Here is a 72,089-nt window from a genome sequence, read left to right on the forward strand (position 1 = left end):
GGATCCATCTCGATGGAAGAAGGGGAAAAAATATATCCCAAAAAGGAAATCTTTTGAACCAAAAAACGCACTTAGAACCCTTCACACACAAGGAATTAGACCGCAAAACCTGAAAAACCCTCCTGACCTGCTGGACATGAGAGTCCCAGTCATCCGAAAAAATCAAAATATCATCCAGATACACAATCATAAATTTATCCAAATAATCACGGAAAATGTCATGCATAAAAGACTGAAAGACTGAAGGGGCATTTGAAAGACCAAAAGGCATCACCAAATACTCAAAGTGGCCCTCGGGCGTATTAAATGCGGTCTTCCACTCATCCCCCTGCTTAATTCGCACCAAATTATACGCCCCACGGAGATCTATCTTAGAGAACCACTTGGCCCCCTTTATGCGAGCAAACAAATCAGTCAGCAGTGGCAACGGATATTGATATTTAACCGTGATTTTATTCAAAAGCCGATAATCAATACACGGTCTCAAAGAGCCATCTTTCTTAGCCACAAAGAAAAAACCGGCTCCTAAGGGAGATGACGAAGGACGAATATGTCCCTTTTCCAAGGACTCCTTTATATATTCTCGCATAGCAGCATGTTCAGGCACAGACAGATTAAATAAACGACCCTTAGGGTATTTACTACCCGGAATCAAATCTATGGCACAATCGCACTCCCGGTGCGGAGGTAATGAACCAAGCTTAGGTTCTTCAAAAACGTCACGATATTCAGTCAAGAATTCAGGAATCTCAGAGGGAATAGATGATGAAATGGAAACCACAGGTACGTCCCCATGCTTCCCCTTACATCCCCAGCTTAACACAGACATAGCTTTCCAGTCAAGGACTGGGTTATGAGATTGCAGCCATGGCAATCCAAGCACTAACACATCATGTAGGTTATACAGCACAAGAAAGCGAATAATCTCCTGATGATCCGGATTAATCCGCATAGTTACTTGTGTCCAGTATTGTGGTTTATTACTAGCCAATGGGGTGGAGTCAATCCCCTTCAGGGGTATAGGAGTTTCAAGAGGCTCCAAATCATACCCACAGCGTTTGGCAAAGGACCAATCCATAAGACTCAAAGCGGCGCCAGAGTCGACATAGGCATCCGCGGTAATAGATGATAAAGAACAAATCAGGGTCACAGATAGAATAAACTTAGACTGTAAAGTGCCAATTGAAACAGACTTATCAAGCTTCTTAGTACGCTTAGAGCATGCTGATATAACATGAGTTGAATCACCGCAATAGAAGCACAACCCATTTTTTCGTCTTAAATTCTGCCGTTCACTTCTGGACAGAATTCTATCACATTGCATATTCTCTGGCGTCTTCTCAGTAGACACCGCCAAATGGTGCACAGGTTTGCGCTCCCGCAGACGCCTATCGATCTGGATAGCCATTGTCATGGACTCATTCAGACCCGCAGGCACAGGGAACCCCACCATAACATCCTTAATGGCATCAGAGAGACCCTCTCTGAAATTCGCCGCCAGGGCGCACTCATTCCACTGAGTAAGCACAGCCCATTTACGGAATTTCTGGCAGTATATTTCAGCTTCGTCTTGCCCCTGAGATAGGGACATCAAGGCCTTTTCCGCCTGAAGCTCTAACTGAGGTTCCTCATAAAGCAACCCCAAGGCCAGAAAAAACGCATCCACATTGAGCAATGCAGGATCCCCTGGAGCCAATGCAAAAGCCCAATCCTGAGGGTCGCCCCGGAGCAAGGAAATCACAATCCTGACCTGCTGAGCAGGATCTCCAGCAGAGCGAGATTTCAGGGACAAAAACAACTTGCAATTATTTTTGAAATTTTGAAAGCAAGATCTATTCCCCGAGAAAAATTCAGGCAAAGGAATTCTAGGTTCAGATATAGGAACATGAACAACAAAATCTTGTAAATTTTGAACTTTCGTGGTGAGATTATTCAAACCTGCAGCTAAACTCTGAATATCCATTTTAAACAGGTGAACACAGAGCCATTCCAGGATTAGAAGGAGAGAGAGAGAGAGAAAGGCTGCAATATAGACAGACTTGCAAGAGATTCAATTACAAGCACACTCAGAACTGAAGGGAAGGAGAAAAAAAAAAATAAAATCTTCAGCAGACTTCTCTTTTCTCTCCTTTCTCTGTAAATTAATTTAACCCTTTATTGGCCGGTCAAACTGTTATGGTTCTCAATGGCAAGAGAACATAGCCCAGCAAACATAAGTACTAGCTCTTGGAAGGATGGAAACTAAACTGACCATGAACTAAACCTGCCGCACAACTAACAGTAGCCGGGTAGCGTTGCCTACGTTTTTTATCCCTAGATGCCCAGCGCCGGCCGGAGGACTAACTAATCCTGGCAGAGGAAAATATAGTCCTGGCTCACCTCTAGAGAAGTTTCCCCGATAGGCAGACAGAGGCCCCCACATATATTGGCGGTGATTTTAGATGAAATGACAAACGTAGTATGAAAATAGGTTTAGCAAAATTGAGGTCCGCTTACTAGATAGCAGGAAGACAGAAAGGGCACTTTCATGGTCAGCTGAAAACCCTATCAAAATACCATCCTGAAATTACTTTAAGACTCTAGTATTAACTCATAACATCAGAGTGGCAATTTCAGATCACAAGAGCTTTCCAGACACAGAAACGAAACTACAGCAGTGAACTGGAACAAAATGCAAAAACAAACGAGGACTAAAGTCCAACTTAGCTGGGAGTTGTCTAGCAGCAGGAACATGCACAGAAAGGCTTCTGATTACAATGTTGACCGGCATGGAAGTGACAGAGGAGCAAGGTTAAATAGCGACTCCCACATCCTGATGGAAACAGGTGAACAGAGGGGATGATGCACACCAGTTCAATTCCACCAGTGGCCACCGGGGGAGCCCAAAATCCAATTTCACAACAGGTGCCGTTCTAACCGTAACATCAGGGAGGGACGAAGAATTAGCAGAACATCATCTAATCGAGTTGTGAGGGAACTTAAGAAACGGACACAACAGTTGTGGGGACTTTCCGTAAGCACAGCAGGGAAGGACCGCAACACATAGCGCTAGAAGGAAGGCACAGATTTCCACCTGTTAAGAGAACTCTGGAGGTGCCATTGGACCGGCCGGACTTGCGCAGCCTGGTTATCTGGATTCCGGACTGAGGACCCAGAGATCTTCAGTAAAGAGGTAAAGAGACTGCAACCTGGTGTCCTCGTTATTTATCGCACCGCACCACTACAGCCTCACACCACCATCATCTACCCATATCTATTACTGTATGCCCCTCAGCAGGGTCACGGACCGGGCCTAGCCACCGTGACAACCCCAGAGCAGAGACTCAGAGGCCCAGTACCGGGTACCCCTCGGCCCTGCGGCAGTGGGGGCGCTACACCTCCACGTGCCTGTATGACCTCCCCACTGTACAATGCCTGGGCATACTCCTGATGGTCTCCTGAGTGATCTCATCCCAGGCCTGGACTAAAGCATCTGCCAACTCTTGGACAGTCTGTGGTGCAACGTGACGTTGGTGGATTTAGCAAGACATGATGTCCCAGATGTGCTCAATCGGATTCAGGTCTGGGGAACGGGTGGCCCAGTCCATAGCTTCAATGCCTTCATCTTGCAGGAACTGCTGACACACTCCAGCCACATGAGGTCTGGCATTGTTCTGCATTAGGAGGAACCCAGGGACAACCGCACCAGCATATGGTCTCACAAGGGGTCTGAGGATCTCATCTCGGTACCCAATGGCAGTCAGGCTACCTCTGGCGTGCACATGGAGGGCTGTGCGGCCCTCCAAAGAAATGCCACCCCACACCATTACTGACCCACTGCCAAACCGGTCATGCTGAAGGATGTTGCAAGCAGCAGAACGCTCTCCACGGCGTCTTCCAACTCAGTCACGTCTGTCACATTTGCTCAGTGTGAACCTGCTTTCATCTGTGAAGAGCACAGGGCACCAGTGGCTAATTTGCCAATCCTGGTGTTCTGTGGCAAATGCCAGGCATCCTGCACGGTGTTGGGCTGTAAGCACAACCCTCATCTGTGGACGTGAGGCACTCAGACCATCCTCATGGAGTCGGTTTCTAACCGTTTGTGCAGACAAATGCACATTTGTGGCCTGCTGGAGGTCATTTTGCAGGGCTCTGGCAGTGCTCCTCCTGTTCCTCCTTGCACAAAGGCGGAGGTAGCGTTCCTGCTGCTGGGTTGTTGCCCTCCTACGGCCCCCTCCACGTCTCCTGGTGTACTGGCCTGTCTGCTGGGAACGCCTCCAGCCTCTGGACACTACGCTGGCAGACACAGCAAACCTTCTTGATACAGCTCGCACTGATGTGCCATCCTGGATGAGCTGCACTACCTGAGCCACGAGTGTGAAAGCACAACCAACATTCAAAAGTGACCAAAACATCAGCCAGAAAGCATTGGTACTGAGATGTGGTCGGTTTGTCCCCACCTTCAGAACCACTCCTTTATTGAGTGTGTCTTGATAATTGCCAATAATTTCCACCTGATGTATATTCCATTTGCACAACAGCATGTGAAATTGATTGTCAATCAGTGTTGCTTCCTAAGTGGACAGTTTGAATACACAGAAGTTTGATTTACTTGGAGTTATATTCTGTTGTTTAAGTGCTCCCTTTATTTTTTTGAGCAGTACATATATATATATATATATATATATATATATATATATATATACACACACACACATTTGAAACCAGAAGTTTACATACACTATATAAAAAGACACTTATGCATGTTTTTCTCAATATCTGACATGAAATCAGAATAAACCATTCCCGTTTTAGGTCAGTTAGGATTACCATAATTATTAATATTTGCCAAATGCCAGAATAATGAGAGAGAGACAATGTTTTAAGGCATTTTTATTACTTACAGTACAGTAAAAAGTTTACATACACTAAGATTGCTATGCATTTAAACAATTCTGGGCTGCCCATATGATGATGTCATGTGTTTGGAAGCTTCTGATTTTTGCCAACATCTGAGTTAATTAGAGACACACTTGTAGATGTATTTTAATGCACACCTGAAACACACTGCTTCTTGGTGTAGCATCATGGGAAAGTCTAAAGAAATCAGCCAAGATATCAGGAAGAGAATTGTGGATTTGCACAAGTCTGGCTCATCCTTGGTACCTGAAGGTGCCTCATTCATCTGTACAATCAATTATGCTCAAGTACAAATAAGATGGGAATGTTCAGCCATCATACTGCTCAGGAAGGAGACGGGTTCTGTGTCCCAGAGAAGTACGTGCTTTGGTCCGACATTTGCATAGCAACCCAAGGACAAAAGCAAAAGACCTTGTGAAGATGATGGCGGAAGCTGGTATGATTGTGTCAAAATCCACAGTGAAACGAGTACCGTATCAACATGGGCTGAAAGGCCACTCTGCCAGGAAGAAGCCATTACTCCAAAAGAAACATAAAAAAGCCAGATTAATGTCTTTGGAGACATGTCCTGTGGTCTGATGAAACTAAAATTGAACTTTTTGGGCACAATGACCATTGTTAAGTATGGAGGAAATAAGGAGAAGCTTGGAAGCCTAAGAACACTATCCCAACTGTGAAACATGGGGGTGGCAGCATCATATTGTGGGGTTGTTTTGCTGCAGGAGGGACTGGTGCACTTTACAAAATAGATGGCATCATGAGAAAAGAAAATTATGTGGCAATACTGAAGCAACATCTCAAGGCATTAGACAGGAAATTAAAGCTTGGGCGGAAATGGGTCTTCCAAATGGCCAATCACTAGTGATGAGCGAGTATACTCGTTGCTCGGGTTTTCCCAAGCACACTCGGGTGACCTCCGAGTATTTGTTAGTGTTCTGAGATTTAGTTTTCATCACCTCAGCTGAATGATTTATAGCTAATAGCCAGCCTAAGTACATGTGGGGGTTGCCTGGTTGCTAGGGAATCCCCACATGTATTCAAGCTGGCTTATAGCTGTACATCATTCAGCTGAGGTGATGAAAACTAAATCTCTGAACACTAACAAATACTCGGAGGTCACCCGAGCGTGCTCGGGAAAACCCTAGCAACGAGTACACTCGCTCATCACTAACAATGACCCAAAGCATACTGCCAAAATGGTAACAAAGTGGCTTAAGGATAACAAAACAAAGTCAATGTTTTCGAGTGGCCATCACAAAGCCCTGATCTCAATCCTATTAAAAATATATGAGCAAAGCTGAAAAGGCAGGTGCGGGCACGGCAACCTACAAACCTGGATCCGTTACACCAGTTTTGTTCGAAGGAATGAGCCCAAATTCCAACAAACTATTGTGAGAAGCTTGTGAAAGGATAGCCCAAATGTTTGTCAATGACTAGTCAACAGTTCTGTAGACACAAGCATATAAGGAAAATGTTTAATGCAGTCCTAAACAAATAATGTAAAAAAAAATGAGGCTATAAAATACGTAAACTTTTCTTTATACATACAATAAATATAAAAAATTATATATATATATATATATATATATATATATATATATATATATAGTAATGTGGCAGCTGATCATGTATGTGTCCCCAAGGTGCAAAGCCTCGGTGATGTAGGACCAGGAGAAGCAGGCTCCAGCACACATAGCGCTGAGAGGTGTTTTAATGGGCCCGGATTATGGGTCCGAGTTTTACGAGCAGCAGAAAAAGCAGGTTGAGATCAGCTGCTCTCTTACCTGCAGTCCAAGTCTTGGAATGTCCAATTAAAAGAAACCTGTCACCCTCAAAATCGAAGATGAGCTAAGCCCACCAGCATCAGGGGCTTATCTACCGCATTCTGGAATGCTGTAGATAAGCCCCCGATGTATCCTGAAAGATGAGAAAAAGAGGTTATATTATACTCACCCAGGGGCGGTCCCCGGGCAGTCCCGCTGCGGTCCGGGTCCGATGGGCGTCGTGGTCCGGTCCGGGGCCTCCCATCTTCATCAGATGATGTCTTCTTCTTGTATTCACGCTGCGACTCCAGGGCAGGAGTTCTTTGTCTGCCCTGTTGAGGGCAGAGCAAAGTACTGCAGTGTGCAGGTGCCAGGAAAGGTCAGAGAGGCCTGTCACCTGCGCACTGCAGTACTTTGCTCTGTCCTCAACAGGGCAGACAAAGTACGCCTGCGCCGGAGCCGCAGCGTGAAGACAAGAAGAGGACGTCATCCTATGAAGATAGGAGGCCCCAGACCGGACCGAGACGCCCATCGGATTGGACCGCCCACCCAGGTAAGTATGATCTAACCTCTTTTTCTCATCTTTCAGGATACCTCGGGGGCTTATCTACAGCATTCCAGAATGCTGTAGATAAGCCCCTGATGCTGGTGGGCTTAGCTCATCTTCGATTTTGGGGGTGACAGGTTCCCTTTAAGGCTATGTGCACACGCTGCAGATTACTCTGAAGATTTTTCTGGACTGATTTTGGTAAATCCGCAGGTAATCCGCACTGCGGATTTCCTGCGGAATTATGGCGGATTTACTGTGTTTTATTTTGCGTTTTTTGTGCGGATTTCACCTGCGGTTCTACACCTGCGGATTCCTATTATGGAGCAGTTGTAAACCGCTGCGGAATCCGCCAAAGAATTGACATGCTGCAAAATAAACAACGCAGTGTTTCCGTGTGTTTTTTTCCGCAGCATGTGCACTGCAGATTTTGTTTTCCATAGGTTTACATGGTACTGTAAACGCTTGGAAAACTGCTGCGAATCTTTAGCAGCCAATCCACTGCGGATCAGCAGCAAAATCTGCAGCGTGTGCACATACCCTTAAGGCAGCTGGTGCTGTCACACTTTTTTTGTGTATGTGCAAGATGAGGAGGCCTTGTATGTGTTGCTCAGACCCTGCTGGAGAGTGAGTGAAGATTTGCCATTTAACCCCTTCATGACCCCAGCTTTTTTCGGTTTTGAGCTTTTGTTTTTCGCTCCCCTCCTTCCCAGAGTCATAACTTTTTAATTTTTTTTTTGTCAATATGGCCATGTGAGGGCTTATTTTTTGCGGGGCAAGTTGTACTTTTGAGCGACATTGTTGGTTTTTGCATATCATGTACTGGTGAAAAATTCCAAGTGCGGTGAAATTGTAAAAAAATTTCAATCCCACACTTGTTTTTCGTTTGGCTTTTTTGCTAGGATCACTTAATGCTAAAACTGACCTGCCATTGTGATTCTCCAGGTCATTACGAGTTCATAGACACCAAACATGTCTAGGATATTATTTATCTAAGTGGTAAAAAAAAATTACAAACGTTGCTAAAAAAAAAAATTACACAATTTTCCGATACCTGTAGCGTCTCCATTTTTCGTGATCTGGGGTTGGGTGAGGGCTGTCCTTTTTAATGATACCATTTTGGCGCAGATGCGTTCTTTTGATAACCCGTTATTGCTTTTCAATGCAATGTTGCGGCGACCAAAAAATGTAATTCTGGCATTTTGAACTTTTTTCTCGCTGCGCCGTTTAGCGATCAGGTTAATTCTTTTTTTATTTGATAGATCGGGCAATTCTGAATGCAGTGATACCAAATATGTGTATGTTTGATTTTTTTATTATTTTATTTTGAATGGGGCAAAAGGGGGGTGACTTAAACTTTTTTTTTTTTTTTTTCCATATTTTTTACAACTTTTTTTTACTTTTGCCATGCTTCAATAGCCTCCATGGGCTATTTGCGGTGTACAATAAAATCACACTGACAGGTTAGAATAGAATAAATAAAATTATTGTCTACACATAGTATAGGTATACATATATATACACTCACTGGCCACTTTATTAGGTACACCTGTCCAACTTCTTGTTAACACTTAATTTCTAATCAGCCAATCACATGGCGGCAACTCAGTGCATTTAGGCATGTAGACATGGTCAAGACAATCTCCTGCAGTTCAAACCGAGCATCAGTATGGGGAAGAAAGGTGATTTGAGTGCCTTTGAACGTGGCATGGTTGTTGGTGCCAGAAGGGCTGGTCTGAGTATTTCAGAAACTGCTGATCTACTGGGATTTTCACGCACAACCATCTCTAGGGTTTACAGAGAATGGTCCGAAAAAGAAAAAAAATCCAGTGAGCGGCAGTTCTGTGGGCGGAAATGCCTTGTTGATGCCAGAGGTCAGAGGAGAATGGGCAGACTGGTTCGAGCTGATAGAAAGGCAACAGTGACTCAAATCGCCACCCGTTACAACCAAGGTAGGCCTAAAAGGCATCTCTGAACGCACAGTGCGTCGAACTTTGAGGCAGATGGGCTACAGCAGCAGAAGACCACACCGGGTACCACTCCTTTCAGCTAAGAACAGGAAACTGAGGCTACAATTTGTACAAGCTCATCGAAATTGGACAGTAGAAGATTGGAAAAACGTTGCTTGGTCTGATGAGTCTCGATTTCTGCTGCGACATTCGGATGGTAGGGTCAGAATTTGGCGTAAACAACATGAAAGCATGGATCCATCCTGCCTTGTATGGAGCATCTTTGGGATGTGCAGCCGACAAATCTGCGGCAACTGTGTGATGCCATCATGTCAATATGGACCAAAATCTCTGAGGAATGCTTCCAGCACCTTGTTGAATCTATGCCACGAAGAATTGAGGCAGTTCTGAAGGCAAAAGGGGTCCAACCCGTTACTAGCATGGTGTACCTAATAAAGTGGCCGGTGAGTGTATATGTCAGTGAGACATATATATATATTTATATTTCATACAGCGCTAGATAGCAGAAAAGCCGGTAATTCAATTGCCGGCTTTTGCTATCTCCTTCCCAAACCTGACAGGATATGAGACATGGTTTACATACAGTAAACCATTTAATATCCCTTATTTTTTTTACATATTCCTCACTACAAATGTTAGAAGCGTCTGTGTGCAAAATTTAGTGGCTCTAGGTGTTAAAATAAAGGGTTAAATCCTGGAAAAAACTGGTGTGGGCTCCCGCGCAATTTTCTCCGCCAGAGTGGGAAAGCCAGTGACTAAGGGCAGATATTAATAGCCTAGAGAGGGACCATGGTATTGCCCCCCCCCCCCGGCTAGGAACATCTGCCCCCAGCCACCCCAGAAAAGGCACATCTGTAAGACTCGAGCGTGGGAATTTTTCAGAATATTTTCTCATGCTCGAGTTCATGTGAGGTTATGCCAGCAGGAGGCGCAGCACCGCAAGTCTAGGTAGCTACGTTCCCCTGCTTTCCATTCATGCCCCAGTTTTTATAGGCAGGAGCACAGCTGCATTAGAAGGCTTCTGCTTGTAAAATTATTTAATGCCTTCTGATGGATTTGACTTCGGACGTACTATCCCGTCCTTTGTATGGACTGGTTATTTTCCATTTTTGTACTATTATATCTTTCTGTACCCAGAAGAGGCTGTTTTATTTTGTTAGCCAGACATTTTTTGGAATTTAATAAGCTACCTGTTTGTTTTGAACCAACAAACTGAATCCCTGTGTGAACCAGCGTTTACCACAGAGCCGATGCCTCACAATTGGTGCGGAAAATGCTGGCAGAAGTCCCAGAAGATAGGTGATTGCTGTCTGGAAACTGCATGTCCTAGGTCAAGGAAGCTGTAGCAGTGCAAACGTGGTCTGTAACTATGGAGGAGATGATTAAACAACTGGTACTGGCAAATATGCAGCAGCAGCAAGCTCAGCAGCTGACTAACTGTTGATACAACAATTACAGCTAAAGCAGCAGCTAATACAGCAGCAGCAACAGCAGGAACAGATGACACTCCTGGCAGAGGCTGTCCCTGTCTGAGAAGTCACACCGCCTCCAGGCCAAAGCGACAAGACCCAGGTGAGAAAATCTGTGAGAGGGTGTTGCAAAGATGACTTGTGGGGGTTCCCAAAGGAGGGATTATGCTACGCAGTACCCAGAGGCGGTAAGAAATTTCTCCACAAAGGGCATCTCCTGGGAGCTGCTCCATAGCTTCTCTTGAACAGCTAGACTCCAATGAAGGAGTAGAACCATCTCAAGGAGAATCACAAGGAAATGGACAGCACGTGACTTAAATATGAGTGTCTGAGCAAAGGGTCTGAATACTTATGACCACGTGATATTTAAGTTTTTCTTTTTTAAGAAATTTGCAAAAATTACATTTCTGCTTTTTTTCAGTCAACATTGGGTGCAGAGTGTACATTAATTAATGAGAAAAAAAATGAAGTTTTTTTAAATTACTAAATGGCTGCAATGAAACAAAGGGTGAAAAATTTAAAGGGGTATGAATACTTTCCATACCCACTGTATGTACTGCGTATATATATAGTCATATTGGATCTTGTCATAGATAGTCTAAGAGTTATTTTTTCTGTTTGTGCATTGCATTTTTAGTAAAGCTATGTATTTCTACTACAATGCAGCATTGCTCCAGATAAAGTAAATACATTTATATTATTATTACATAATGTGTATATTTTATGCTTTTTTTATTTATATGCTTATATTTTTATATGTTTTGTTTTTTTATTTCAATCTCAGGAGTCAAAATTAAAGTAGAAAAAAAATAATTTAGCAAGAACATCACATATGAATGTAAAGTGAGATTTATAATTATTAATATACAGTATAATATACTTGTTATGTACTTATTTATACACATTTAATATCATTTTATTAAGGCTCTCTTGCATATGATACAAAAATAAGAATAGCAAAAGTAGCAATTGTGCAGATTCATGCACTTCCATTTAAAATACATTAATAAACAAATTATTACTTGTAATCACCATTACATTTTGCACCTTTAAAAATTATTTTGTGCAAGTGTTTCACAAGTCTTATTGGGGAGCCAATGGGAAAAAAATACCAAATTGAAATCAGTAACAACATAAAAAACACGCCACTATTTCTAAATCTGGTCTTACTACGTTGAACCATAAGAAGCAGCCTGGCTCCATCTGTTGGAGATACAAGTAAAATGCAACTTTCTATTCACCATGTCAATGGACTATTGATAGGGCTAATAGAAAGTTATAACAACTCTGGACCATTTAATTATCTTTAAAATGTGTGTTTGTTTTTTAGGATAAATTCACATATCAGGTGAGGGATCATTCTCTTTGCTTAAAATACAATTCTGCTGGATGGGTTCAACTGAAGTACATGTGGTATGGCATGTTTTCTGAGATTCACAAAGATGCCTAAAAAATGCCAACAATGAGACTAAATACAAACAAAATCACAAAAATGCCACAAGGTGAAACCCTCATAACAAGTAAACTTTTCAATATTACACTACAGGCACTGAAAAATATACAAAAAATGCCCCATTCAAACTAATTATTTTTTGTACACTGCTCAAAAAATAAAGGGAACACTTAAAAAACACAATGTAACTCAAACTCAATCACACGTCTGTGAAATCAACCTGTCCAGTTATGAGGTAACATCGATTGTGAATCAATTTATCCTGCTGTTGCGCAAATGGAACAGACAACAGGTAGAAATGATAGGCAATTAACAAGAAAACCCTATAAAGGAGTGAATTCTGCAGGTGGTGACCACAGACCATTTCTTTCTTATATTTTTTGGCTATTGTTTTGGTCACTTTTGCATTTTGTTATTGCTCCTACCCCTAGACGTACAGTAACATGAGGCATTGTCTACTGAACAACCCACAGAAGTTGCTCAGGTATTGCAGCTCATCCAGGCAATGTAAGCTGTGGCAACAAGGGTAGCTGTGTCTGTCAGCACAGCCCAACACTGTGCAGGTGTTGTTCTGCTGCCTGCAATATCCTCCAACGGTTTGGCAGTGGGTCAGTAATGGTGTGGGGAGGCATTTTTTTGGAGGGCCGCTCAACCCTCCTTGTGCTAGCCAGAGGTACCCTGACTGCTATTAGGTATCGGGATGAGATGCCCAGACCCATTGGGAGACCATATGCAGGTGCACTGGGCCCTGGGTTTCTTCTGATGCATTACAAAGCTATGCCTCACATGGCAGAAGTGAGTCAACAGTTCCTGCATGATGAAGGAATTGATGCTATGGACTGGCCTGCCCATTCCCAAGACCTGAATTCAACCAAGCACATCTGGGATATCATGTCTTGTTCTATCCACCAACGCCACGTTGCACCACAGACTGTCCAGGAGTTGACTGATGCTTTAATCCAGGTCTGGGAGGAGATCGCTGAGGAGAACATCTGCCGTCTCATCGGAAGCATGCCCAGGTGTTGCAGGAAGGTCATACAAGCATGTGGAGGCCACACACACTACTGAGCATCATTTCCTTGTCTTGAGGTATTTCCACTGAAGGTGGATCAGCCTGTAATTTGATTTTCCAGTTTGATTTTGAGTATAGTTCCAAATCCAGACCACCATGGGATATTAATTTACATTTTTAGTGTTTCTTTTATTTTTTGAGAAGTGTGTATATGTTCCACATCCATAATTTCCATCAACTAATCACAACTCATATCAAAACTGCTGCAGATATTTGTCAGTTGTGATTAAGTTCATTTTACCAGTTTCTACTACAAAAAGATAGAACTGAACTGGAAAACAGAACATGCAGATTTTTGTCATACAGCTCCACCACAAGGTCCAGCTTAACAAATGATGTGCTTGGTGATATGAACAATCCCATAGAAAACTATAGGATCTGTTAGGATAGGATCAGTTCTTACATCAGTTTCCCTCCAGCATTTCACTGTCATACCAGAAGGAAAAAGAACAGACAGACAGATAGGTACAAACAAGCCTTTTTAGGCTAGATAAATTGCAAAGAAAAACATTTACATATCAAAAAGATTCTCCAATTCTAGAAATGGCAAAAATGTAAATTCTAATGTAACAGAGTCTCTAATGCAGATGTCAATCTAGCATCAGATCAATTTGCAGAGCAAAGAATAACATGCTGCAAATAAATAAAAGACAACTATTTACAACTATTCATTCATTCAGATCCACGTGAGAAAATATCTGTCATAGCATTCATGATAGAAAAAACGATGACGGTAATGTGAGCATAAACTAAATCCCACGCAGATTTTTAATTCACTTCCTGTATAGCAATCATAAGTGTAAAGAAAACTAATACTCAGTTCACAAATACCATTTTTGATTAAGTTATGTTGGCTAATGTTTGATCACTACAGTGACAAAAAGCACAATTTTTTTAATAACTATAACCCAAGTGCAATAACTACTCGGTATTTATCCTAAACGGGTAAAACATCTATTACTTTATTTCCACTGCTAATATTCAATTAGGACAGCAGTCATAAGCCATGAATGGGGGATTACATATACTAATGAAATACTGATGTTTTTCAATGAGATAAAATGTTATGATAGATAGATAGATAGATAGATAGATAGATAGATAGATAGATAGATAGATAGATAGATAGATAGATATGATAGATAGATAGATAGATAGATAGATAGACAGACAGACAGACAGACAGACAGACAGATAGATAGATAGATAGATAGATTTTTTTCCAGACACACAGTCTACATAAAAACAGAGACATGTGAACAGCCCCATAAACGCTAATGGGTAGGTGTTGTATTTGTGAAAAGCACCGCTATCTGTGACTCACGGACATCTGTATGAGACCTAGAAATTGTAGAAATTGAACACTTACACTTACACATATACAATAAACTTTATAATATACTTAGAGAATTTTCATACACTTTTTGTGTACTTTATGTATTGTTATAAATTATTGTAATTGAATTGGTAATGCTATATATGTTACATAAAAGATATACAGCAAAAAGAAAAAATATAGCTAGCTAGACAGACAAAGAGATAAAGAAAGAAAGAACTAAATAAATTGGAGATGATAGATATATGGATAGGAATATATAGCATGCGTGCATGAAAAGTGAGTAAGGGAGGGAGGGAGGGAGTGAAGAAAGAAAATGAACAAATTAAGAACAAGAAAAGAAAGAATAAATAAATTAAGAAAAAGAAATAAGACTAAAGAAATTAAGAAAGAGAAAAATAAATATATACATTAGATGACAGAAAGAAAGAAAGAGAAAGAATGAAGAAAACAAATTAAGAAATACGACTAAATAAATTAAGAAAGAGCCAAAGAAAGACATAAGAGAAAGAAAGAAAGAAAGAAAGAAAGAAAGAAAGAAAGAAAGATAAAATGAACAAATTAAGAAAAAAATAAGAGAATAAAAAAATGAAGAAAAATACTAAAGCAATTAAGAAAGAGAAAAAGAAAAATATACATTAGATAAAATGAAAGAGAAAGAAAGAATAGCGAATAAACAAATGAGGAAAAATACGTGTGTACGCTAGACAGACAGACGACTCCTTCCAGGAATGCAGCTTTACATGAACACCCGAGCCTTACACTATGGCTGGTCCAAATAACTAAAGCAATTGTTACCATCCACCTCTCGTGTCTCCCCTTTTCCTCATAGTGTGTAAGCTTGCGAGCAGGGCCCTCATTCCTCCTGGTATCTGTTTTGAACTGTGATTTCTGTTATGCTGTAATGTCTATTGTCTGTACAAGTCCTATAATTTGTAAAGCGCTGCGGAATATGTTGGCGCTATATAAATAAAATTATTATTATTATTATTATTCCAGGTGACTTGTCCAGTGCCCCCCAATGTAGGCTGAGGCAGTACGCCTGTACAGGTTTAGGGGGAAATAGGTGGTTACTCGCCTTAGCTAGTTACACTCCAGCTTCTACACTGAAGCTTTGCTCTCCCCCAATTAGGGCTGCACCCCGGGTGAGCACCCAGCCCCCCAGGACGTCCCATCTCCTGCATCCGGGGATTTACAATATTATCTAGCAATTTGAAGTCATTTCGTTCGCATGCCATTGACGAGAGCCATTCTCTATAGTGACAGCAGGGGGCGCCCGCACCACACGCCTCTCCCTGTGCGGGCCCTGTCCGCTCTGTGACGTCACCGTCTTGGAGTTTCACTTGGACTAATAAATCTTCCTTCGAATGAGAGAGAAGTAATTGGTGAGGAAAGGACTTGTTTATTCCATCATTTATTGCTTTACCATAAAGCCGTGAAGTTGTGCTTGGAACAGAGAAGCGTGCACCTCCCGTCCGCTCTCCTGAGAGATAACGTGAAGGAGCCGCGTCCTCTCACTGCACACAGTAATGGCCGAGTCCAGGGCTCCCTGTAATGTGAGGAGTAACCTGAGCGTGGACTGTAACCAGATAGACACACAGCATGCATGTAGTCACCCGCACAATACACTGCCGCCCCGATGTGCAGCCTGCTGGGCCATACACCAGCTGGGCGACATTTCCGACGTCTGTCACCAAACGTGTGCCGTGCATACATGCTAGTAGCCAATCAGAGGGCAGCTTCCATCAAACAGCAAACCTGAAAATAAAACGAGTGATCTTATTGGCTGCAATTGGCGGGAAAACTGCTTGTATCTGCTTTGTATTCCACACACTCGTCTTATATACTCCATTTTTATTGGCAAAATGGTGACCCTTAGTGAAGGCATTAATAATAATTACAATGTTATCATTAGATCTTAATGATTCTCAATTTGTAGAGGTATTTAGAACTGTAGTACTACAGCATCTGTGTGCAAGAAAAAAAATCAGCCATTTTCTGGTCCTCTACAGTGACAAGAATTTCTAGTTGATATTTTCTCATGTCTGCATGCAACATGGAGGTAAAGATTGAATTAGCTTTATGTAATCCTGGGCCAAATCTCTGTATGCCACTTATTTAGTTGTATTTGTGGCAACCTGCATAGCCTGTGTAGAAATCATAGAAATGATGGAGGAAGTAGATTAGAACTGGAGGCTGCCTCAGCACAGTCTGTCTATGAAGTGTACTGTGGGTAATTACATGGCAGTAATGTAAAGCGGATGGGGAGATGCATGGAAGCAGGCTAATCTTTCCGGAACCAAATGATGTGCAGGCACCATTTCCCCTAGAAACCATCAGCACAAAGATAGATAGATAGATAGATAGATAGATAGATAGATAGATAGATAGATAGATAGATAGATAGATATTAGATAGATAGACGGATTAATAGGTAAATAAATGATAGATCAATAGATAGATATATAGAGATAGATGGATAGATAGATAATAGATAGATATGAGATAGATAAATAGATAGATAGATAGATAGATAGACAGACGGATTAATAGATAAATAAATGATAGATCAATAGACATATAGATGGATAGATAATAGATACATGATCATAGATAATAGATAGAGTTAAATAGACTTATTAGAGAATAATAATAAAAATAGCTAGAACAATAGACAAGAGTAGTTATGTTCATTGAAAGATAGATAGATAGATAGATAGATAGATAGATAGATAGATAGATAGATAGATAGATAGAAGGATATGAGATAGATAGATAGATAGATAGACGGATTAATAGATAAATAAATGATAGATCAATAGATATATAGATAGATGGATAGATTGATAATAAATAGATACATGATCGTAGATAGATAGATAGATAGATAGATAGATATGGGATAGATGCATAGACGGATTAATAGATAGATAAATAGATCATAGATCGATAGATAGATGATAGATCGATAGGTAGCTAGAAGATAAATAGATAATAGATAGCTAGATCTAAATAGACTTATTAGAGACATAGAAATTACTAGATAGATTAGATATTGAAATAGCTAGAACAATAGACAGAGTAGCTATATTCATAGATAGATAGACAGACAGACAGACAGACAGACAGACAGACAGACAGATAGATAGATAGATAGATAGATAGATAGATTATATTTGAAAGCATCACTGGCAAACAATAGCAATGTTCCAAACCTTCCAGCATAGAAGAAATCATCAAAATAATGCAAAAAAAAAAGACAGCACACCATTTTTTTATATAAAAATGTGATTTAAAAGCCTATAGGGGCACAACAAGGTTTCGGTTCAAATGAACTTTAAAAAGGTTCTTATTTGAACAGAAACATCCCTGATTCCCTATGGGCTGTTAAATCACTTTTCTACTTTTTTTTTTCTTGATTTTCTTTATTTGTTATAGAGATAGATAGATAGATAGATAGATAGATAGATAGATAGATAGATAGATAGATAGATAGATAGATAGATAGATAGATAGCTGTAAAAGAAATAAAACATAATCGCTTTTCATTTTAAGTCTAATAAGTCAAAAGTAATTATCATGGTGATACACACATCAAATGTGTGATTAAAAAATGAATACTTTAAAGCAATAAACTTTATCATATTACAACATTATGTGGTACTAAACAATCTAAACAATTAAACTGTTTGCTATGTCTTATGTTTACTTACATAAGTTATACTATGCCTTTTATTTAAACCTAACATCCAAAGACCATATATATCTTTCTTTCTTTCTTTCTTTCTTTCTTTCTTTCTTTCTTTCTTTCTTTCTTTCTTTCATTATTTATTTTGGGTGAGGGATAATTATTTTAGTACTAATTAATTCAACAATAATACATTTATTTTCCCTTTCCAAACAAACAAACAAACGGAGACTGAAACGGAATCAGAATTATTTTAGGCTTTTATTGAAAGACGTGAAGGTTTAAATTAAAAAAAAAAAAATCTGAACAGATAGATACCCGAGTTACCAGCACGTTTGTAAATCATGACTTAATAAAATACAATAACACAGTCCGTGATCATTAACTTTTATTGAACTGGAGTGAAAAGAAAACCTGAGGTTTATTCCTGCATTTTATGCCCGCTCTGAACATTATTAATTATTATTATTAGTCATAATTATGTTACTGAATTCTGATGGATGGCACATGATTGTCGAACACCAGCAGGCGGGTTTGAAATAATAAAACACAGTTAAAAAACCATATTACACCTCCTTCAATCACAAAGAGCTAGATAAGATTTCATTTACAATATATATCATGTAAATTGAAAAAAAAATTAAATGCAATGAATTATTCTCTAAATATTATGTACACACCATGTACAACTCTGAATAAATTAATACCAATTTGCATATTTGGGATCCGTCTAGCTTATTTACATTTTTTTATAAATATCTCTGGTACACAGGTAGGTATACAACCAGTTATGTACCAGACTGGTAATTTGGTGCAGGATGCAGTCTACCTATCTGCAGGTGGCATCTTCATGTCTTTGTGGTGTCTACCTGATTACTGGCTTCCTGTCTTCACAATCAATGCAGACAGCCTTTCTAGCTCACTTCTTGTGTCTCCAATAGTCATATAAAGAAATACCTTCTACCCTCCCTCCCTCCAATCTTCAGAAATTTAAGGAATTTCTTGCTCTCCCCTGTCCATCATCAATTGCATTTAGTCTCTGCATTCTTGGGCCATGCCAAATATTGTATTAGGGGCTTCTTCTCCACAGTAGGACTATTATTTGCGAGTCCTTGAAGTCCCCATAGGTGTACGTTTGTCCGATCATATTGCATGAATAATGCTATATATTTTTACAAGTGGATGTATTAGAATTCTTTTCAAACCTTCATAAATTGTGGTGGGGTTTCAGTGTGTCTTGTACAAGTCCTCTTCTTTTGATCGCTGACCCTTTCAAATAAATAGCTATAATGTGCTGTACAAAATCCCAGTGCTTTTCAGCCCTTGTGGCTCAGGTGATTGACTGAGTGTACCAGTCACTTTGGGGTCTCTCTTCCTGGGGAGACCTCTCTCTGACTCTCCAGACCACTGACCAGTCTCTGAATGTTCTGTAACTCGTTTATGGAATCCTTCATAGAACCCTTTGGAGACAAAGAGCTAGAATGGGATCTCTTATGGACAGGTGTGTCTGGGATAGGGCTAGATTCCCGGCTGCTCCCTGGTTTAGAGCCCTCTGATCCCGGATTGAGACTTGCTGGCAATCCAGTGGTCAGCAGGTTGGTGCTGGGAGGAATGCCCACCGGGATCTGATAGGGGCTAAAGCGTAGACGAGGGCGTGTACTGCTGAGAAAAGGGTTCCTTGGCATTGTGGTGGCAGCAGCGCTTGTGGCTGGCATAGCAGAGGCGGCAGCTGCAGCAGCTGCCATGTAGGTGTAGGGGTATGGGAAGAGCCCCCCAAATGTGGGCATTGGAATTCCCTGCAAGAAAAAAAAAAACAGCATTTAATATACGGATTTTGCAATTCTTAAAAAAAAGTGTAATCATATTCACATCAAATGTGGTTATTATTATTATTATCTCAGTAATATATATATATATATATATATATATATATATATATATATATATATATATATATACATTATACAGAACAGCAGCTGAACAACAAGGATGTAAAAGCTCCCAAACACGAACCGAACCATCCAGATATGAAGAAAATAAATAAAACTGTAGGTAGCACACCAAAACACCAACAGTATATAAAAAGTGTTTTTTGTTTTTTTTTATTGGCCCATTGTGGAGACGTTTCGGTTCCAAAGTGTGAACCTTTTTCAAGTATTTTCCAAGCTTGTTCGTTTTATGGTTTAATTCCCTTTATTACTCAATGTAATCTTTTTCACATATTCTTATTTTTTTAAATCTTTTAGTTTTATTAGTCTTATTATAATACATTATGTTAATAATATGTAAACCATATCATTGTAAAACAATTAGCATAGACATGAAGAGAGAGTTTCTGGCATAAAACAACAAGTATATAAACGTCTGCAGATTACAATGGAGCGGCTTATGTGAGCAAGAGATTTGTGCCAATAAAAGCCAGCGATAATATCGATTACAGATCGAGTGTCAGAGATTTGTCTGGCTGTGGTTGGGAGACCAGCACAATAGTTTACTGGGACTTGATGAGAAACTGAATCTAACATGAATGGGTGCACTGGGCCCAGCAAGAAAAGACCTTAAGACACCTGAAAACGGAGATCAGGTTTAGCAAGAAGGAAATCAAAAGGTTCCAGGATGATTATTTGTCAAAGACTAAGTCTTATTTTTGGTGCAGATGAGGAAAGATGTCACACACAGGTCACATCAGTTACTGCAAGAAGGATGTGAAAGCTGTTAGGTAACAGACAAAATTACTTTAGCTATAACATTGCTTCACAATGCCCACCAGAATAACCAAGTAGTAAAAATAGTAATGCTCACCTGAGAGGCCAGCATGTGCTGAGAGAGGTGGAAAGGAAAATTAGCTGCACTTTGTACTGAGGAAAGGCCATTCTCCAGGCCACCTGCCCCAGTCATAGAGGCTAATAAATGTCCCATGCCCATTGCAGAGAAGGCTCCAGGGGCCATCGTGAACTGTCCTGGGTGGATAAACAAGGGTTGTCCAGCATTCAAGGGGTTAAAGAACTGCTGCCCGTGTAGACCAGACAGAGCCAAGCTCTGCAGGTGACTAGCGCTGAGCTGTGGAGGGCTGTCAGTCTGTACCATAAGGGGTGAAAAGGTCTCTTTACTCAACCCTCCACATTCTGCCTCCACAGCCTTCGAGTCCTCTTTCCTCCTGCTTTCCTGTTTGTCTTTCTCTAAACTCCGAACACTGAAGATGCTGCTCTCAATGTCCTTTCGGTTTCCAGGAGACTCGGTCTTCTTTTCTGGAGTGGTCTTCTCCCTAACCCTCTCTTCTAACCGGGGGCTACTTGGAGTAGAGGGGGATCCCCCAGGGCTGCTGTGACCTCTGGCGATCCGTACTTCTCGCCTCTCCAATTCCTGATCGCTGTCTGCTCCGTACTTCTCATCTATAATGCAAAGGACATATGGCTCAGGACAGATCTCTGATCAGAACGTGATAAACCGTTCATTACAGCTTAAGAAAGAAGATGGAAAAAGCAAAAGGTGTCTGTTTGTGTTAATTTTAGAATTGCAAAAAAAATAATGTAAAGAACAGTAAAATATATTTTTTATTATTAAATGGTTTGTCTTCAGACAGATTCTATAATTTCATTATTTTCACTTACACAGCTTTATGATTCTAGTTAAATGATAGGGTGTTCCCAATCATAACGGGGAAATTAAACAATGGGCAAATAATGAGATTTAACATGTAACATGCAAACATATTGCTCAAATTAAAATGGCAAATTCAGAAAGGCAGAAGATGCGATAATAGTATTTAACAATGTATTAAATATAATAGTATAAAAGAAAATACTACGATTATACATAACATAATCATATAATGATGTGCATTATGGTACGATGATATAAAACATAATATATGCTGCCCAGCACTTCATGTTAAAATACACCAGTGATTTGCTCTTATAGACAGAATAATAAACAATTGGGACAGAGGTCGTTTCTGTTTCATTTAAAAAGACTAGCATAAACATTTTATTTGTAAATACTATTAATATGGTTAATTCATCAATATGAGATTTATCCATTTTCCTCTATGTGATCCAGGGTTTATGCATTAGGATCTATTATAGTTAAATTGTATTTATAAAAAAAAAATTGCATAAAAACATTATACAGAGGGGTAAAAAGTACAAAGGTTCCATTAAAAAAATCTCCGATACACCAGTATTTCTATAAACTATTTTTTTCTTTTCTTTTTTTTTCCACATTAATTTATTGACTACATTTATAAGGAAAATAAAATGCCTTTTCCAAACATAAAAAATATATTTACAGGCTTCCATTACTGTAGTGTATTAGGCAGAGCATAAAAAAATATCAGCATACTGCAAAAGTAAATGTAGGGAAGGGAATGAGCTGGTAGGCATGATGCATTTAAAATCATATGTGTGAGTGTAAATATGTTTGAAGACTAGACTGGAAATGGTATGTACTATTGATAATAATGCACAATATTATCATATAGTCACTATGTTGTAGAACAGTGGTTTTTATTATTTCATAATTACCTCTATTGTTGCGGCTGAGTCTTAGGGGACTGGGTTCTGTACCCAGAGGTGAGTGCAAGCCATCCCTGCCCGGGGCAGGATCACAAGAAGAGGCGTCAGATTCTGCCCCATCCCTGTCTGCTTTGCACTGTTCCTCATACATCCGTAGGGAGGGCAGCGTCAGCTGTTTTCTTAAATACAAAATGAGGGGGAGAAAAAGAACAATTAGCCCTTCCATATACTATTCCATTGGTACAATCACTTTAATGTGCCCCAGTGCCATTCAACTGTATGCCAAGTCTACCTCCAATATTTTGCTGTAGCAATTGCATTTAGTCTGTTGCTAGTATTGAATTCTATTTTATTTCATATTAGTACCACCACAATATTATATTAAATTGTGTTACCTCTTCTCCCGTCTTCCATTACCCGTATCTCGAAATCCTTTAGCAAATGGATTGTTGTCTATTTTGAGTTGTGTAATCTGTGGGATAAATTAGATGTTAATGTATATATGTAAAAATATAAACATTTTAAGTAAAACCAACTATATTATTATAAAAATAATTAGTAGCAATACAGCACACATGTATACATACTGTACGATAGATAGATAGATAGATAGATAGATAGATAGATAGATAGATAGATAGATAGATAGATAGATAGATAGATAGATACATAGATAGATAGATAGATAGATAGATAGATAGATAGATAGATAGATAGATAGATAGATAGATATGTGATTAGATGATAGGTATATAGATAGATTATAGATATATAGATGGATAGATAGATAGATAGATAGATAGATAGATAGATAGATAGATAGATAGATAGATAATGTGATTAGATAGATATGGGATAGATAGATAGATAGATAGATAGATAGATAGATAGATAGATAGATAGATATGTGATTAGATGATAGATATATAGATAGATTATAGATATATAGATGGATAGATAGATAAGATATGAGATAGATAGATGCGAAAAAGCACTAAAAGTTCCAGCAAAGTTGCACAAATTATCTCTTGAAGAGTGTCAGAGTTCCAATCTGTGTGTGGTGTAGATAAGATGATTACCTAGGCTGTAGGATTGACAGGGTTTACCTTAATGTTACATTCCTACAATTTGAGAGTAAATACAAGTTTTGTAGCTTGTAATACCCTCACATGCCCTGCCCTACCTAGATTGCAGCAGGTTCCTTTACACACAGCCTCCCTGGTTTAACACACCGCAGGCTTTATTAAAAATGATGCTGAGGTTTGCCTTGAATTATTAATAGAGTTTTAATGATAGCAAGTTATTTTTCAGAGCCCCCTGGAGGAAAGATGGCGACTAAACATTGCAGCGCTGGTTAAAAGCTATTCTTATCTCCCACATAAGTCTGACTTATGGTGCAGGCGACATTAGGGCAATAAATAATTCAGGCTTTTGAAATATGTCCCCCTCAGATGCCATCTTTAAAAATGCATGGATGATCTCCTTTATGGTATATTTGCTCCAACAAATTGATTTTCTTTTTGTTGTTTCTTATTCATTTCTACCAGCAATATGTATTCCCACTGATAGCAAAATAATACAGATTAAATCAATTTAATTTATGTTATTTCTGCCTAAATGTGTCCATTAGTTGCTATATATAAAGGCAATGCATACAGCATATCATAAATGGCGCCTAATGAAATAAATGAATTGCAACAACACAAGATCGATATATAACAAGACATGTATTAATATAGTAGAGCCAAGGAAAAACAGAAAATATTATTCTTGCTACTGGCATTATAGGGGTTAAATGGCCAGAGTCAGCATGAGCTTCTTAATAAGAAGCTTGGTCTGCTCCAAGATGCATACTGCCTATCACCCCTGGCCAGCTTGTGGCTGGGCTGCAGCCTAAGTGTTCTTTAATCGATCGTGACTCTGTGCCATAAAGTTTACGATTGGAACAAGCCCACCAGGACCCTCTAACAGATCTGTCAATTAACATCAGCAGCAAGGGGCTTAGCTGTGTCCTGGGCTGTGGACACAGAGCGTGTATATGTATGTACTGATCACATATTAACCATAGGTATATAAACTATAGCCAAACTACACAAGTAAAGTTAATTACACATACACTTGCTGCAACTGAAAAGAGGACCTGGATTATGAGTCCTGAAATTGCAGCAAAGCAACACACAAAGCGTGAAAGCCACATAAAACACAACCACAACCTATTCATTAGGCCCATAATCCTTTCCCAACATACCATAAAGTAATATGGACTGAATGAATTCACAATTCATAAACTCATGTTAGACCATTACCACCCAGTCCAAAATTATATTCAGTACATCATCCCACATATATATAAAAAAAAAAAATTAAAACAAAGAAGCAGAAATTCGTAGATAACCAGTTGGAAATCAGATAATTTGTTGCAGGCCTGCATAATGTACAATAATAATAATAATAATAATAATAATAATAATAAATGTAATATTTTCTTACCTTATCATTCTGATAAGCAGTTACTGCTATGAAATCAGTTTCTGGGAACACATATGTCCTGAAAGTGCTATAAGGGAGCTTCAAAATATCATTGGCTCTTACAATATGAAACCTGGGTTGGTATTTATGCATGGAGTTTAGTATAGTCTGCAAAAAAGTAAAAATCGAAAAATATTTGTAAGTATATACTGTAAATGAAATAAACGTAATATTATTGCATCACTACAGTGGTCACATATATGTTAAATATAAAAAAAATTACACTATAAACTATACAATAAATGACAAACACTTAGTATTACCAGTTAATTACAACCGATATATACATATACATATATACACACACACACACACACACACACACACACACACACACACACACACACACACACACAGTGCTGCTTTCATGTATCTCATTGTATTGTATTTCATACATAAGGCATTTTAATGGCAATATATTTATTGTTCCTGTTCTTCTGAAGATTAAAACGACTGGGTGGATAAATATGCTCAAAGTGTCATAAAACGAATCGATCTGATTAATATTCTAGCAACTGTAATGTAGAGGAAAAAACGTATTAAGAGACACTTCCTATCCAGGCGCTCAAATCTCCAGTGCAGAAATCCAGGCTGTTGGCTGGCACACTCAGGCCACAGATGGGCATTGATTATTAAGCGCTGTGCTGTCCAGTTGTACACTGCAGTTATAAGGCCCATAAAGCAAAAATTCATTCTAGCAAGTAGAGGATTCTTCATGGGTAGCAACGGGTTAAGTAATGTCTATAGTGACTGTGTGTTTGCACACATCATATACCTGGGCTTCCATTTAAACATGTAGCAGCAGTTATGACATGTTTGGAATTAGGCTGTATTCACCTTGAAGCACGACCAGTTTGGGAAGGGTTTAAAGTTTGCTAATCCACACTGATGCCATTCACTGATGCTTGGATTTAAGGCAAAATCTAGTAACATCGTCATTAGGGAAATGTATACAGGACTTTACAAGTGATGGATGTGACTGCAACTGATAGCTTGCTAATGTTTAAAGGGGATCAGCTCAGAGAAAAATTATATATTTTAATCTATGCTGGAAGACTATAAGCACTACAGTAGTTTTTTTTATTAATGCTCCCATCATATGACGAATACAAAGTCGTTCTTGTGATGCACACGGAAAGCAATAGGTTAATGTACATAATGCAAATAAGGGGGGGAGGGGAGAGCTGATATTCTTATAATGAAGAGATAACCACCCTAGGGTGAAACATAGTGAAGGTGGCATATATGGACGTATCCTTCATAAAAGCAATGATGAGACTTCCACAAGACAGCAATTCGGGGTCACAGTCCAGACGATGATGAGGGATTGTACTGAAAATCAGGGAATGTTTGTTACCTTATCAAAGCAGGTCATGGGCAACTTTCTTTCTAAACTTCCTACACTGCCAAGGGTCAAAGACACTGAATGCGCCTCTAGTATTAGGCAATTATTCTCCCTGTAGGAAATGTCTTATTTCTGTCGAAGGTAAAGACTATTGTCTTATTTTCAATAGAAAGGTATTTTTTAAGTTACATTATAAGGTGAATGTACTTCATATGATGTGGTGTTTTATATTCCTAGTACTGTGAGCTTGCTGGTGGAAGGTACCATGTGTGCACCTGTACCAATGTTATTCTCTACATTATACTTATAAAATAGTGACTCAAATACTTAGGGCCTGCCAGGAAATACCACACTAATGTATATCTCTATGCCATCCACTACTGCACAACTTTCACCTATTCTGCTGCACCCCATTCATAGATGCCTGGTCTCTCTGACCTCATTTCTGCAGCTTTATCTAATCCTACACATTTTACAGATTTAAATGCAATCTATCTGGTGAATTGTCCTCCTAGGAAAAATTACCTTATATTTGTGATGCTTTTAGGTCATCACATATATACGGGGAAAGTTTATTATAGTAGTCTCACTGACAAAATTAAAATTATTTTAGCATATACAGTAAACATTAAAACTGACAAATAATAGTGATTAAAAAATTGACATTATTTGGAAATAATTTCACTTTTCCTAATTGATAACTAAATACGTTTATTAAAAAAATGTCTACAAGGAGGAATATATTGCACTGAGGGTAATCTTTCTGATAATCTGATAATGTAAATCGCAATTGTTCTATTTACAATTGTTCATATTCTCCTGAATGTAATAATAATAAAACATTATCTGAGTTCTGAGTGATAATAGTGACCTTAGTATCTGGGTGGACTACACATATATGTGATATAAGACTACATACGCAGATATCACCTGCTACATATACAAAAAGTAATATTTTATTGTTTAATGTTTACTTCTGTTATGTATGCTTACATATGTTATGATATGTTTCCAATGAAAAATATATCAAACTAATAGCATTATACTTCCTTCAGGAGATAATGAGGTATGGATATGCCTTTCTACTATGCGGTCTTCTTCCAGTAAATAATAACTTAAATATAATAACTATTTAGAAATATAGGGAGTATAAACACCAGTGTAGGCATGTGTATATATTAAGCCATATATATGGCTTATTAGTATATATAATCTCAATAAACAGCTCTACAGCACGTTTAAAGTGAGGTTGCTACTTCTTTGGTAGAAGTGAATATTTATTAATACGTTTGAAATACCAATTATATATTGGATAGATAGATAGATAGATAGATAGATAGATAGATAGATAGATAGATAGATAGATAGATAGACAGAATGTACTCACGAAGCCATGCTTGTCTGAGATATTGTTGGTGAGCTTGAGCTTGTGGAAAGCAACAGGTTTGGCCATCCATTGCTCCCCGGTGGCCGGGCTGTCAGGGTGAATGTACATACGCTTGGGCATCTCTGGGTCAGCCTTGCCTGCCACCATCCAGCGAGAGTTATGGAACTTATAGCGACAGTCGTCGGCTGCCACTATATCCATTAATAAAATGTATTTGGCCTTCTTGTCGAGACCACTGACCCGCACTTTAAATGGGGGGAACATCCTCCTGCAACAGGCAACAATAGTTTTCAGATTTAAAACTATTACAGATTACAAGTCTATACGATTGATACTTCTACATCAATATATTTATATATCCGAATTTACAGTGGCTGCATCAGAAGAACTTCTACAACATTTTAGGCCTGAAAGTTTGCACACATAAGGAGCAAGTACGACCACGCTCTGTGCTATTTCACATGTACAATCACAGGCCTTTTTGGATTTGCTCATAACACATTAGGTATAATATCTAGAAACAGATATATTTTGCCAAGTTTATGCATGATCTGATCCTTCGCCACTAAAGTGAAACCTAAACATGGTCTCCCCATGACATTGAACAGTCAAGACTTTGGCATACTTCATATAAAGCATAAAATCAATGCCAAGTACATGTCCATTTTCCCGATTATCGGTGTCCTTATTGTAATTTGATTGACTTGTTATGTGCCAGCCTCTATAATTGCTTAATACTTGAACAATTATTATTTTTCTTATAGAGGCCAGTTCGGTGGTGTAGTTCTTTATCTGACATGCTATTAGTCAGCTTTTAATGTTTAAGTATTTCCCATGTGAACAGAGTAACTACAGAAATGTATAATAAACACTATATGATACAATGTGACATACTTTTGTGGGAAAAATATTATCTCAATGATATACTTAGAGAAACAGAAGTCTACCTCTAATGCACTTTATTAATGTAATGTTCTGGATTCCAGCAATATAAACGACCTAAATATGATCTGACCTTCCAGACTTGGTGATGACCATTTCAGTGCCCAATTTGTGGAATTGGTCCCAAAGCTCCTTGGCTTCCAGGGTGACTTTGGGGTCGTCCTCCACCTCTTCCTCTGGCTCCAGGCTCTTAAGTGAGCGCAGATGAGCAGCCTGGTGGTGGTGTCCCAGGGCCGAGACGTGCAGCCCAGCTTCAGCGGCTGCAGCCAGGCTGGGGTCAGTGAGAGGCTTGCCCAGCGCGGCCGGGGGCAGAGCCAGAGCCGGGAAGAAGGAGGGCTGTGCGGCCGCAAGGAACGCTGACATGGGGAAATCGGCTGGTCTGGGAGCGTGGAAAGGGTGGTAAGCCATGGCAGTCCCCGGGAAGGCTGGATCTCTCATCGGTGCATTCAAGTATCCAGGAGGAAACAAGGAGCTGCAGTCAGGGCTTCCAGCAGAAAGGGTTATAGTCCTGGTTGGTGGCAGTGGTGGAACCCGCAGCCCTCGTCCCCAGGAGCAGCGCTGCACAACTACTGAGGTCCGCTGGCTTTGGTGTCTGGGTCAGTGAGACGTGCAGGAAAGTTGTGGGGCAGAAGTGTGACTGGGGCCAGTCATAGTGCTGCACGATCCTGTGAGATCTTGTCGTGATCTGGGGAAAACTGTGACTATCTCACATGTCCTTCCTGCTCTGATCCCCTCACTAATGAGCCAAGCCCCCTTGATTGCTGATTTTACGCTTTCTCCACCAATTGTGAATCTCCATAGGCGGGGTTTTCACAGCTCAGGCCAAAATCTGGAGAAGAAAGAAGGGGGGGGGGACACTGAAGAGGAAGGTGTCGGAAGCATCAGCAGTAAGAAAACATGTCAACAGGATAAAATATTAACCAATGACAGCAGGAAAAGAACCATGGATTCCCACCCCCTGCCTGCAGGAGCCAGGCAGCCCTCAGAACCGGGCTCAAACATGGTCAATGCCGGCAGGGTCAACTCCTGTGGAGTGGAGAGCTACAAAAAGCCCCTTAGCAGAAGCCCAGTGGGAACCAGACCACAGAATTTGGCTAGAGTTTTAAGCAAATGCATTCACATTCCCTTTGTGTGTATACAAATAATCACAGAAGTTTACATAAAATAATATATGTATAGTACATGGACAAAGGCAGGATGGATGATAGATAGATAGATAGATAGATAGATAGATAGATAGATAGATAGATAGATAGATAGATAGATAGATAGATAGATAGATAGATAGATAATAGATTAGATAGATAGATAGATAGATAGATAGATAGATAGATAGATAGATAGATAGATAGATAGATAATAGATAGATTAGATAGACAGACAAAGTTTTGCTAAGCGGACACATAAGTTAGTCGATGCTGTAGTGCAGGACAGCACTGGAAGTCTCTAAATGTACAGGCAGCAGAGCTCTGGAATGAAGAAGGGCTATACTGTAAGAGCAGGATGCATGAAGACTGGCTAGAGGTGGGGCCCACTGATCACTAGGAACAACGCTAGTTGTATCAGAAGTCCACTGACTGGCACATAGTGGAGGGACTGGCTGGTACTATGAATGTTCTAGTTTTTGTATGAGTGCAGCCCTGCTTCTGTATATGGGGGGTGGGGGGGACTGACTACAAGAGGACAGCGTGCACACTTTAGGACATCGCCGCTTTAAATACAAGCCCCGAGGTCATTTGCACAGTTCAAAAAGGAAAGAAGCTTACTTCACATGGGAAGCAGCGTCTAGTAAATGGATATCAAGATTAATACAAAATTTGGGTGAGTGATGCTATATATATATATATATATATATATATATATATATATATATATATATATATATATATATATATATATACTGCTGCATGTGCATGTATTTTTGAGTCACCAGTCAGGACATACATGTCTGGATAGTGTCTCAGCGTCTATGCTCCAGATGGGGAGATGAGGGTGAAAAGGACACAGTACACAGCTATCATGTGTGGCTTGTTGTCCTGTGTGACTTGTCCCTTCCCTGAATCCTGGGAAGAGTTTGGTACAAGTTCACAGTACAGAGATGTGCAGGAAAGGTAGCTACACACTTTGTGGGGAAATCATGATAAGTTCCTATTTAACTCAAGAAAGATGGCATTGTATACAATGCTGCTATAGTCCGAGGGACCACATCAATACAAATAAGTACAAAAGCAAATGTATGTGTATCTATCTGTCTATATTCACAAAGCTACTTGTGTTTGTTTATGTGCTGCTGTGTTCTATTTTTTTTCTGCCAGAAGTCTTTTTGCAATTTGTTCTCCATACAGATAAAAAGCATTATATGAGTAATATGCAATAGTGATAGGTCTCTTTAAGATGTCCATTTCTAGATCTGTTCTTATTAACTGGGGCTCAGTTTGTTAAAGAGCTGCTTGGCGCCAGTCTGCTGACGTCTTACAATAAGAACCGTCTCTTGTCACTTCATATTTACCCAAAAAATCTTCAAACAGCGCCCTCCAAACGCTGCACGCCCTGCGCCAGATCAGAGGAGGACGACTGCTTCCCAGCCATGTCCTGTGTGATGTGCTCCTACACATAGTATCCTGGCTGCAGTGCTCATCGATGGCATCAATCATAAGCAATGCATTATTGATCGTGCCTGTGATATTGTATGAGTACATGTGTTGGGGGAGGGATGGAAAGAACCAGACACGGGAGAATTGTGGCATCACAGTGGGTACAGCCGACCTTGCTGGAGGTACAATGTGATTGTGCTTGTACACATGAATTGTGTATGGGCAGTAGGGGCTCAAGTAAAGAACATGCATAATCTGGGTGCTAGCACCCATCTGTCAAGTCTGCGATCAGGGATGGGTTAATCTATTTACATGACAACACAGGATTGTCCTGATTGAGCACTACTTAATATGTTGTCATCTTCTCCTGTAAATGAATGATTTCATCGTGTAAATGTGTCCCTGCTGTCACGTATAGTCAAGATAAGGGAGCAGATGGGGAGAGTGTCATTGGAGAGATAGGCATCAGTATTAAGTGATAGACAAGGTGTCATCCCAAGTCTTTCCCTGGGCCTGGTCCTGCTCTTCACTATTGCTCAATGGCTGTGGCGCCACCACCAAACCTATACAAGTGACATCAGGGCCACTTACAACATGGAATCGTCTGCAGTGGCTCTTATCAACAGTCTGTGGAATCAATCCATCACCCAAAAGCAGGATCATCACTGCCATCATCTTTTTTTTCTAGAACTGACACATGCACAAGATAACCTTTGCAATAATCAAGAAATAATGTAAATGCAGGGGAACAAATTAAGTCCATGACACTAATTTATATATATATATATATATATATATATATATATATATATATATATATATATAGTATATACATATACACACACACAATAACACAGTATCACTATTTTCATGTTACAACTTTTCATGCTGTTATTAAGTTATGCCGCATTCTACAAATACATTGCTTTATTGTGACTTTTTTCCTCAAAGGAAGTAAAATAAGGTAACTGTTTTCCTAGGCAAATTATATGTTTACTATATGCTAAAACACAAAGGTATTTTATGTAATTTTTTGCTATATATTTTTTTACAAGCTGAAGGGACCAATCCTTATGCATTGCATTATGGTCAATGAGTAAATTATGTTATTTTAGTCTATGCGTAGATACATTTCGGAAATACAACACGCATAGACAGACACACAGACACACACAGACTCTCTCTAATTAGAATGTTTAATTTTTCAGTAATGTGACCATAATCATAACCAAGAAAAAGGGTCACCTAATGTATATGTGCACACATTGGTATTTCCTAACTGCACTGATGTATGTAGACCTCAACCACTCAATATTAATACGTTAATAACGCTATTTAAAGGAATTGTCCATCCGATGCTACTTCCCCCACTTTGCTTTCATCTTGGCCCATCTCCCTTCATCCTCCATGTCCTATTTTTAGCTTGTAGACTTAGACCTTGGCGCCAGGCCGTTTAAGAGCTGTCAGAGTCCCTCATATCCCCCATGTCACATGGAGCCTTGCCTGTATAGCCAGTCATTTGGATCTGTGAGTTTGTGAGCAAACGCAATTTGCTCTTCTCCATTGCTGTGTTGTCACCGTGACCTCAGTCAGCAGGGCTGCTGGTGTCCTGTCCTGTCCACTTAGACAAATTGCAAGTGATTGATGAAAAATAACAATTCTCACAAGGAGCCAAGCAAGCCTCCCTTGTATTCTCCTCCCTCTTTTCAGACTAGGGACCTAGCTCCACAAACCTTATAGGAAGTGAATGGAAAGTTTACAAATTACCCTCTCATTCTCACTGGCACAAATGATAGATAGGATTATGTATTTACATAATCCTCTTGTATCAAACTTCCCAATAAAGTCTCATTAGCAAATACAAACATTTAGGTTTGGGAGAAATGTGGGTTCCTGCTTTAGGGAATGAGTTCTGCTGCTGAGGATCATGTTGTTATTCCCAAATCTTGGTTTGGACGTGTAATTCGGGATTTTAGATGACTCAATCCTTATTGGCATCTTAATAATGTAAGATCTAGATGAATTAAGTAAAGACTGTAGAACCCGGCTGGATTTCATCAGATTGCATCCATGTTTTTAAAACCAAAACAAATGAGCTGCTTGTGTTCACAGTATAGTGGGGAGGCTGTGTGTCCTAATTTATGCTTTAAGATATTGTTATTTATTTAATTTATTTCCATGGCAAAAAAAGTCGATAAATCAATTTTGAGACTTATGTATTATTTTATGGCATACATTTTACATTGTTGCTACCGTCTAAAATGTCTGCACATGAGGGGTTAATAAAAAATCTGCTGTGTTCAGTTATCAGTTCTTATCTGTGCTGGTGTTGTATGTAGATAGGGCATCAAGCAAATGATAACAAGTAGCAGCAGACTACAGTGCTTTATCTTCCAAGACTCATACATGATTTCCCCTTTCTCCCAGAGGAAACTGAAGGACTAGAGAGTAGTAAAGTACTTATGGGTACAGCTACCTAGCCCTAGGGGGGCTACATGGCAGCAACAGGTGGATTTCAATGGACTCATTTACTTTGTCTTACCTATAGATGTTATATTGTTACTGCAGATTGGCATAAAGACACAAATGCCCTTTGTGCTATGTCCCTACATAGAAGGGGTAACAGGTGTCATCTTTACTGACCTATGTCCTTCCTAAAGCTCCAGAATATGGCCTGCACATTTGACTGTTGTGTGCTTTACTATTATTTGGTTTAATTGACGATAGATAGATAGATAGATAGATAGATAGATAGATAGATAGATAGATAGATAGATAGATAGATAGGCAGTCAGATCGCTATTTAGAATTCATACAGAATGTATACATATATAGACTTTTATTTTTTACATGGTGGAGTAGTAGCTAAAATTTTACTGAACGTGGGGGTAGCTTCACGAAATATAATAGATTTTACAGGACCTTATATTACAGTGCACTAATGATGATAGTTTTGTATAAATTAGGTTCATTAAATTTGTATAGCCTTTTTAGGCTCATTCGGAATGCAATCTCATAAAAAGACACTGTGAGTAATCATTGCTTCCCTGAAAAAAGGCTCCAAATTTAATTGCCAGAATTGGATAAATATACAAGAGCTAATTGTGTTTTATATCACTAATAATAAAAAACAACAGTAGCAAGGGGTTATAAGTACAACCAACCTGTTTGCTCGATTTCAAAGTGTTTTAGTAATAGAGCAGTGTTATTTTTTTTATTATTTACTATATATGTACATTATTTTCAGTGTTAGTAGCAACAAGAAATTATTAGTATCGTTATTATTAATAATAATAGTAATAATAATCGTCACACTCTCACATTGCACTGTAAAATACAGTATACATATTTGTTTGTTAATTTTTATAGATATCATTGCAAAAAATTAGCCATTTGTATATGTCTTGCTTAATTTGTTTTATTTTTATACATTGCATTTGTTTTGTTTAAATTCGTCTTACTAGTATATTAAATATATTTTACAAATATTATATCATGCTGGGGTTGAACGCATTGAGTTAGTTCTATACTTGATTATGTACCAACAGTGAGTGGTATAAGCCAGAGAGAATCTCATGAATGGCAGACACATTTGCACAGATAATTTCGGTTTGCACCAATTCAGTCAGAGGGGGGCGCTCGCACGCGAAAATACAACAAGCAGCTGTTCTAATGTCCATCTCTTCTGGTCAGCGTGAACTCTCATTCACAAATAATATTTGAGAAAAGCATTGGTTCAGCGCTATCTATTCTATGTTCAGAAGAATATTTGATACACGATATGTTTGATTACACAATAATTAAAAAGGAGAATGTAAAGCATTAAAATATTCTGTCGCTGATGGAGAGATAAGATAGACAGACAGACATAGACAGACAGACAGACAGACAGACAGATAGATAGATAGATAGATAGATAGATAGATAGATAGATAGATAGATAGAGATATGGTATAGATATGGGATAGATAGATAATAGATAGATAGACAGACAGATAGACAAAGCCTGATATTATTCTCGTGCTCTGCACATATAAGATAGATAGATAGATAGATAGATAGATAGATAGATAGATAGATAGATAGATAGATAGATAGATAGATACATAGATAGATACATAGATAGATACATAGATAGATAGATATGGGATAGATAGATAGAGAATAGATAGATAGATAATAGATAGATAGATAGATAGATAGATAGATAGATAGATAGATAGATAGATAGACAGAGCCTGATATTATTCTCGTGCTCTGCACATATAGGATAGATAGACAGATAGATAGAGAAAAGATAGATAGATAGATAGATAGATAGATAGATAGATAGATAGATAGATAGATAGATATGGAATAGATAAATAATAGATAAGAGATAGATATGGGATAGATAGATAGATAGATAGATAGATAGATAGATAGATAGATAGATAGATAAATATGGGATAAATAAATGATAGATAAGAGATAGATATGGGATAGATAGATAGATAGATCCTGATATTATTCCCATGCTCTGCATATATAGGATAGATAGATCTATAGATAGATAGATAGATAGATAGCGATACCCATGCCAGAACATGTGCAATTGGGATTCCGAGACCAATATTCTTCCTATACATTAACGCAGAATTCCATTAAAATATCTTAACCTCTTCCCCAGCAGTTCTACTTTATGGACGATAACAACACAGAGACACACAAAGTTTATTAAAAGTTTTTTAAAAAGTTTGTAAACACTATGTGAAAAATACAATTACTTAATTTAAGCGTGTGATTTATATTATTGGATATATAAATACAAAACCAAATGGAAGTTTACTGCATGAAATAAATAAATCTCTAAATATAAATATTATATATAAGTATATATACATATACATTACATATATACGTATATGTGATATACATATATACTACACACACACACATAGATACATGTACATTATACATGCATATATGGAAACTGATGGCGCTATATAAGTGAGTAATGTAAAAAAAAACATATAGCTATATACATATGCGGTTATGTCTGCACACACGCATACCTTATATATGTATCAACTTATACTATGTCAAATACCTCTGCTTGGCTTTGACGCTATTGTGGCATTATGCACAGACATTTTACTTTTTTCCTCTTCCTGTAATGGTATATATATATACCATTACCATATACACACACACACACACATATATATATATATATATATATATATATATATATATATATATATATATATATATATATATATATACATACATACATACACACATACCTCTACATGACACGTCGCCAGCCTAGCGTATCTACACATGGAATTGATAAAGGGAGGTATTGCAATTTTTGAATCAATGAGGAAATCCAGCATTTAAATTGATTGTGTCCCGTTAAGTGACAGGATATGGGCAGGTCATCAGACAGGGGGCAGATTTTAGTTCCAGGAGACAATAGTATCCTATCAATACAGCCAGTGCCTTATCTACATTGGCGTCGTCGCAGCCATAGAGGGGAACATGGCTGGATGGAGCACAGATAGGCGCTTGGGTACCAATGTAACATTTTGGTTTCCCCAGAAAGCCAAGATCATCGTGAAGTGAATGTAAAGCCCATTGCCGGCAGGGAATGATATGTGTCATTTATTGTGTGCTAGCAGCTGAGAGCTGGTGTGCACAGGGAGGATCGTGTTTGAGTCCCTGCGTTTTCTGGCAGCATGCAGTCTATATGAAATGATTCTCTCCTACACTCCCTGAGTACACATGACCCCCACTCTTTCCCAACTCTCCCTTCTCTTCTTTGATCATTGAGCTCTGACCTTGTTCTCAACAGTCCAGCAGGTTGATTGATTTTCAATTACAAAGTCTTCACTGAGTTGGGACTGAATTAACCCCTTGTCTGTGTGTTTAGCTATGTGTGCATGGTCAGCCTGATGATAGAGTCGTCTCCCCCGGGCACAACTCCTGCCATCTCGAAACAGCCATTTGTTACAACTTACAATCTCTAATAATTCATAGAAGAGCAACAACGTTCTGGGAGAAGAGGTTTCATACCATACACCCCACACTTCTACAATCCAATCTAGAAAAGGCCTCATTTATAGGACGTAGCATGATAGCCATTATTCATGTGTTTCCACAAAAATCACCCGTTAACTTCTACAGCCCCAAACTGGAACGAAGGAGTTATACAAAGTATAGAAACCTGTAATAAAATGTTTTCCTGTGAAAAAATATAGCCCGCTTACACTTTGCATCTACTTATTTTAGTTATTGCATGCATGAAACTTGCAATAATATTAGGTGCTGGAAATGTATGTTTGATCTTTCGAACAAGACTCTTATTTGAATCATATACAACAATAAGGACAACAATAATAATAAAGTTTGCCTGACAGAAATAAATAGGATTAGATATGATCAATAAAAAAATTAACATAGCTTTCATTATTTGCATTGCATACTAATGTATTATACATTGCCCGAGATATATATCTTTCCTTATACATTGCCCTTAAGATATTAAATATATACGCCAAATGCTGTCACTACTTATCATTTATGTTCAGAAATGAATTTCAAAGAGTTTCAGGAGATCTCTTTTACATTATCTACTTAGAAACAAATGCATTATATATTATTATTATTACTATTGATATGAAATAATATCTAGTGAGCATTCTTTCATGAAATAGACCATTGCACTGCTCATTTCCCATGATGTGTGTGAGTTGTGCGTTTTCCAACAGTCGCAGGATCTATGTGGAAAACAATATTTATTAAACAGTGGAGGCCACACACAAACACACAGACACATAGACTAGCTGTGCTGTGTGAGGGTTTGTTGGACTTGTACCTACAATCCTGTGGGAGATTCTAAGTGCATTAAATCAAGCTCTGTATTTACGGCATCTCCAGCCTTTACATAAAAGGGATTAAGCAAAGCTAATATTTAATTAAAAAAAATAAGGTTGTCACTGTCTCTTAGCAGGGATTAGAGTGTGGATATAGAGGCAGTCCTGTTAAGTCTTGCAGATGGAGCACTGAGGTCAGGTGTAACTATCACTACTGTTTGTATAAGGTGGTGAGGATGGGTAATAGGGCGCCTGAGGATCACACTGTACAAACATTGGCATTTTCTAGCTAGCTCTCTACATCCCTGCCACCATTGGATTACACTTAGGGAAAGTGACGCGCACAGGGCACAATGCAGTCAGTCACCACAACCAAAGGGCAGGAGCAGGGTCATCAGGGAATCTGATGAAAGGAATAAACGCTGATGCCTACCGGTAAATCGCAGCCCCTCCAGCTCAGTCCTAGTGAGTCCCCTTATTTCCTCTACGGTTCTCAGTGGGGACTAAATACAAGAACTTCTAATAGCAATCACCATTACTGTCTAGCCTTTCTTTCTTCATAATCAGGAAAGTATGAAGCTGATGAATTTAACTCTTTGTCTCCTACCAGTCCGGAAAACCCAGGAGATGAAAGCAGTTCCAGATGGGGAGACTGCCAATCTGATTTAGCTAGAAAAAACAATCAGGTAAAATAGATACAGGTGGAAGGTTCCCTAAGAGGTCACCTCGAGGTTTATTTTAAATCACTTTCTATTTCCTTCCTTTTTGATTTAAAAAAAAAAAACCTAAACAGCTTTCATGATGTCTACAAATTCCAAGCAATATGTAGCATTGCTCGGGAAATGGGACTACAACGTCCAGAATTCATTTCCCCATACAAATTAGTATATTTTTTTCTTGATAAACTTTCGGGATTAGAAAGGAAATATTTCCTAAATACGTACCTGAGTCAGACATATTACCCTATATATGTTTCCTAGCTATTCCATTGATGTGTAATGTTTACACCCTCTTGTGCTGTATTAGCAAAACTTCTTAATATTACATATAATAATGTAACTGTGTGTATGATTAAAAGTGGTACATAAAATTGGACGTTTAATGAATATGTTTTAATGGATGATGAATGTAAATATTAACATACACGTCTCAATGTTTGTGATATAAGATCAGTGGTGAGAGTTCTTATTTGTGTCTCCTCATCAGACCCTTCTCCCCAGGTCCTGTGTGCTGACACCACAATGGACAAGACAAGATCAGAATTTGCCACCAGATCCTACAATTTCCCAACTATTTCCAGAAGAGTCTATAGCCCCTGGCCAGCAAGAAAGCTTCCTGCAGCTGCATGGACAGGTGCACGACATACCAGGGCTACTATTAGCCAGATCCGGGCCAATGGGCGCAGATAAAGTTCCAAAGGTAACCCTGAGCTTCTCAGTCCAAGTCATAGCAGTGATAATAGCGAACTCAGCTGCTGTCTGACACTGCCTGAAAAAGAGAACAGAGGAACGTTTATCTATTTTTTTTATTATAGGTATATATTTATCTAGACTACAAGTAGTATCTAGTGAAGTAGTATTACAAGTTTATATAGAGAAGACTACAAGCAGTATCTATTGAAGTAGTAGTACAAGTGTATATCACAGTTTAGTGTCTGGTCTGTTTTAGGGTTAATCGTTGGGTGATGTAATAATCGATACTGTCATGAAACTCATCAGAAGGTGAATAAGTTGTATATTATAAAGGAAACATTAGAAGCAAATGGGCGGGATCTTGTGTTATTTATATAAAAAGGTCATATATATAAAGTAATAGAGACATTATAATGCAAAATAAACAGTAAAACACAGTGTTTACACAGTTTGCATAATTTACAGTTTCATGAAGTTTTAACAGTGGATTAACCTTGGGTTAGGGAAGTCAAATAATTGGGTTAACTAGACAAATCACAGTGGTAAATGATATGGCTATATACTCGCCATTATTGAGTGACTATACATAATATTCTGTCATTCTAGATTGGCTTATTGTACATTACATGCTTAAATCTAATACTTAGCTTTGTAATGTTTTGAGTGTTTCTATTAGTACATAGCTCCCTCACAATCTGTATTATTGAATTATTTGCGAATATATTCTGCTTGCATGGTAAGAGTATTAAGTGCCATTGCGCATGCACTGGGGGTCTTTTCTCTAGAAGGTTACCTTTGTTGTTGGGTGGGGCTCTGGTTTGTCATATGCCTTATGTCAGTGTATTACGTTTTATACCCTGATTTATCAGGATCTGCATTCCAGATACCAGGGTCACAGGTGTACTCCTTACCCAGGATCTGCTGCTGCTTCACATGTGAAAAGTTACATAGTAACTTCATGTCCCCCCACCCACTTCCCTGACAGCACAGGGAATATTCACTGCATTAGTTTGTGACTTTGACAACTTTTGAAGCAGTGCAGGTTTCTCAGCAGACAGTGATGTTACCCCTCCTGCTTTATCTGTATAGGAAGCTCCTGTCTCATTCTCTAGACACTGTCTGGATACAAGCTCAATTGAATCTTCCTGATCTTAATGCTTTCCAGATTTTACACCTAAACCTTCCAGCCTTTCAAAAGTATGTATTTTCACAGATAACATAGCATAGACATAATGATAATTGTTAATCAAGCCAAAGGCAGTGAGATCCAGTATTTGAATTATATTATTTTTCCTCTCACTTATTAAACAAGTACAGCAATGCATATGAAAAATGTTCTCATCAGCAGTACTAAATGCCCCTTAAAGAGCAGGTTTAAACCAATGTCCTTTCACCATATGTCTTTACTGCAGACGATGCCCTTTGCCCTATAGAAATATATATGATCACTCATGGTCAGTTTAAAAAACATGCTAGAAAGAAATGCAAATAAATAAAATATTAATGTAACTTCCTAATTCTTGTCAATATGTAAGAAGACTGGACAAATAAGGGAAACACTGCTTTATCTGTTCCAATTTTTATTGCATATTTTCAAGATATCCTAATTTTGCCTTACTAGTTATAGACTTCACTCACACATTGTGTGTGTGTGTGTGTGTGTGTGTGTGTGTGTGTGTGTGTGTGTGTGTGTGTGTGTGTGTGTGTGTGTGTGTGTGTGTGTGTGTGTGTGTGTGTGTGTGTGTGTGTGTTTTAGAAGCAGGCTTAAGTGGCATTTTTTAATTCATATATTTTTTTTTTGATGTGTTATATTTCCTGTACGGATGCCACTCGAGGAAAGTTTCAAATCTAGAGCATGCTGCATTTAGAAAAAAAATGCCAGGACCTCAAAAACATACTAAGGCTATGTTCACCTGTTGCGTTTGTGCAGTGTTTTTTTTTTCTAATGCAAATTTAAGCTGCGTTTCACAGTACCAGCAAAGTCTATGAGATTTCAGAAATCTCATACACACACTTTTTTTTTATTTTTCATGCATGTGTGGATTCTTTCAGTGTTTTTTCCAGTGTTTTTCACCCATTGAAAGCAAAGGGTAGTGCAAAATAGGCTGCAAAAACGCTGCAAAAAATGCAGGTATCAGGTTTTGCTGCGTTTTCGGTGCCAAAACCTGATGATGATGATCAGATTTTTTTTGAAATTCACTAAATTTTATGAGCATGCACAAGAGACAAATGTACCCTGACAAAAACTCAGTAAATAAATGCACAAAAAGCACTCCAAAATACGTGGCAAGGAACCTGTTTTTTTCTACACTGCTTCTTTTATGCCAAGAGAGCAGGTTTTGCCTGCAAAAAAAATACTGCAAAAACACAAAGTGTGAACATGGCCTTAGAGTGTTAAAAACACGCCACATTGTGTATTTAAGACATTTCCACACATGTTAAAACCTGAGTTATGTATAGAAAATCACTGTAAAGTTAACCTTAACAAGCAGTTATAAAACTATATGACTACCATGCATCATAAATTACATTTTTAAATCATTTTTATATTTGAAAGGCTTTGGGTTGTTAGTATAAAATTGTTTCACTGCTATAAAAATAAGCAACTGTAAAAAAATATTTGGAGATCACCTGTTTGTCCCTGCAGAATGCAATAACACTTAATTGAAATCCAAGATTTTTTGTAGCCTTCTCCTAGATCAAGGAATGCGGCTCTATTTTCAAAACTAATAAGGATGATCATAGAAACAGAATCAGAGATTATATATACTATATTATACAGTCAGTTCAGTTGCCTAAATTTTAGTCACTAGGGAATTATATTTCTTGTTCCTAAATAAATAATATTGATATATTGGGACTCAATGACTTTCTAGGTCTCTGTTCTCTGGAGCTAATATCAGGATAATATGTTTTTTTCCCCTTGTTTAATTTCCTTTAGTAGTTATGACATAATCTTTTCAGATAGTACTGAAATGCTGGATGAAAACTAATGTTGGTACCAATCCTATTGTTTTCTATGGGTTAATTTCTGGCATCCTGCTCATCAGTTGTTTCCCCATCTAGGAGCTGGATCAAAAAAACTGTTGCATGCATTGTTTTTCTGACTGGCTATGAAAACCAGACCAGTGTTCAAAGTTAACAACTTTGTCATTAGCGGTGTCTGGCTAGCTGGCCAGACAAAGCTGACCCTAAGGCTACGTTCACAAGTGGCGTTTTTGCAGCATTTTTTATGCACATTTTCAGCTGCATTCTACAGTACCAGCAAAGTCTATGAGATCTCAGAAAGTTCATGCACACAGCTTTTTTTTTTGTCTGCAGTATTTTGTGCTTTGCTTGTTTTTTTCTTGCACAACATAGCATGTCACTTCTTTCAGCATTTTTTTTCAGAGTTTTTTGCCCATTGAAAGTAATGGGTGCTGAAAAAAAACACATGTTCCTGCATTTTTTTTTGTCAAAACCTTATGTGGTAGAATATAATTTTTTGTCACTATACTTTATCAGCATGCACAAGAGACACATGTAGCATGACAAAAACGTAGCAAAAAATGCACAAAAAAAGCAACAAAAAACAAGAAAAACCTGCTTTTTTCTGTATCTTCTTTAATCAAAGAGAGCAGGTTTTGCAACATAAAAACCCCCACAAAAATGCCACGTGTGAACATTTCCACTGGCTGATCCGTGGCCGTTAAACAACCACTGATTGGCCACATAGCAGCCAATCAGCACTGTTTTAAATCCTATTTAGCTAAGCCAACCACACTCTGCACACAGAAAGATTCTTAATTTGATCTTTCCGTGTACACAGAATATAGTTGTTGTCAGCAGCACGTTTGGTTTACATAGGACAATGTGCTGCCTAGAACTATGATTTGTAAGCAAGCTGAAAAATATTTTGAATCAAGTGTTTTATTCATTCATTCATCGAATGTATGTATATATACCAATTACATAAATTTTTTTATTTGGTCCAGTTCATTTATCCACATGTTAATGGGCAGAGACAGATGTTGGATTATCAGATATTCTTGATTGTAGAGTAGTCATCATCAATTTTCTCTACCCAGCCTTCTGCTTACACAATATATTTAATTTCTGTTCAGGAAACAATTTCTATTCAGAACATTGATTCTTTATTATTGAATTCCACATTAAAGAACTTTTGCAAAGTGGGTTGTATTTAATATGTGTGTCTGTGAGTGTGTGTGTACAAATTTATATTTTTTTTTTTAGTTTTCATACTGTATGTCGGAATTTGTAATGTGCCTATGCGTTATTTAATATATTTCGATACTGTATACATAAAGCCTATACATTTAAATATATTTTTTTATTGTATTAAAAAGTAAGGGTTTATTTACACCTTGCCGACTGGTGGCACTAAACGACCTCTAATCAGCAACTTGTTTGCTAACTGGCGGTTTTTTAATATCTTGTTTACAAAGGCAGATCATGTGTCAAATGAAACTTTATGATGTAATAGATCATTCTATATGAATAGGTTGTGATTGTTCTCGGCAGCACTAGAAAATGTGCTGCCAAGAACAATAATCTTCTGTGCAAACCAAAAGATCATTTAGCACAATGAACAAGCATTTTTCTCGTTCGTTGGGTGCTTGACAGCACAATTATCGAGAAATGAGCTTTCCTAAGAACAATTGTTATTAACCCCGTAACAACCGCCGATGCGTCTTTTAACGGTGGCAGTTAAGGGTACTTATTCCTCAGCACCGCTTTTTAATGGCGCTGAGAAATAAGGTTATAGTGCCCCCCAGCGTTGAAAAATCTCCGGGGTCTTGGCTACCCTGGAAAATGATTTGGGTCGGTTTTTACAGTCCCCAGTGTTGCGATCGCCGTTATTCACCGAATACCGGTGACGCAAAAAAAAAGGTCTGATTTCCTATTTATTTCTCTATCCTCTGATACGAACACATCAGAGGAGAGAGAAATGGGGTCCACCGAGCCCCTCTGGTACCTTCGGTGTCCCCTGGTCCCTCTGGCTGTGTCCCCTGTTGTGAACTGTGTTTCTGGGCTCCCTCTGGTGGTCACTAACGGTATTGTGTTAGGCATGTCTTGTTGCAGGCCTGAGCTCCAGCTGTGTCGTTAAGCAGCGGGTGTTCCCTATTTAAGTCTCCTCCGGACTCAGTCTCTTGCCTGGCATCGTTGTATCCAGACCTATATGGTCTCCTCCGGATTCCTTTCAGTCTGTCTCATGCAAGAAAAGCTAAGTCCGTTTTGTATAATTTGGATCGTTTGCATTTTTCAGTGTCTTTGTCCAGCTTGCTTAATATTTGATTTTCTGGCTCGCTGGAAGCTCTAGGGGGCTGATATTCTCCCTCCGCACCGTCAGTCGGTGTGGGGGTTCTTGAATGTTCAGCGTGGATGTTTTTTTAGGGTTTTCTGCTGACCGCATAGTCCACTATCTATTTTCTGTCTATCTAGACTAGTGGGCCTCACTTTGCTGAATCTAGTCCATCTCTACGTTTGTTGTTATGACCCCAATGGCGAGGGTCTCAGAGGAACGTGGAAGTCTGCAGAATACAAAAATCCAGCTCATAGGGCAGTGGTAGCTGGGTTGACCATATATCTACTCCTAACGCCAACACTAGAAGTAGCCGGGGATCATTCCTACGTTGATTCTAGATGACACGCTCCAGCCGGAGAATCTAGCTACCCCTAGTAGAGGAAAACAAAAGACCTTTCTTGCCTCCAGAGAAGGGGACCCCAAAGCTGGATAGAAGCCCCCCACAAATAATAACGGTGAGGTAAGAGGAAATGACAAACACAGAAATGAACCAGGTTTAGCACAGAGAGGCCCGCTTACTGATAGCAGAATAAAGAAAGGTAACTTATATGGTCAACAAAAACCCTATCAAAATCCACACTGGAAATTCAAGAACCCCCGAACCGTCTAACGGTCCAGGGGGAGAACACCAGCCCCCTAGAGCTTCCAGCAAAGGTCAGGATATATATTTGGAACAAGCTGGACAAAAATACAAAACCAAAACAAAATAGCAAAAAGCAAAAAGCGGACTTAGCTGATATAACTGGAACCAGGATCAGTAGACAAGAGCACAGCAGACTAGCTCTGATAACTACGTTGCCAGGCATTGAACTGAAGGTCCAGGGAGCTTAAATAGCAACACCCTAACTAACGACCCAGGTGCGGATAAAAGGAATGACAGAAAAACCAGAGTCAAAAAACTAGTAACCACTAGAGGGAGCAAAAAGTAAATTCACAACAGTACCCCCCCCTTAGTGAGGGGTCACCGAACCCTCACCACGACCACCAGGGCGATCAGGATGAGCGGCATGAAAGGCACGAACTAAATCGGCCGCATGAACATCAGAGGCGACCACCCAGGAATTATCCTCCTGACCATAGCCCTTCCACTTGACCAGGTACTGAAGCCTCCGCCTGGAGAGGCGAGAATCCAAGATCTTCTCCACCACGTACTCCAACTCGCCCTCAACCAACACCGGAGCAGGAGGCTCAGCAGAAGGAACTATAGGCACAATGTACCGCCGCAACAAGGACCTATGAAATACATTGTGAATAGCAAACGACACAGGAAGATCCAGACGAAAAGATACAGGATTAAGGATTTCCAATATCTTGTAAGGCCCAATAAAACGAGGTTTAAATTTGGGAGAGGAGACCTTCATAGGAACAAAGCGGGAAGAAAGCCATACCAAATCCCCAACGCGTAGTCGGGGACCCACACCGCGGCGGCGGTTGGCAAAGCGCTGAGCCCTCTCCTGTGACAACTTCAAGTTGTCCACCACATGATTCCAGATCCGCTGCAACCTATCCACCACAGAATCCACCCCAGGACAGTCAGAAGGCTCCACATGACCCGAAGAAAAGCGAGGATGGAAACCAGAGTTGCAGAAAAAAGGCGAAACCAAGGTGGCGGAACTAGCCCGATTATTAAGGGCAAACTCAGCCAACGGCAAGAATGTCACCCAATCGTCCTGATCAGCAGAGACAAAACACCTCAAATAAGCCTCCAAAGTCTGATTGGTTCGCTCCGTCTGTCCATTAGTCTGAGGATGGAAAGCAGACGAAAACGACAAATCAATGCCCATCCTACTACAAAAGGATCGCCAGAATCTGGAAACGAACTGGGATCCTCTGTCTGACACAATATTCTCAGGGATGCCGTGCAAACGAACCACGTTCTGGAAAAACACAGGAACCAGATCGGAAGAGGAAGGCAGCTTAGGCAAAGGAACCAAATGGACCATCTTTGAGAAGCGATCACATATCACCCAGATAACGGACATGCCCTGGGATAGCGGAAGATCAGAAATGAAATCCATGGAGATATGTGTCCAAGGTCTCTTCGGGACAGGCAAGGGCAAGAGCAAACCGCTGGCACGAGAACAGCAAGGCTTAGCTCGAGCACAAGTCCCACAGGACTGCACAAATGACCGCACATCCCTTGACAAGGAAGGCCACCAAAAGGACCTGGCCACCAGATCTCTGGTGCCAAAAATTCCCGGGTGACCTGCCAACACCGAGGAATGAACCTCGGAAATGACTCTGCTGGTCCACTTATCCGGGACAAACAGTCTGTCAGGTGGACAAGACTCAGGCCTATCAGCCTGAAATCTCTGCAACACACGTCGCAGATCCGGAGAAATAGCTGACAAGATAACTCCATCTTTAAGAATACCAACAGGATCAGCGACTCCAGGAGCATCAGGCACAAAGCTCCTAGAAAGAGCATCGGCCTTCACATTCTTTGAACCTGGTAAATACGAGACAACAAAATCAAAGCGGGAGAAAAACAATGACCAGCGGGCCTGTCTCGGATTAAGGCGTTTAGCAGACTCGAGATACATCAGATTTTTGTGATCAGTCAAGACCACCACACGATGCTTAGCACCCTCGAGCCAATGACGCCACTCCTCAAATGCCCATTTCATGGCCAACAACTCCCGATTGCCCACATCATAATTTCGCTCGGCAGGCGAAAACTTCCTAGAGAAAAAGGCACAAGGTTTCATAACAGAGCAACCAGGGCCTCTCTGCGACAAAACGGCCCCTGCTCCAATCTCTGAAGCATCCACCTCAACCTGAAAGGGAAGTGAGACATCGGGCTGGCACAAAACAGGCGCCGAAGTAAACCGGCGTTTCAACTCCTGGAAAGCCTCCACGGCAGCAGGAGCCCAGTTAGCTACATCGGAGCCCTTCTTGGTCATATCCGTCAAAGGTTTCACAATGCTAGAAAAATTAGCGATAAAACGACGGTAGAAGTTAGCGAAACCCAAGAACTTCTGTAGACTCTTAACTGACGAGGGCTGAGTCCAATCAAGAATAGCTCGGACCTTGACTGGGTCCATCTCCACAGCAGAAGGGGAAAAAATGAACCCCAAAAAGGGAACCTTCTGTACACCAAAGAGACACTTTGAGCCCTTGACAAACAAAGAATTTTCACACAAAATTTTAAAGACCAACCTGACCTGCTCCACATGCGAATCCCAATTATCAGAAAAAACCAAAATATCATCCAGATAAACAATCAAAAATTTATCCAGATACTTCCGGAAAATGTCATGCATAAAGGACTGAAAAACTGAAGGCGCATTGGAGAGCCCAAAAGGCATCACCAAGTACTCAAAATGACCTTCGGGCGTATTGAATGCGGTTTTCCATTCATCACCTTGCTTAATGCGCACAAGGTTGTACGCACCACGAAGATCTATCTTGGTGAACCACTTGGCACCTTTAATCCGGGCAAACAAGTCAGACAACAGCGGTAAAGGATACTGAAATTTGACAGTGATCTTATTTAAAAGCCGATAATCAATACAAGGTCTCAAAGATCCGTCCTTTTTTGCCACAAAAAAGAATCCCGCACCAAGAGGGGAAGAAGACGGACGAATATGTCCTTTCTCTAGAGACTCCTTGATATATGAACGCATAGCGGTATGTTCAGGTACCGACAGATTAAACAGTCTTCCCTTAGGAAATTTACTGCCTGGGATCAAATCTATAGCACAGTCACAGTCCCTATGAGGAGGCAGTGCACTGGACTCAGACTCACTGAAGACATCCTGATAATCAGACAAATACTCCGGAACTTCCGAAGGCGTAGAAGAAGCAATAGACACAGGCAGGGAATCCCCATGAATACCACGACAGCCCCAACTTGAGACTGACATAGCCTTCCAGTCCAGGACTGGATTATGGGTCTGTAACCATGGCAGCCCTAAAACAACCAAATCATGCATTTTATGTAAAACCAGGAAACGTATCACCTCGCGGTGTTCAGGAGTCATGCACATGGTAACCTGTGTCCAATACTGCGGTTTATTTGCTGCCAATGGCGTAGCATCAATACCCCTAAGAGGAATAGGATTTTCTAATGGTTCAAGAGTAAAACCACAGTGCTTAGCAAATGACAGATCCATAAGACTCAGGGCAGCACCTGAATCTACAAACGCCATGACAGGAAAAGACGACAGTGAGCAAATCAAAGTTACAGACAGAATAAATTTAGGTTGCAAATTACCAACGGTGACAGGACTAACAACCTTAGCTATACGTTTAGAGCATGCTGAGATAATATGTGTAGAATCACCACAGTAGTAGCACAAGCCATTCCGGCGTCTATGAATTTTCCGCTCATTTCTAGTCAGGATTCTATCACATTGCATTAAATCAGGTGTCTGTTCAGACAACACCATGAGGGAATTTGCGATTTTTCTATCACATTGCACCGAATTAGGTGTCTGTTCAGACAACACCATGAGGGAATTTGCGGTTTTGCGCTCCCGCAACCGCCGGTCAATTTGAATAGCCAGTGCCATAGTATCATTCAGACCTGTGGGAATGGGAAAACCCACCATAACATTCTTAATGGCTTCAGAAAGGCCATTTCTAAAATTAGCGGCCAGTGCACACTCGTTCCAATGTGTCAGCACGGACCATTTCCGAAATTTTTGGCAGTACACTTCAGTCTCGTCCTGCCCCTGAGACATAGCCAGCAAGGCCTTTTCTGCCTGAATCTCAAGATTGGGTTCCTCATAAAGTAAACCGAGCGCCAGAAAAAACGCATCAATATCAGCCAATGCCGGATCTCCTGGCGCCAGCGAAAAAGCCCAATCCTGAGGGTCGCCCCGTAAGAACGAAATAACAATTTTTACTTGCTGAGCAGAGTCTCCAGATGAACAGGGTCTCAGGGACAAAAACAATTTACAATTATTCACAAAATTCCTAAACTTAAACCTGTCTCCGGAAAACAGTTCAGGAATCGGTATTTTAGGTTCTGACCTAGGATTACTGATAACATAGTCTTGTATGCCCTGCACACGAGTAGCCAGCTGGTCCACACTTGTAATCAAGGTCTGGACATTCATGTCTGCAGCAAGCATAGCCACTCTGAGGTAAAGGGGAAGAAGAAAAAAAAAAAAAAAAAAAAAAAACTCAGAATCTTCTTTCTTATAATCCCTCTTCTGCAATGCATTAAACATTTAATACTGGCCTGGCAAACTGTTATGACCCCAATGGCGAGGGTCTCAGAGGAACGTGGAAGTCTGCAGAATACAAAAATCCAGCTCATAGGGCAGTGGTAGCTGGGTTGACCATATATCTACTCCTAACGCCAACACTAGAAGTAGCCGGGGATCATTCCTACGTTGATTCTAGATGACACGCTCCAGCCGGAGAATCTAGCTACCCCTAGTAGAGGAAAACAAAAGACCTTTCTTGCCTCCAGAGAAGGGGACCCCAAAGCTGGATAGAAGCCCCCCACAAATAATAACGGTGAGGTAAGAGGAAATGACAAACACAGAAATGAACCAGGTTTAGCACAGAGAGGCCCGCTTACTGATAGCAGAATAAAGAAAGGTAACTTATATGGTCAACAAAAACCCTATCAAAATCCACACTGGAAATTCAAGAACCCCCGAACCGTCTAACGGTCCGGGGGGAGAACACCAGCCCCCTAGAGCTTCCAGCAAAGGTCAGGATATATATTTGGAACAAGCTGGACAAAAATACAAAACCAAAACAAAATAGCAAAAAGCAAAAAGCGGACTTAGCTGATATAACTGGAACCAGGATCAGTAGACAAGAGCACAGCAGACTAGCTCTGATAACTACGTTGCCAGGCATTGAACTGAAGGTCCAGGGAGCTTAAATAGCAACACCCTAACTAACGACCCAGGTGCGGATAAAAGGAATGACAGAAAAACCAGAGTCAAAAAACTAGTAACCACTAGAGGGAGCAAAAAGTAAATTCACAACAGTTTGTGTTTTCCTCTTGCCTCACCGTTATTATTTGTTGGGGGCTTTCTATATCTTTGGGGTTCAATTTCTCTGGAGGCAAGTGAGGTCTTATTTTCCCTCTAGGGGTAGTCAGTTCTCCGGCTGGCTCGAGACGTCTAGAACCAACGTAGGCACGTTCACCGGCTGCTTCTAGTTGTGTGTGTTAGGATCAGGTATGCGGTTAGCCCAGTTTCCACCTCCCTAGAGCAGTATTTATGTTTTTGCTATCTTGCCGGAATATCAGAGGTCCTCTACCACTGGGATCATAATAGTCCCCCGGCTGTGATTAGGGTTAGGGTTGGGGCTAGGGTTAGGGTTGGGCTAGGGTTAGGGTTGGGGCTAGAGTTAGGGTTGGGCTAAGGTTGGGCTAGGGTTAGAGTTGGAGTTAGTACTAATGTTAGGGTTGGGCTAGGGTTAGGGTTGGGGATAGTGTTAGGGTTTTGGTTTTAGGGTTAGGGGTGTGTTGGGGTTAGAGATTAGGTTAGGGCTGTGTTAGGGTTGTTGTTAGAATTGGGGAGTTTCCACTGTTTAGGTACATCAGTGGGGCTCCAAACATGATATGACGTTCATCATTGATTCCATTCCAAAATCAAACTGTGCTCCCTCCCTTCTGAGCTCTGCCAAGCGCCCAAACAGTGGCTTTCCCCCACATACGGGGTATCGGCATACTCAGGAGAAATTACACAACAAATCTTGTGGTCCATTTTCTCCTGATACCCTTGTGAAAATAAAAAAGTTTGGTTCCAAAGTTATTTTTTTGTGAAAAAAGTAAAATATTAATTTTTTCCTTCCACATTGCTTTAGTTCTCGTGAAGCACCTGAAGAGTTAATAAACTTCTTGAATGTGGTTTTGCGCACCTTGAGGGGTGCGGTTTTTAGAATGGTGTCACTTTTGGGTATTTTCTGTTATATTGACCCCCAAACTCACTTCAAATGTGAGGTGGTACCTAAAATAATGGTTTTGTAAATTTTGTTAGAAAAATGAGAAATCGCTGTCAACTTGTAACCCTTATAACATCCTAACAAAAAAAAAATTATGTTTCCAAAATTATGCTGATGTAAAGTAGACATGTGGGAAATGTTATTTATTAACTATTTTGTATAACACCTCTTTCTGATTTAAGGGCACAAAATAAAAATTTTGAAAATTGCAAAATTTAGAAAATTGCAAAATTTTGAAAATTTGTGCAAGATTTCCTTTTTTCATAAATAAATGCAAGTCATATCGAAAACTTTTTACCGCTATCATGAAGTACAATATGTCACAAAGGAATAATCTGAGAATCAGTGGGATCCGTTGAAGCGTTCCAGAGCTATAACCTGATAAAGTGGCAGTGGTCAGAATTGTAAAAATTGGCTTGGTCATTAAAGGGAACCTGTCACCAGGTTTGGCCGATATAAGAAAGTGCCACCGCCTTTCAGGGCTTATCTACAGCATTCTATAATGCTGTAGATAATTCCCATTCCAACCTGAAAGATTTGAAAAATAAGTTTTATTATACTCACCCGGGGGCAGTCTGGTCCGATGGTTGTCGCAGGTCCAGGTCCGGCGCCTCCCATCTTCTGATGATCACCGCCCTCCTGCTTGCTTCATGGCTCCCCGGCATCGCGCTCCTGCACAGGTGTACTTATCTGCCCTGTTGAGGGCACAGTAAAGTATTGCAGTGTGCAGGCACCGGGCCTCTCTGACCTTTCCATTGGACTGGACTGCCCCCCTGGGTGAGTATAATAAAATTTATTTTTCTTATCTTTCAGATTGGATTGGCGGCTTATCTACAGCATTATAGAATGCTGTAGATAAGCCCTGAAAGGCGGTGGCCGCATCTTATATCGGCCAAATCTGGTGACAGGTTCCCTTTAAGTACAAAATTGGCTCTGTCATTATTGGGTTAATACAGCATAAAAGGGGCAGCAGTGTTTACCTTCCCAGGTCTCAGAACTTGCCAAGAATGCAGATGGTGGCAAGTTCTGAGACCTGAGCAGGTACACACTGCTGTCCCTTTTTTGCTGTATTAATACTTGAATGTTTGGAGGATTTTTATTCTTCTTTTTATGGCTTTGCTTTTAAGTTACTGTAAGTGTATGAACAATTGTTTACAATAATCTTGTAATATAAACAGCCCATCATTTGCAGTAAAAATTACACATGTATATATCATTCTAAAGTGCAAAGTTTTTTATACCATAATATTTAATACTTGATAAAGTCTAATTAAAACACCTAAATAGTTTCTGATTTAGCAGGCAAATAGTTTAAAAAGTATATTAAATACAATGGTGTAAACACTAATTTTGATTTAATATATGATGTCACATACTTTTTAGTATGAAATATATAATATTTACACATTTTTCATCTTCAGATTGCAAGAAATCTTTCAATAAGGATGAGGTGTGGAATATTTGTAAACCAAGAGAGAAGACTAAAAACATGCTTTGGGCTAGGTGCCATCGCAGAGGAGGCAGACAAACCATGGGTATTCTTCTAGCATTACATATCTTTTCCTGTGTGCTAGGTCTATCATTTCATTCCCTATTTATTTGTCCCTATTAACATTAATGTAGGCAACATGGATTTGTAAGGTGTTTGCCATGTATTTATACAAGCATACTGGCTGTATACATATATTGTTTATCCTTGTTTGTACCTTCAATCCACTTTTTACATGTTTGTCTATGGTGCATATATTTTAATTGCCATTAATGGCCATACTCCTTTTTTGTATATACTTTTTTGTATATCTATGATATATGCCACATTTTGTATGCTTGTTTCCTCTTGAGATGCTGCCTTTCTTATGCCATTAAGTCACTTTTTAAATATTTTATACACTTGTGTTTCAATAAAGAATTACCGTATATATTTTGTTTTCATGTTTGCATTATAATTGCCGATTGCCCATTACTTGTGTATTGGATATTTACTGACTGTATTCTGGTATATAATAAGTGGGTGATTTTGTACTTCTAAATAATGAAATTATGAATAAGCAACTATTACAGTAACTAATGGTGCATTTACCCTGGCAGATTATCGGCAATGAGTGTTCTTAGGAACACTTGTATCCTAATAATAGGTCAGTGTAAACAGGCTGCCAATCAATTGATGAATGAGCAAAATGCAAGTTCATTGGGTGAACGTGATTCATACAAACCCCGGATGGAACCACTTATGAGGCAGATGGAGTCACTTTCGACTGGTCTGTGTTCTGGTGGTGTCCCACCATTTTTGGCATCTTTTTAGCGCACAAGTGTGGACGACCACAGATGTGTGCACACCTAAAAAGATGGTTACTAACGGAGCAGACACCAAATGGACTCCAAAGTGTCTCCATCTGCTTCATTGTGGTGGGTGGTTCCCTTGGGGGTTAAATCTGAATTACATTTTCGTGGGATTTACATGGAAACCCCAACATAAGTGCTCAGCTAGAACAAAAGAATGTGTTTCAGCCTTATTCTGGAAGCAATATAAAAATATGTACCCCAAAATGCTACCAATAAAATCCCTAATTTATCCTGCACAAAACCAGCCCCCACTGAGGTCCGTCATCTGTCACTGGAATTATAGGGGGCTCCCACATTGCTGGTAGAATAAAGACTGTGGAAAAGCGACATGACTCCCGCCCCATTAAATAAAATCCAGTGAATTCTTTGCTCCCAAATTCAAATGCTCCCCTCCTTCTGAGCCCCACTGTGCCTAAACCACAGTAAGCAGCCACATGTTGTCATTATTGTAGTGGAGAGAAGGCACTTAGGGTATGTGTCCACGTTCAGGAAACGCTGCGTTTTTGACGCAGCGCTGAGCCGCAAAAACGCAGCGTCCAGATGTTACAGCATAGTGGAGGGGATTTAATGAAATCCCGTCTCCACTGTGCATTAAAAAACGCATGCGTTTTTCCCGCAAAAACGCACATGCGTTGCGTTTTTTAAGAACGCAGCATGTTGCTACAATGAGCAAAACACGCAGGAACACCGCAGGTGACCTGCCAGTGACCTCAGGTGCATTTTTGGTCAGGATTTTACCTGCATAAAATCCTGACCAAAGCCTGAAACAAACCTGAACGTGGACACATACCCTTAATCTACTGGTGCATATCACCAGAAGCTCAAGCTGGGCACAATATATGAGGCACTACAATATATGGGAGCTCTACTCTGTTTGGGGACACAATGTATGGGCAATAAACTGGCAGATTTGCAATTCCCCCCACAAAAAAGCCTGGCATAGATGTTACTAAATAATCACTGCAGCCGTAGATGAGTTCATTGAGATGCAGTTTCTACAATTGGGTTACTTTGGGGGTTTTCTGCTATTCTGGCACCTTCGGGGCTCCGCAAAAGTCGCCTGTAAACTATTCTAGCAAAATCTGTGCTCTAAAACCCAAATAGCACTCCACTCTGTGTGGTCTACATTAATTTTTGACATATTAGGCAGCACCACATTGGAGAGAAATTGTGCAAGAAATTGTGGGGTCTAGTTTCACCTATTAACCCCTATGTACTTGACAAAATTTGCAGCAAATGCAAAAATTACATTTTTACCACTAAAATGTCATATTTCCATGTCTCAATGTTATAAAATTCTGTGAGGCACCTATGGGTTCAAAATACTCACTACACCCCTAGATGAATTCCTTAAGGGGTCTAGTTTGCAAAATAGGGTCACTTGTGGGGGGTTTCTGCTGTTTTCATGTCAGGGACTCTTCAAATGCGACATAACATTCACAATCTATCCCAGGCAAATAGTGCTCTTTCCTTTCCTGGCCCTGCCATGTGCCTAAGCAGAAGTTTTTGACCACATATGGGGTATAGCCACATTCCGGACAAATTGCAAAACAAATTTTGGGGTCCATTTTCTCCTGTTACCTTTATAAAAATAAAAATATTGTGGCTAAAAGTACATTTTTGTGGGTAAAATGTGATTTTGTATTTTCACAGCTCTACGTTATAAACCTGTAGAGAACCTGGGGGTTCAAGGTGCTCATGACACAACTAGATAAGGTCCCTAAGGGATCTAGTTTCCAAAATGGGATCACTTGTGGGAGGTTTCCACTGTTTAGGTACATCAGGGGCTCTCCAAACATAACATGGCGTCCGCTGTCGATTCCAGCCATTTTTGCATCCAAAAAGTCAAACTGTGCTCCTTCCCTTCCAAGCACTGCCATCCACCCAAATAGTAGTATTACCCCACATATGGGGTATCTGCGTACTCATTAGAAAATGTGCAACAAATTCTGAGGTCCTTTTTCTCCTGTTACCCTTGTGAAAATTAAGAAATAAAAAAAGAGGCTAAAAGTAAATTTCTATGGGTAAAATGTGATTTTATTCTATTTTCACAGCTGTACGTTATGAATTTATGTGGAGCACCGGGGCTTCAAGATGCTCAGCGCACATCTAGATACATTCCTTAAGGGGTCTAGTTTCCAAAATGGTGTCACATGTGGGGGTTTCCACTGTTTAGGCACATCAGGGGCTTTCCAAAAGCAACATGATGTCTGCTCTTAATTCCAGACATTTTTGGTTTCAAAAAGCCAAACAGTGCTCCTTTCCTTTCCCTATGGGAGGTGGAGCCTCATATTCATCAATGTAATGAGCGGCACCACGAGACCGCTCATACAGGACAAGCTGCTGCACTGAGAGGAAGCATCGAGGGAGCTGGGTGAGTATTTTATTTCCAGCGGGCGGGCGCACAGGGGGTGGGAGGGGGGAGGTGACAAAGAACTTAATTTTAAAGACAAAAATAATAAAAAAACATTGATTTTTCATTCCTTCTCTCCAGCGAATGCTGCTGGAGAGAAGAAATGAATGGCAGCTTCAGCATCATAAGCTCGGGGGACAGCGCTTGCTGTAGCGCTGTCTCCTGCATGGCACACGGACGGCACACGGACAGCATCCGTGTGCGGTACGTGTTTTACACGGACCCATTGACTTTAATGGGTCCGTGTGATCCTTGCGCTCCCACGAACACTGACATGTCTCCGTGTTTTTCAAACGGACACACGGTCCGTGAAAACTTGCTGACATGTTCAGAGACACATTGATTTTAATGTGTCTATGTGAGTCAGTGTCTCCGGTACGTGAGAAAACTGTCACCACACGTACCGGAGCCACTGACGTGTGAAACAGGCCTTAAGAGCATAAGAAATAAAAGTTTGAAAATTGCAAAATTTTTAAAATTTGTGCCAAATTTCCATTTTTTCACAAATAAAAGCAAGTCATAGCGAAGAAATGTTACCACTACCATGAAGTACAAGATGTCATAAAAAATACTCTGAGAATCAGTGGGATACGTTGAAGCGTTCCAGAGTTATAAGATCATAAAGTGACTATGGTCAGAATTGTAAAATTTGGCTTGGTAATTAAGGTCAAAATTGTCTCAGTCACAAAGGGGTTAAACCTAGGACCCCAGTACTGGAAAACAACAATAGTAATCACTGAGCTACAATGATCACTTATTAGAATGTGACAAACAACTCCCAAATGCATTGGAGATCTTCACCTATGTGTACTCAAATTACCCTGTTTCTTTGCCTAGTGTATAAAATGTTTAGTATTTGCATCCAAACTACACAAATCTTCTGTTAGTTGTTACAAGTCATCATACATGCATACTGAATAAACTCTTTCATGTATGTGACTGCTGTTTTACTTTTTTACAGTTGATGATGTTATAAGTTTAGTCAGTTTACCATAGCCATCCAAACAATTCTCTTTTATTATGGGAAGAGAATGCATATGCAAACTATTTACTTTGGGTATGACTATTATTACAATTAAGATTTTTTTTCTTTCAGAAGTCATATTCTTGAATACCAGAAAAAATACTTTTAAATTGTCACAGCTGCAAAAAAGGTTTTCTTGGTAAATTGAAGTATTCGAACCACAGGTTACAAAGCATAAAAAAACTAGAAATATGGCTCATTTGCCTATTGATTAACAAAAACAAAGTACTTCACATTTTTTATCTTTTTATCCATAGTGGAATTCATGTATTTAATAATTGCAGTGTGTGTACTCATGGTGTATGCACTTGTATATATGATTGTTTATTGGCCATAGTGCATTTGTGTACCTGCATATTAATTTGATACTACAGGTGTGCGGGTGCTTTTTCATGCTTTTTTTGTATTGTGGTCTGGCCTGGGCTCTGCATCCTTATCAACCCATCTTTCCCTATCTCGGACCCTATAAGTCAGATCCTATCTGTTTCCCAGTTTATTTGTGACCAGGTTGGCACACGAAGAAGTAAATGAAAAGATGTACGGTAAGTTATATCTATAAAGGTACACATTGTTGTGGTACATGGCTTATACGCTTTATGTTCCAAAAATTTTAACTAAGAATCTCACATTTTCTAAATGTATAGCAATAGTGAAATTCATGTAGTCTTTAATCACAATGTGCTGCCCATGTTGGTAAAACATATTTGTTAGAGATGATCAAATAAATTTGAGTGGAATTAAATTCTAAACTATATTTTACAAAAATATGTGTTACCAAAATGCATTTTTTGTAATGTCGTTCTGCACGTACTCACCTCACTGCTTACCTCTCCGGTCCCTACGCTCCTCACCACTAGAGATGAGCAAATTTGTTTGTGTTCCCTCTTATTCGGCAAGCTATAGCACTTGCCGAATAAGCTGCAGAGGGAACCCGGCTTCCTGGATCGCGCTGGCCGATCAGCGCCACAGCTACATGTGTCGTGGCTGTGTCACAGTCATGACACATGCATGGAGAGCCAGTTTATTGGTTAGCTTGCCAAATAAGAGGGAACCCGAGCAATAGACAGATAAGTAGATAGAAAGATATCCATAAGATACATAATCAGTGCTTTGTGTGTCTAGTTTGCTGTACATGTATTAACCGAATAAATTCATGAAAAAATAATTGACGTAGGGCGAACTCTATTTTTGATAACCATCCAAGATAAAGCAGACAGTTGTGGGCTTATATTATCAGGCTGGAAAGGTTACTGGTTATTGGGCCCGTCCCAGCCTAAATATATAAGCCTGCAGCCACCCCAGAATAGCAGTAAAGTGATTCCTGTTCAAATGCGCTGGGTGTGATCTAATGTGATGCACCAATTCTGGGGTGACTGTGTGCTTGTATTTAAAGGTTGAGACAGATCTAATAACCAGACACCTTCCCAGCTTGGTAATATAAGCTTGCAGCTGTCTGCTTTACCTTGGCTGGTTATTAAAAATAGGGGTGACCTCACATCATTTTTTACAAATGATTTATTTATGAAAACCAGGCTAAAAACACCTGCATAAATGCACTTACCATGCATGCTTTTTTTGAGCGTTCCCCCAAGAGAAATTGACGTGCTGCGGCTTGGAAACCTGCACCAAAGATGAGTTTACACCATGTAAAAAAGAAGCACAATGGGCATTGGATTTCTATTAATCCCATCCTCTGTGCTTGTACAATACAAAACGAAAATATGCTGTGTCCAGAATGCTAGTATTACTGATCATAGGCACGCAGCCTTATAGTGAATGATTCCATCTGGGATTTTGTGTGAATCATGTATTTTAGAGTTTTAGATGGAAACCCCAACATTGAGCAAATGCAAATGTGAATTTATGTTTCCCAAAATTCTACTAATGAAAAAACTTCAACTCATTCTGTAAAAAAAATAAACTTCACTCAGGTCAGTCATCTGTGAAAGGAAAAATAGAGGGTTTCCTTATCAGAGGGAGTTCAAAGGCTTGGAAAAAGCAGCATGTTCCCCCCATACACCATTCATTGAAACCTGCACTCACACATGCAAATGGCTCACCTCCCTTCTGAGCCCCACAGTGTGCCCGAACCACAGTCAGAATGTATGGCAATGGTGTAGCGATGAGAGCCCACTTAATTTATGGAGTGCATGTCTCCAGGAGCACAAGCTGGGCACAATGTATTAGGCACTAAGCTGGCACATTTGCAATTCTCACTCTGCATCATCCACATGCCTTTTTCTGGAAAAACTGTGGAGCCACTGCACCTGTACTGCACTTGTACTTTAAGTGAATTCATTGAGGGATGTACTCACTTGTTTTCTTTTGTCTGCTGTTCTGCTACCCTAATTGCTCTGCAAATGGCTCTAGCAAACTATGCCAACAAAATCTACACTGCAAAATCCAAATGGAACTCCTTTCTTCTAAGGCCGGCATCACACTCAGCGTAGGGAAATACGGTCCATTTTTTACGGGCGTAATATGCAGACATGATCCCAAAACAGTGATCCATATGTCATCCGTAGGCAAGGTGTGGCAGCGTATTTTACGCATGTCATCCTCCGTATGTAATCCATATGGCATCCGTACTGCGTTTTTTTCTTGCAACCTTGCAAGATGGACATATAATGGATCCATGGGCTCAAATATTCGTGAAAACGTATATACAGTCTATATATATATATATATATATATGTCAGTGAGACACAAATATATATATATTTATTTATATTTCATGCAACGCTAGATAGCATAAAAGCCGATAATTCAATTACCGGCTTTTGCTATCTCCTTATCAAACCCAACAGGATATGAGACATGGTTTACATACAGTAAACCATTTCATATCCCTTTTTTTTGCATATTCCTCACTACTAATGGTATTAGTATGTGCAAAATTTGGGGGCTCTAGCTTTTAAAATAAAGGGTTAAATAATGGAAAAAACTGGCATGGGCTCCCGCACAATTTTCTCCGCCAGAGTGGGAAAGCCAGTAACTGAGGGCAGATATTAATAGCCTAGAGAGGGACAATGGTTATTGCCCCCTCCTGGCTAAAAACATCTTCCCCCAGCCACCCCAGAAAAGGCACATCTGTAAGATGCGCCTATTCTGGCACGTAGCCACTCTCTTCCCACTCCCGAGTAGTGGTGGGATATGGGGTAATAAAGGGCTAACGTCACCTTGCTAATGTAAGGTCAATAAGACACCTATCCATTATTAATCCTATATTAATAAAGGGTTAATAATACACACACACATTGTGAATAAAGTATTTTAATGAAATAAATACACAGGGTGTTGTAATATGTTTATTATACGCTCAATCCAAATGATGACCCATGTCTTCTGTAAAAAAGGTAAAGAAAAAACAAAACAACAATATCCCATACCTCTCTGCCGGTACAGTCTTGCGGTGCTGGCATAACCTCATATGAACTCGAGCGTGAGAAAATATTCAAAAAAATTCCCACGCTCGAGTTCATATGAGGTTATGCCAGCAGGGGGCACTGTTATGATCCTTGTGGCTTAGGATCACAAATCTGACCAGCTAAGTAGGTACATAGAACGAGCTCTGGGGATGTGGTAACTAGACTGACCGCAATGCTGATCCTAACTGCACACACTATAAGCAGCCGTGGAACGTACCTAGAAATCCTAGTCGTCTCTTCACAGCCTGAGAAACTAACTACCCCTAAAGGGAAACAAAGCCTCACTTGCCTCAGAGAAATAATCCCAAAGTATAGAACAGCCCCCCACAAATAATAACGGTGAGTAAAGGAGAAGGCACAAACGCAGTAATGAAAACAGATTCAGCAAAGGAGGCCCGCTAATCACTAGATAGACAGAGGACAGCAAAGAGTCTATGCGGTCAGCAAAAAACCCTATCCAAAAATATCCACGCTGAGAATGCAAGAACCCCCACACCAACTAACGATGTGGGGGGAGCACCTCAGCACCCCAGAACTAACCAGCGAGCAAAAAAATCACATTAAAGCAAGCTGGACTGAACTCATAATATACTGAGAAACGTTTTCAAGGAAATCATGAACAAATTAACAAGCAAACTTAGCTTCTCCTAGCAGAAGACTGGTCACAAGGAATATTCAGGAGAACAATGAATCAGGACTGAATACACCGACAGCAGGCAACAAGTAAAGGTGCAGCTGGCTTAAATAGGCCTCGCTTAGCAGCAAAAATGAAACAGCTGAATCCAGCCAAGACCAGCCATAAAGCTAAAGACCACCAGAGGGAGCCCAAGAACAAATTCACAACAGGGCACAGCACCGCAAGTCTAGGTAGCTACGTTCCCCTGCTTTCCATTCATTCCCCAGTTTTTACAGTCAGCACAGCTGCATTAGCAGGCTCCTGGTTGTCAAATTATTTAACCCCTTCTGATGGATTTACAGCGTGGGACATGACTGTACCGGCGGAGAGGTATGGGATATTGTTGTTTTGTTTTTTTTACCTTTATTAAAGAAGACATGGGTCATCATTTGGATTGAGCGTATAATAAACATATTACAACACCCTGTGTATTTATTTCATTAAAATACTTTATTCACAATATGTGTGTGTATTATTAACCCTTTATTAATATAGGATTAATAATGGATAGGTGTCTTATTGACACCTCTCCATTATTAACCAGGCTTAATGTCACCTTACATTAGCAAGGTGACATTAACCCTTTATTACCCCATATCCCACCGCTACTCGGGAGTGGGAAGAGAGAGGCTAAGTGCCAGAATAGGCGCATCTTACAGATGTGCCTTTTCTGGGGTGGCTGGGGGAAGATGTTTTTAGCCGAGGGGGGCCAAAAACAATGGTCCATCTCTAGGCTATTAATATCTGCCCTTAGTCACTAGCTGTACCACTCTGGCGGAGAAAATTGAGTGGGAGCCCACGCCAGTTTTTCCCGTGATTTAACACTTTACTTTAACAGCTAGAGCCCCCAAATGTTTCACACACACACACACTACTAACATTAGTAGTGAGGAATATGCAAAAAAAAATGGATATGAAATGGCTTACTGTATGTAAACCATGTCTCATATCCTGTTGGGTTTGATAAGGAGATAGCAAAAGCCGGCAATTGAATTACCAGCTTTTATGCTATCCAACGCTGTATGAAATATAAATATATATATACTAGATTGTGGCCCGATTCTAACGCATCGGGTATTCTAGAATATGCATGTCCCCGTAGTATATGGACAATGATGATTCCAGAATTCGCGGCAGACTGTGCCCGTCGCTGATTGGTCGAGGACTGGCAGCCTCGACCAATGAGAGACGCGGGATTTCTACGTCGATACTGTGCCCGTCGCTGATTGGTCGAGGCCCAGGCGGCCTCGACCAATCAGAGACCCGGGATTTCCAGGACAGACAGACAGACAGAAAAACCCTTAGACAATTATATATATAGATACTAGATTGTGGCCCGATTCTAATGCATCGGGTATTCTAGAATATGCATGTCCCCGTAGTATATGGACAATGATGATTCCAGAATTCGCGGCAGACTGTGCCCATCGCTGATTGGTTGAGGCAACCTTTATGACATCATCGACGCCATGGCAACCATTATGACATCTACGTCGATACTGTGCCCATCGCTGATTGGTTGAGGTGAATTCGCGGCAGACTGTGCCCGTCGCTGATTGGTCGAGGCGACCTTTATGACATCATCGTCGCCATGCTGTGCCCATCGCTGATTGGTGGAGGCCTGGCGGGATTTCCAGGACAGACAGTCAGACAGACAGACAGAAAAACCCTTAGACAATTATATATATAGATGTGTCTCACTGACATTTATTTGATCTATTCTATTCTATCCTGTCAGTGTGATTTTACTGCACATCGCTCTGAATTACGGGCTTTTCCATGGAACACTGCTGCATATTTCTCGCAAGTCACACTGATGGTCCATGTGTAATTCGTATTTTTCTCACCCCCATAGACTTTCATTGGTGGATTTTTTGCGCAATACGCTGACAAACGCAGAATGCTACGATATTCTATGCCCGTAAAATACGGCTGCGAAATATACGGCAGATAGGAGCTGCCCCATAGAGAATCATTGGTCCGTGTGCAATGCGTAGTTTTTGTGCCTCTCGTACATCCGGGAAAACTTCCTAGTCTGACTCCAGCCTAAGCCTTGCCGTGTGACCAAACAGTAGTTTCTGACAACATGTGGGAAATTGCTGCATTCAGGAGAAATTGCATAACAAATTGCAAAACAAATTTTTAATTATTTTTGAAAATGATAAAAATGCAGGTAATAGAAAATTTTAGTGGTAAAAAAAAATAAGCTTTCAAAATGGGGCCACATGTGGAGCATTGTAGATTTTTTGACACCTCATGAACTTTGCAAATATGACATGGCAACTGCAATGTATTCCAGTCAAATTTATGCCTAAAAAATCCAATAAAATTCCTTACTTTGATGACATATGGCGTATTTTTGCGTTCGGGAGAAATTACATGGCATATTGCGGTGTCCATTTTCTCCTATAACACCTTTTGAAAATGGTGGTGCTAATGTAATATTTTAGGGTAAAAAGGTAATTTTTTGTTTTTTCATTCCACTTTGCATTTATTCATGTAACACACCTGGAGGATTAACACACTTCCAGACAACTGATTTTTACATTGAGGGGTGTAGTTTTTAAAACAGTACCAGGATTTAGTTGGTTTTCTAATATCTAGTCAATTCAAAACTGAATAAAACTGTAAAGAAATAGGATTTGAATATTTCCTTGAAAAAAAGAAAAATTGTTGCTAAACATTTAACCCTTTTAACATACTTATAAGGCCGGCGTCACACTAGGCGTATGAAAATACGGTCCGTTTTTTACGGCCGTAATATGCAGTAATTGTCCCAAAACACTGCTCTGTATTCAATGCGAGGATGCGATTTTTACGCACAAATTTATCAGTGTGTCATCCGTATGGCTTACGCATGGCGATTTTTTTCTCGCAGGCTTGCAAAATGGACATATCATGCATCCATCGGCTCAAATATTCTTATATACATATATACAGTATATTTATATATATATATATATATATATATATGTCAGTGAGACACAAATATATATATATATATTTATATTTATATTTAACTCAGCGCTAGATAGCAGAAAAGCTGGTAATTCAATTGCCGGCTTTTCCTATCTCCTTCACAAACCCGACAGGATATGAGACATGGTTTACATACAGTAAACCATCTCATATCCCTTCTTTTATTACGTATTCCTCTTTACTAATGTAACAAGTGTCTCTGTGTAAAATGTGGGGGCTCTAGCTATTAAATTAAAGGCTTAAATCCTGGAAAAAATTGGCGTGGGCTCCAGCGCAATTTTCTCCGTCAGAGTGGTAAAGCCAGTGACTGAGGGCAGACATTAACCCTTTATTACCCCATATCTCACCGCTACAGGGGAGTGGGAAGAGAGAGGCTAAGTGCCAGAATAGGCGCATCTTACAGATGTGCCTTTTCTGGGGTGGCTGGGGGGCAGATGTTTTTAGCCAGAGGGGGCCAATAACCATGGTACCTCCCTAGGCTATTAATATCTGCCCTCAGTCACTGGCTTTCCCACTCTGGCGGAGAAAATTGCGCGGGAGCCCACGCCAATTTATTCCGGGATTTAACCCTTTAATAGCTAGAGACACAGAGACACTTGTTACATTAGTAAAGAGGAATATGTAATAAAAAAAGGGATATGAGATGGTTTACTGTATGTAAACTATGTCTCATATCCTGTCGGGTTTGTGAAGGAGATAGTAAAAGCCGGCAATTGAATTACCAGCTTTTCTGCTATCTAGCGCTGAATTAAATATTAATATATATATACTAGATTGTGGCCCGATTCTAACGCATCGGGTATTCTAGAATATGCATGTCCCCGTAGTATATGGACAATGATGATTCCAGAATTCGCGGCAGACTGTGCCCGTCGCTGATTGGTCGAGGCAACCTTTATGACATCATCGTCGCCATGGCAACCATTATGACATCTACGTCGATACTGTGCCTGTCGCTGATTGGTCGAGGCGAATTGGCGGCCTCGACCAATCAGAGACGCGGGATTTCCAGGACAGACAGACAGACAGAAAAACCCTTTCACAATTATATATATAGATATGTGTCTCACTGACATATATATATATATATATATATATATATATATACCTATTCTATGTGTACACATTTATTCTACCTATTCTATTCTAACCTGTCAGTGTGATTTTACTGTACACCGCACTGAATTGCCGGCTTTTCTATAGAACACCGGTGCATATTTCTCGCAATTCACACACATGGTCCGTGTGTAATCAGTAATTTTCTCGCCCCCATAGACTTTCATTGGCGGATTTTCTGCGCAATACGCTGACAAAGCAGCATGCTGCGATTTTCTACCCCCGTAACATACCGTATATTACAGATGCGTAATATACGGCAGATAGGAGCTGCCCCATAGAGAATCATTGGGCCGTGTGCAATGCGTATTTTCTGGACGTATTTTCTGCGCTCATACGTCCGGAAAACTCGCTAGTGTGACGCCGGCCTAAAACAAAACAACAGGAAGTTTGAAAAATGATGCTGACATAAAGCAGACACCATAGCAAATGTTATTTAACACATTTTTTATGTGTAGTATGACTATTTGATTAAAAGTAAGCTTTTTCAAATTATGAAAATTGCTAATGTTTCTACATTTTTGTCCTATTTCATAAAAAAATGCAAAACAAGAACCTACATTTACCACTAGCATAAAGTACAATGTGTAGCTAAAAATAATCTAGAGTCACTGGGATATGCAGAAGCATTCCAGATTTATTAAGCAAAGTAACTCTTCAGATTTGAAAAATGCGGCTTGATCATTAAGGCCAAAATTGGCTTTGTCACTTATGGCTTGAAACCCACCCCAGAATTTACCAGTGTTGTATTTGCTTTTGAGGTTTCTGTTTGTCATAGGGCATCAAGCCCTATACTGTAATTGATCCAGCTGTAGTTGGATCTTAAGTTTGAAGCTGAAAGTAGTGTATAAGAGGAAAAATCCATCTTGTATCAATTTATTGTTAGAAAACCACAACGTTTGCAAAACTTCTGCAATGCAATGCAATTTGTATTATTAGTTTATGTGTTCTTGGTTTTCAAAACAGAAACACTTAGGGTACCGTGACACAAAACGATTTACCAACGATCACGACCAGCGAAACGACCTGGCCGTGATCGTTGGTAAGTCGTTGTGTGGTCGCTGGAGAGCTGTCACACAGACAGCTCTCCAGCGACCAACGATGCCGAAGTCCCCGGGTAACCAGGGTAAACATTGGGTTACTAAGCGCAGGGCCGCGCTTAGTAACCCGATGTTTACCCTGGTTACCATCGTAAATGTAAAAAAAAACAACAGTACATACTCACATTCCGGTGTCTGTCAGGTCCCTCGCCGTCTGCTTCCCGCACTGACTGAGTGCCGGCCGTAAAGTGAAAGCAGAGCACAGCGGTGACGTCACCGCTGTGCTCTGCTTTTACTTTACGGCCGGCAGTCAGTCAGTGCGGGAAGCAGACGGCGAGGGACCTGACAGACACCGGAATGTGAGTATGCACTGTTTTTTTTTTTTTACATTTACGATGGTAACCAGGGTAAACATCGGGTTATTAAGCGCGGCCCTGCGCTTAGTAACCCGATGGTTACCCTGGTTACAAGCAAACGCATCGCTGGATCGGTGTCACACACACCGATCCAGTGATGACAGCGGGAGATCCAGCGACGAAATAAAGTTCCAAACGATCTGCTACGACGTACGATTCTCAGCGGGGTCCCTGATCGCTGCTGCGTGTCAGACACAGCGATATCGTATGGATATCTGTTATGATCTGGTGGCCAAAGAGCAGCATGAGACGTACTCTGGAGAAGGTGGTACCTGTACTGACCGCAGACCCTGAACTTAACACCGCAACTAGAAGTAGCCGTGGAATGTACCTAGCACTCCCTGGACATCTCGACACAGCCGGAGGACTAATTACCCCTAAAGATAGAAAAGGGAAAACTATCTTGCCTCAGAGAAAATTCCCAAAGGATAGGCAGCCCCCCACAAATATTGACTGTGAGAGGAGAGGGAAAAAACATACACAGACTGAAATCAGAATTTAGCAAAGGAGGCCACTTCTAGCTAAATAGAAAAGATAGGACAGAGTACTATGCGGTCAGTATTAAAACACTAGAAAATATCCACCACAGAAAATACAAAAACTCCACAGCTAACTAAAGATATGGAGGGTATATCTGCATCTCCAGAGATACCAGCTTGGCTAAACAAATCCTTATACAGACCAAGCTGGACAAGATAAAAAACATGGAAAAGAACTGAACAATAAGGCCACAGCATGTGGACAGCAAAAAATCAAGGCCAGAACTTATCTTTGTTGAAAAGAACTGCAAAGCAGGAGAGACCAGGCAGAGATGTGAATCCTCCAGGAACAATGGACAACTGGCACTGACTAAAGGGTGAAGCAAGACTAAATAGCCCAGTCAGATTTGCAAAAAGTGAACACACCTGATAAATGCTGCGATTCAGAGACAGCAGCGCTACCACTTACAACCACCGGAGGGAGCCCAAGAGCAGAATTCACAACAGATATCGCTGGAACGTCACGGATCGTGCCGTCGTAGCGACAAAAGTGCCACTGTGAGACGGTACCCTTACACATTTTATTTTTATAAGTAAATAATGATTAATATTTCAATAATTAATTAAAAAAACTGGTTTGTATATTGACATTATTTTTTAGGTATATCCGAAAATTATCATAGAGGCTAATGAATTATAGTTCACTGACAAAATTGAATCTAAGGGTATGTGCACACATTGCGGATTCCATTGCGGATTTTTCCACACGGATTCTGCAGATTCCGCAGGTAAAATGACCTGAGTTAACCTGCGGATTCCCTGCGGGTTTTCTACGGATTTTGTGCAGATTTCGCCTGTGTTTTTACACCTGCGGATTCCTATAAAAGAATAGGTGTAAAATGCTGCGAATCCGCACAAAGAATTGACATGGTGTGGAAAATAAACTGCTGCGTATCTGCGTGGAATTTTCTGCAGCATGTGCACTGCGGCTTTGATTTTCCATAGGTTTACATGGTACTGTACACCACATGGAAAACTGCTGCAGATCCGCAGGGCCAAATCCGCTGCGACATGTGCACATACTCTAAGAGGTTAGCTTTATTCACAATGCAAGGCCAGGAAGGTGGAAGGAGAAAACATTGCTTTTGTGCCGATTTGATCATTCCAGATACAGAATCTAATTGTATGCAGATGGGAATTGCTATTTTTACATATTGATGTCATTAGTCAATATCTTAATAAAAGTGGCCTCCAATTAGAAAATTATTTTGGAGATAGTTTCCATGAAAAAAAAAGCAAAACGAAAAAAAAAAAATATACAAGAATCTTTTGTCCTTTGCCGACTTAACTATTATTTTCCTGCTTTCTGCCCTCTGGTTGTTTTTTACTTTCCTCAACAACCCTAGCTGCTTTCCTGTGCACCCTGTTGCTGCACCTTCTCCTTCCCATCCTCTGCTACCCCTATTGCTCTTTACCATCCTCTATTCTTCCTACTTCTAGCTAATGGGTCCTCTATTCAGGAAATATCTGATGGTGCTGGACATATATCTATGTACTGTATATTCATTTATATTGTTGAATCAGTATTTCAATTTTAATGGTGGTTTAGAATGATAATTCCTTATAAAAGTGAAATGTAATACATGTATAGTAAACCAGGGGCAGACATATGGCCAGTGGAGCCAATGCAGCTACACTGTGGGGCCCGGAGGTGGAGGGGGCCCTTGCAGGGTGGTAATAATGAGGGCAATCTGGCCTGTTACTTTGTGCCCGAGGGTCTATGGGGCCCATGGACAGATTACCCTCATCATATGTGGTGTGCTGGGCAGGAAGCAATCCTGCAGCTCCGCTGCATACAAGAGTAGATGACAGTGGAGCTGCAGGAAACGTCCTCAGTTTCCTGCAAGGTGCTTTCTCAGTGACACAGGTGTGCACAAATTGATGACGTCAGCATGCAGCGCGCACCTGTGTTATTTAAAAAGTTGCCAGCAAAGAGTAAAGAAGCGATGCTGTGGGGGAACAAACGTAGTGGTGAGTTCTTTTTCTCCCTAATACACTGGGGAGAGGACAATGATGGGAGTGGAAAGAGGACAATGATGGGAGTGGGGAGAGGACAATGATGGGAATGGGGAGAGGACAGTGATTGAAGTGGGGAGAGGACAGTGATGAGAGTGGGGATAGGACAGTGATTTTAGTGGGGAGAGGACAATGATGAGAGTTGGGGAGAGAACAATGATGGTAGTAGGCAAGAGAACAATGAGGGGAGTGAGAAGATGACTATGATGGGAGTAAGGAGAGGACAGTGATGGGTGTGGGGAGAGAATAATGATGGGGAGAGGGCAATGATGTGGGTGGGGGAGAGGACAATGAGGAATGTAGGGAAGAGAATAATGAGGGGATGGGGAGAGGACAATGATGGGAATGGAGAAGAGGACAATTATGGCGGTGGGGAGAGGACAATGAGGGATGTGGGGAAGAAGACAATGAGGAGTGTGGGGTAGAGGAGTGTGGGGTAGAGGACAATGATGAGAGTGGGAGATAGGACAATGATGGGAGTGGGGAGAGGACAATGAGGAATATGGGGGAGAGGACAGTGAAGGTGGTGGAGTAGATGACAATGAGGGATGTGTAGGAGAGGACAATGATTGATGTGTGGGAGAGGACAATGATGGGATGTGTGGGAGAAGACATTGATGGGATGTGGGGGAGAGGACAATGATGTTGGTGGGAAAGAGGACAATGATCGGGATGGAGTAGAGGACAATGAGGGATTTGGGGGATTTATAATGGAGTCATGAATAGGGGAGAGGGAGGAGGATGTTAGCTATAGATGTAAAATAAATTGGGTGGTGGAGAAGGGTGCAAAGTCTCTGATAGCATCCTCCCCAATCCCACAATTTCATTATGACACTACAGGGGCGTAACATTTATTGGGTAGTGGGAGATGAGAGGGTAATTCACTTTATAATGAATTGAAAGGTGGGAGAATCGCTGTCAGGGACTTGTAATGAATTGAGGGGTGGTGGAGGATGTTAAGTACCTCATAATATCTTCTCCCATCCCCAAATTCATTATGTTGCTATCAAGGACTTATAATTAGTGATGAGCAAATATACTTGTTACTAGTGTTGAGCATTCCGATACTGCAAGTATCGGGTATCGGCCGATACTTGCTGTATCGGAATTTCCGATACCGAGATCCGATACTTTTGTGGTATCGGGTATCGGGTATCGCAACAACATTAATGTAATAATGTGTAAAAAAGAGAATTAAAATAAAAAATATCGCTATACTCACCTGTCCGACGCAGCCGGGACCTCAGCGAGGGAACCGGCAGCGTTGTTTGTTTAAATTTCGCGCTTTTACTTGGTTACGTGAAGTCCCGGCTTGTGATTGGTCAGGGCGGCCATGTTGCCGGGACGCGGACCAATCACAGCAAGCCGTGACGAAATTACGTCACGGCTTGCTGTGATTGGTCCGCGTCCCGGCAACATGGCCGCCATTAACCAATCACAAGCCGTGACGTCACGGGAGGCTGGACATGCGCGTATTTTGAAAAGCGCGCGTGTCCAGCCTCCAGTGACGTCCCGGCAACATGGCCGCCATTAACCAATCACAAGCCGGGACGTCACGGGAGGCTGGACATGCGCGTATTTTGAAAAGCGCGCGTGTCCAGCCTCCAGTGACGTCCCGGCAACATGGCCGCCATTAACCAATCACAAGCCGGGACGTCACGGGAGGCTGGACATGCGCGTATTTTGAAAAGCGCGCGTGTCCAGCCTCCAGTGACGTCCCGGCAACATGGCCGCCATTAACCAATCACAAGCCGGGACGTCACGGGAGGCTGGACATGCGCGTATTTTGAAAAGCGCGCGTGTCCAGCCTCCAGTGACGTCCCGGCAACATGGCCGCCATTAACCAATCACAAGCCGGGACGTCACGGGAGGCTGGACATGCGCGTATTTTGAAAAGCGCGCGTGTCCAGCCTCCAGTGACGTCCCGGCAACATGGCCGCCATTAACCAATCACAAGCCGGGACGTCACGGGAGGCTGGACACGCGCGCTTTTCAAAATACGCGCATGTCCAGCCTCCCGTGACGTCACGGCTTGTGATTGGTTAATGGCGGCCATGTTGCCGGGACGCGGACCAATCACAGCAAGCCGTGACGTAATTTCG

General features: G+C 40.3%; 2 protein-coding genes across 6 annotated transcripts; one reads left to right on the top strand and one right to left on the bottom strand.

The window, feature by feature from the left end:
- Positions 1-18,570: 18,570 nt before the first annotated feature.
- On the bottom strand, positions 18,571-29,622 carry TBX2 (T-box transcription factor 2). The gene is made up of 7 exons (XM_077296218.1): positions 28,988-29,622; positions 27,973-28,240; positions 25,202-25,348; positions 23,107-23,183; positions 22,721-22,890; positions 21,000-21,589; positions 18,571-19,993 (listed from the first exon to the last, which is right to left on the bottom strand). Exons 1-7 carry the CDS (start codon positions 29,350-29,352, stop codon positions 19,553-19,555), a joined length of 2,058 nt encoding a protein of 685 aa, XP_077152333.1. The 5' UTR covers positions 29,353-29,622; the 3' UTR covers positions 18,571-19,552.
- A 662-nt stretch (positions 29,623-30,284) lies between these two features.
- Positions 30,285-53,934, top strand: LOC143818271 (uncharacterized). Of its 5 annotated transcripts, XR_013224431.1 has the most exons (4): positions 38,816-38,830; positions 38,976-39,051; positions 39,572-39,784; positions 53,419-53,934. XR_013224431.1 is itself a non-coding variant. In XM_077299631.1 (3 exons), the coding sequence occupies exons 1-3, from the start codon at positions 30,707-30,709 to the stop codon at positions 53,542-53,544; spliced, it is 354 nt and encodes a 117-aa protein (XP_077155746.1). In that variant the 5' UTR covers positions 30,519-30,706; the 3' UTR covers positions 53,545-53,934. The 5 variants fall into 5 exon arrangements, 1 of the variants encoding a protein (XP_077155746.1); XR_013224432.1 differs by lacking the exons at positions 38,816-38,830; positions 38,976-39,051 and adding an exon at positions 30,285-30,438 and having other exon boundaries at positions 53,419-53,933; XM_077299631.1 differs by lacking the exons at positions 38,816-38,830; positions 38,976-39,051 and adding an exon at positions 30,519-30,735 and having other exon boundaries at positions 39,586-39,784.
- The last annotated feature ends 18,155 nt before the right edge of the window (positions 53,935-72,089 follow it).

The sequence above is a fragment of the Ranitomeya variabilis genome, chromosome 3, assembly GCF_051348905.1.
Source record: "Ranitomeya variabilis isolate aRanVar5 chromosome 3, aRanVar5.hap1, whole genome shotgun sequence".
NCBI lineage: Eukaryota > Metazoa > Chordata > Amphibia > Anura > Dendrobatidae > Ranitomeya > Ranitomeya variabilis.

Coding starts and splice junctions, on each gene's coding strand:
- LOC143818271 (XM_077299631.1), top strand. CDS start 30,707: ATGGATATCAAGATTAATACAAAATTTGG. Junction 30,736..39,585: donor AAGATTAATACAAAATTTGG/GTGAGTGATGCT, acceptor CCTTCTCCCCAG/GTCCTGTGTGCTGACACCAC. Junction 39,785..53,418: donor GCGCAGATAAAGTTCCAAAG/GTAACCCTGAGC, acceptor TTTCATCTTCAG/ATTGCAAGAAATCTTTCAAT.
- TBX2 (XM_077296218.1), bottom strand. CDS start 29,352: ATGAGAGATCCAGCCTTCCCGGGGACTGCCATGGCTTACCACCCTTTC. Junction 23,184..25,201: donor CTGCTTATCAGAATGATAAG/GTAAGAAAATAT, acceptor TTTATCCCACAG/ATTACACAACTCAAAATAGA. Junction 22,891..23,106: donor AATGGAAGACGGGAGAAGAG/GTAACACAATTT, acceptor TTTGTATTTAAG/AAAACAGCTGACGCTGCCCT.